Source organism: Vigna unguiculata, unplaced genomic scaffold, assembly GCF_004118075.2.
Source record: "Vigna unguiculata cultivar IT97K-499-35 unplaced genomic scaffold, ASM411807v1 contig_483, whole genome shotgun sequence".
In the NCBI taxonomy this organism is placed as follows: Eukaryota; Viridiplantae; Streptophyta; class Magnoliopsida; order Fabales; family Fabaceae; genus Vigna; species Vigna unguiculata.
Window position 1 is genome coordinate 1 of NW_021011197.1, and position 58,767 is coordinate 58,767.

General features: G+C 37.8%; 2 protein-coding genes and 1 long non-coding RNA gene across 6 annotated transcripts; 1 reads left to right on the forward strand and 2 right to left on the reverse strand.

The window, feature by feature from the left end:
* Nucleotides 1-27,614: 27,614 nt before the first annotated feature.
* On the reverse strand, nt 27,615-39,135 carry LOC114172064 (endoglucanase 17-like). The gene is made up of 4 exons (XM_028056793.1): nt 38,961-39,135; nt 28,180-28,305; nt 27,936-28,093; nt 27,615-27,853 (listed from the first exon to the last, which is right to left on the reverse strand). Exons 2-4 carry the CDS (start codon nt 28,300-28,302, stop codon nt 27,721-27,723), a joined length of 414 nt encoding a protein of 137 aa, XP_027912594.1. The 5' UTR covers nt 28,303-28,305; nt 38,961-39,135; the 3' UTR covers nt 27,615-27,720.
* Nucleotides 33,097-34,224, reverse strand: LOC114172063. Its single transcript, XM_028056792.1, has one exon. The coding sequence runs from the start codon at nt 34,222-34,224 to the stop codon at nt 33,097-33,099; it is 1,128 nt and encodes a 375-aa protein (XP_027912593.1).
* A 17,348-nt stretch (nt 39,136-56,483) lies between the features above and the next one.
* Nucleotides 56,484-58,767, forward strand: LOC114172062. 4 transcript variants are annotated; one of them, XR_003601818.1, is made up of 5 exons: nt 56,484-56,561; nt 56,669-56,758; nt 57,290-57,398; nt 58,434-58,489; nt 58,696-58,767. It is a non-coding gene; the product is annotated as an uncharacterized LOC114172062 (long non-coding RNA). The 4 variants fall into 4 exon arrangements; XR_003601819.1 differs by having other exon boundaries at nt 56,651-56,758; nt 58,434-58,760; XR_003601817.1 differs by having other exon boundaries at nt 56,654-56,758; nt 58,434-58,760.

Here is a 58,767-nt window from a genome sequence, read left to right on the forward strand (position 1 = left end):
CCTGGTTTAGTCTTCTATAATCAATACAGGACCTCCAGCTATTCTGAATACGAGTAGGAATCAACTCGTTCTTCTCATTCTTGACCACGGTGATCCCAGATTTCTTTGGGACCACATGTACAGGACTCACCCAAGTGCTGTCAGAAATAGGATATATAATACTGCTTGTAGCAACTTGGTAACTTCTTTCTTCACAACCTCCATTAGCTGAGGATTCAGTCTCCTCTAAGGTTGCCTTACTGGCTTAACATCCTCCTCCAAGAGTATTCTGTGCATGCAGAAAGAAGGACTAATACTAGGAATATCTGCCAAGTCCAACCTATTGCTCGCTTATGATCTTTGATAACCTGCAATAGCTTTGTTCCTGCTCGTCAGTAAGCAAGGCAGATATAATAACAAGGAGTTTCCCATCCCTCTCAAGATAAACATATTTCAAATGAGATGGTAAAGGTTTCAACTCCAAAGTGGGTGGTTGTTCTACAGATGGCAACATTTTAACTGCCTAAGGTATTTCAGCCTCAGTATCACACTCGGACGCCACAGAGGTATCAAATAGTGACACCGGCGTCCTCAATATCACCTGTTTTACAATTTCTCTTTCGTCTAAAATTGAGCCCGAAATATTCGAAAAAGAAAAATCCAAAGAAGAAGAAAAACCAGATAAAACATCCAAAAGTCCAAAAGCATAATTGTTCACTACATTACTCAATAAATCAATACAAAACAAAGAATGGTCTTCAATTGGGTGCTTCATGGCTTCTAGCACGTTGAACTGCACCTTCTCATCTCCTATCTCCATAGTCAAGGATCCTGCATGCACGTCTATCTTGGTACCTGCTGTCATCATGAATGGTCTTCCCAAGATAATTGTGGTTGAACTCATTCCTTCATCATCCTTCATGTCCAAGATGTAGAATCTGCAGGAAAAATTAACTTGTCCACACGGACAAGCACATCTTTTAGCACACCTGCAGGGTTAACTGTGCTACAGTTGGCCAATTGAATGACCACACCAGTAGACTTAAGAGGTCCAAGATGAAGTGAAGTAAAAACAGATAAAGGTATTACATTAATGGAAGCTCCTAAATCTAACATAGCATTGTCAAACTTAGTACTTCCTATAATGCAGGGAACAAAAAACATACCTGGATCCTTACACTTTTGCGGCATTATGGCTGTAGGCTTCTTAATTAAGCTAGAGACGTTTCTTCCCATGTTCACTACCTCTTTGTCCATAATACGCCTTTTATGTGTACATAATTCTTGAGAAACTTGGCGTATTTAGGAATTTGCCTTACAACATCCAACAAATGGATGTTTATCTCCACTTTCTTGAAAGTATTCAAGATTTCTTTGTCTAACTCCTCCATCTTTTAGTTTTTTGGTTTCAAAACGGTTTGGATAGGGAGGAGGGGAGAAATAAGGAGAAGAATTTTCAGAGGAAGTATTAGGGGATACCAACCTGGATTATCACTGAGTGTAGGCATTTTAGATGTTGCTTGTGTTGTTTCATCTGATCTTCCACTTTCATTATCAGGTACAACTTCATTGTCCTTATCTTCATCTCTTGGGCCATCCCAAGGCCTTGTATTTGCTTACCCGATCTTAAAGTAATAACACTTACATTTCGCGGTTAATACAGTTTGTGCAGGCAAATTGCTCGAGCCTTGTTGAGACTCATCTGATTAACTCATTTGCCATTTGTCCAATCTGGTTCTGCAAATTTTGATTGGTTGCTTCCATCGTCTGTTTCAACTCATTGATTTGTCCCTTCATCATGTCAGCCATCATTTTCATCATTGCTTCCATGTTTGAATCACCAAAGGTGCAGCTGGTTGTGGTTGTTGCCTCTGTTGAAGTGGAACATAGACTTGTTGGTGTTGAGGCTGTTGATTTCCCCATTTCTGGCTGGGATATTCTTTCCAATATGGGTGTACTTGTTGGAGGACAAATCATGGTTGTATGCTGGCCGAGGTGGTCTATTTTGCCATAGATGTTTGCAGTATATGCTTGAGTTGTTCATTGTCTAACGTCCTTGTCTCTTTACATAGAACAAGCCTATGTAGGATGATTAGTAGAAGCACAAATTCCACATAAAGTAGAAGGGATAGGCTTTTTCTATAAGCTGTCAAGGTCCTTACCATGGCCGCTCAGTCATCCAACTTCCCTTCTATTTTCTTGTGATCTGCAACAGATGGCGCTTCTACTCCATGGATTCCTTTCAATAGAGTTATAGAATTACTCCTGTTGGAAAATTGTTGATGGTTCGACGCCCATAATTTCAATCAATTGTCTGCATTTGTTGGCGTTTTGTCCACCAATGACCCTCACTTGCAGCATCTATCATTTGTTTATCCATGATACTCAATCCCTCATAAAAGTACTGGAATGAGGAGATGCTCATTTATTTGGTGATGAGGACAGGAAGCACATAACTTTTTGAGTCTTTCCAATACTCGTGAAGATTTCTCTTCTTGTTGCCTTATCCCATAAATATCTTTGCGGAATAGCAGCAACTCTAGATGCTGGAAAAAACTTTTCGAGAAATAATCTTTTCAGAGTCTCCCATGTATTGATGGATCCTGGTGGAAGGCTGTAAACCAACTCTTAGCGCATCTTGCAATGAGAATGGAAAAGCTTTAAGCTTGATATGTTCCTCTGTCACTGTTGTAGGTCTCATGGATGACCAAACAACATGAAATTCCTCAAATGATGGTATGGGTCTTCTCCTGCTAATCTATGGAATTAGGTAGAAGATGGATTAATCCAGACTTAAGCTCGCATCTCCATCTGGATATTAGATGCGCATGTTTTTTGTAATTGCTGCATCTGGTGAAGCCAACTCTCTTATTGTTCTTCTTCCATTCTATCTTCTTGAATTTCTGGTTCAGGTGATGGATCAGAAGATATGTTAATCACCAGAGGTGATTCTAGTGGTACACTTCAGTGGTAGATTCAGATGATGACGTGCTCCTTTAGTAGAACACCTAGTTCAAGTCTCCTGCGTGATTTACGCAAGTTCCTTTCAAGTTTTGAATCCAGTTGATAGAATTGACCCGGATTGGCCCGAGTCATGCACTATGCAATCCACCTGAAAGTGTTCCCTGTGTGTTTTTTTTCTTCCTATTCTTGTTTTGAAGAAAGATTCAAGAAAGAATAAGTTAAGATGTCGTTGGGTCTACTCCCAAGAAAGAAGGTGCGTCACAGTGGACAACTTAAATACCAAGTCTTTCCTAGACAAAGTTTTCCAAACTAGTCTCAAAAATTCTTAAAGAAATTCTTAATCAAAACAAAAATAGAACTTTGCTTGGAATATATTAAAAGAAAACTAAAGACTACAATATAACAAACTCTATTAAACGTATATGCGTAAAATAAATAAATAAATAAATAAATAAAATAAAATAAAATAAATAAATAAAAACAGAATCAAAATAAAAGAAATACTAACTGTATTCCCCGGCAACGGCGCCAAATTTGATATCGCTGTCATTAGGCGATCAAATTACCACCACTTAACTTAGCAACTTCAGTATTGCCAATTAGTAGTGAACAAAATAGTTAGGGTTAAGATAACCTTGAGTCGTCTCACAACGAATACGGAATTGATCTCAAATATTTGATTCTTAAAAGTGCAATTAAAACTAGCAATTATAAAAATAGGGGTTTTGATATGCAAAGAAAATGACACGGAAGATTGTAACACAATAATAGTAAATAGGTCAATTCCACTGCTTTTTCTAAATAAGATTCTTCATTGGTTATCTAGAGATTATTGTTAAATTAATTATTGTTGTTGATTTACAAATCATCAATGTAAAGACTCAATTCATTTGTTGGCATTCTCACTTTTAATCAAAGTAAAGTCTTAATTAAAAGTGAGAATTGTTAGATTGTCCATAGTAAATTGAATCAAAGTACAGTCTCAATTAATTTACTATGCCTAATCATGTCTATCCTTTGTTTCTTCACCAAATAGAAAAATTAATTATCAAAGTAAAGTCTTGACTAATTTTAGTTAAGTAATTACCTCTAATCAAAGTAAAGTCTCAATTATTGGCAAAAGCTTATTTAATCAAATGAAGTTTCTAAACAAATCAAAGTAAAGTCTCAATTTAATTTAAAAAACTTTTAACTCATATGATTAACATGGATGTAGATTTACAATCATTATTTTCTATTCGATTAAGAAGCAAAGGACATAGATAAACAAAAACCACAACAATAATCAAAATAACAACACATAAATTCATCTAACCTCAGAATCCAGTTAAGAAATTACAGTGGAATCAACCCTTAGAGCTTAGCCCTCCATGGCATTGATGGAATACATGATAATATATGATGAAGGAAAGAAAATAAAAGAAAAGAGAGAATGAGAGATGTGATGGATGACGGTGTCTGCCAAAACCAGAGAGTTCTCAACCGTCTAAGTCGTGTCCTGTTTCTGCTCCCTTAAGTCTCTTTATATAGGCTTCCACTGGACTTTGGGCTTTATCTGTCAGTTGCTAAAATCTTTTATTTTTATTTAATTAATTAGCAACTTAATTCCTATTCAATTTCCAATTCTGTCCCTCTTATTTAACCATTTTTGCAGTTTTGACCAGAGTTGACTGTTGACTTTGACCAGTTGACCAGTGTTGACCAGTTGACCAGTTTGATTGTCCAATAGCAGCCTGACACGTGGTAGAGCATTTTCTCTCTCCAGAATTAGGTTTTCTGCAGATGCAATGGAGATGGAGATGGCAATGACGGTTGCTCCTCTGTTGCCGGCACTGGCTCGTCCGCGATGGCCGTGAAGCTGGTGCAGGGATGAAGGAGGAAGCTGCGGTGGCATGCTACGGTTTGAGGAAAATTAGGGTTTCTATTTTGGGAGATGAAGATGATGACGTGGCAGCCTTCCATTAGACAACTTGTTAGTGCAAGGATTGTGACACATGGCTTGTTCTGGTTGGCTAATTTTAAAAGGTGGGGATTGCCACATGGCATGATCTGGTTGAGTGGAGTTTAAGTGGTAGGATGGGTGCAACTTAGTGAAAACTGGGGGTGCAGAACAGGGTTTTGATGGTCCACTTTAGAAGGAGTGTGCAAATAAATTTTGGGGGTGCATTAAGCTCCTGATTTATTCTTTTCCAGAATTTCTTGATTTTGGACTTATTTTGTAACTTTGAATATTTCAAAATCACACTATTAATGACCAAAAATAAATTCCGGCTACATTAACAAACGTTAGAATATCCAATAATATTTTATGGAACTAAAATCAATTTTTACGCCACTTTTACCAAACTTACTCAATAAATCCAATAATCACAAATCCTAATTAAATCAATCTTTAAGCACAGAAAATTCAATTAAATCCCCAAATTTAAATATTAAATGAGGGCAAAAATTTGAACTCATCGTCAGCCTGCTGCCCAAGGCACTCTACAACGTCTGCCAAAATGGAAGGTGAATCGTGGATCCCTATCAGAGACTATGCTCGACGACACTCCATGCAATCTCACAATCTCACTGATATACAACTGTGTCAGCTTCGTCATGGACATCCTCAGATTCACTACTAGGAAATGGCACTCTTGGTCAGACGGTCTACTATAACCCATATGGCATCATGCCTTCTCACCGTCCGTGGTAAATGGGTAACAAAGTCCATAGCAATGCTATCCCATTTCCACTCCGGGATCTCTAACTGTTGTAGCATCCCTCCAGGTCTCTGATGTTCTGCTTTAGCCTTCTGACAGGTCAAGCAGGATGGCACATACCGAGCTACATCTGACTTCATTCCCGACCACCAGAAGGATTTTTTAAGATCATGGTACATTTAGTCATGCCTGGGTGCATGCTAAAAGGACTCTTGTGTCCCTCTTCAAGAATCATGCCTTTCACCTCCAAATCCAAAAGTATGCAGACCCTGTATCTGAATCTTAACACCCCATCACTTCCTACCTTAAACTCCTTGGCTTTCTCAGTACCAAGCAACTCCACTGTTCTTCGTAGCTTGGGATCAGATAATTGCCTCTCCTTTATCAGGACGAGGAAATCACTAGACACTGTTAGATGGTTGCACCTAATGACATCCTCTCCTAAAGTCACCAACAACTGCATTTCTCTGAATTGCTCCACCAAACCCAACTCCCTGGCCATCATATAAGATGCATGAACTGTTTTTCGACTTAGGGCATCAGCCACCACATTCGCTTTCCCCGGGTGGTACAACAACTCAAAGTCAAAGTCTTTTAAAAACTCCATCCATCGTCTTTGCCTCATGTTCAACTCTTTCTGGTCGAACAGTGATGAAGGATTATCTTGTTCCTTTTTAAGATTACTGAATATGGTGTGAGTTGATTAAGAAAGCTAAGTGAAATCCCCACTGGACATTAAGATAGCAAGTTTTCTGGATGTGAAGGTTCCTTTCACAAAGCTCAAAAGAAGAAGATGATGGATTGATTCAAAACGAAAAGGAAATGGAAAGCACATAAACCATAGAAAACCAAGAACAATTAAAGGAAGAAGAAAACACAAAATGGAAAGGAAAGAAATGGTAAAAATGTGAGAAGCACGCCACTACAAGGCTAGGCTAGAAGCCATGGCAACCTTGAAGATGAATGGATGTGTGCCGCCACTTGCTATGCAAGATAAGGTTTAAAAGTATTCACTCCTAGGGAGGAAACTCTCACAAATGGTTGAGACACAAGAGTGATTTTATGTCAAAATGTTCAACCCTTTTACATGTCTAGGAGCACCCCTTATATAGATGAGTTTAGGGGGCTCTAAGCAAATAAAAGATACCTAAGGTTGTCTCTACAAAAACCTAACCCTAGCTTCTAGAAACTGGGTCAAATAAGGTTACAAAAATAACAGACAAAAGAGCCAAGTATGGTGTGTGCAAGACTAATTTCGTTCTAGCACAAAAGGAGACAAAGAATATGTCTTATATGTCTCCAAAAAATGGCCAAAGTGTGTTAAAAACAAAGGAGACCAAAGGTACATAGGTACACTTGTTTTATGCCTTTGCTTTACTCTCCCATCCACATCATTTATGCTCCCTAATCACCATGTGCCACCTAGCATTGCTTTCTTACTCTTAATTAACCTACAAAGCAAATAAACATAGATAAGCATGTTGGCTTAAGTCAAGTCAACTATAGTCAACAAGTCAAACCTAGTCAAAGGTCAACAAGTCAACTAAAGTTGATTCAACTAAGTCAACTTAGGGAATCAAAAATAACAAACACAAATGAAAGGGCTGAAGGATTAGTGAACTTCCTTTCTAAACATGCTTAGTCTTCTTAAGCATGTGCCTCCATCCTTGGTTGGGGTCAATCCTTCATCATCCTCCCCTTCTTGGAGAGAATTTGACCACAAATTCTTTAAGACTTTGTAGATGGAGCTTGACTTGATTTGGGGGAGGTTTTGCGCCTCCCTTTTATGAGCTCTTGTTCCATTCTTTATAAGGGTACTACCCTTAGCTTTGGTTAGGCCATCCCTCTTTCCTAGACCACTCTTCCTCTCATGCTTGCGCATTGGGTCTTCCTTTTGAGCCTTGCAAGAGAAGGAAGAATGATGATGTCCATCTAGCTTTGGAAATCTTTTTTTGGAGGCAAGTAACACTTTGGAGGTAACTTGCTGTTTTTCTTTTTCATGTTTTCTCTTATCTTTCACTTTATTTTGGTCCTCATTTGCTTGATTGGGTGAGAGAGGTAGGAGTGTGAACTTCTTGCCTTGGAAGGAGAAAGCATAGGTGTTAGCATGGCCATCATAAAAGACTTTTCTATCAAATTTCCATTGCCTACCTAGCAAAATATGAGTTGCTTCCATAGGCACAACATCACATAACATCTCATCTTTAAAATTTCCAATTGAAAAGTTAATAAGGACTTGTTGAGTTACTTTAATGTCTTCTTCCTTAATCCATGATAGTTTGTAAGGCTTGGCATGAGGGATAGTTTTCAAGCCAAGCTTGTCCACAACCCTTGTGCTAGCCACATTTACACAACTTCCATTTTCTATGATGAGGGGACATAGTTTGTCATTGATATGGCACCTTGAATGAAAAAGGTTTTGTCTTTGAGAAGGGTCTAGTTCCTTGGAAACTTGTCTTAGTTGGTGCCTTATCATTAACAATCCACCTTCAAGGGGTTCAATCTTTTCACTTGAAGAAGAAGTGTGGGAAGAAGTACTTTTGGGGGAAGGGGGGGAAGAATGTTCACTCTCTAGTTCTCTTTTAAGGTTTAAGGCCATAGTTCTTTTGGTAGGACAATTTGAAGTTATGTGCCCATATCCCAAACACTTAAAACATTTTATAGAACTTGTCCTTGTACCTTGAGAATAATTAGGAGTTTCATTAGAAGGCCTAGACGAATTAGTCCTAGAAGGTGGGTCTTGGGAACTCTTGGGTGGTGATTTATCATGTTTTCTTTCTTTACCTTTCCAAGTACTAGAATAGTAGTCATTGTATGAACCACTCCTCTTGGCCTTTTTTTTCTTTTGCAATTGAGTTTCAACTTTGATGGCCAAATGTAAAACTTTGTCAAGAGAGGAGTACTCATATAACTCTACTAAATCTTGTATGTCCCTCCTTAACCCACTCACAAATCTAGCTAACTTTTCCTCTTCACTTTCAAATTGGAGTGCTACTTTTAGAAGCATGGACTCCATTAACTTGTAATATTCATCTACACACATGGACCCTTGTTGAAGCCTTTGGAGCTTCAAAAGAGTCTCCCTCCTATAATAGGAAGGAACAAATCTAGCGCGCATCAAATTTTTAAGGTCCTTCCAAGAAGTCGGAGTGACTCTTGATTAATATTGTCCATACATAATTGATGCCACCAAGTTATGGCATAATCCTCAAACTCTAAGACTACCAAACCTACTTGCTTTTGATCACTAACTACATGAATGGTAAAAATTTGGTCCACTTTTTGTTCCCACTCAATGTAGATGTTTGGGTCATTTTCTCCTTTGAACTTAGGAATCTTTGGAGTTTGCTTCTCTTGTGATGGGTTGCGCCTAGAATGCCCTCTTTTCCTAGCCTCTCTTTCTTGCTCTTTAGCTTCAAGCCTTTGAATGTGCTCTTGGATTCTTAGGTCATTTTGCTCCTTGTCCTTTCTCAATTGTTCAAAGGCCTCCTTCCTAGACAACTCCAAATCCCGAAGCAATCTCATCAATGTTTTGTTTTTGTTTGGTGTAGGTGCATTTGATGAACTTGCCATGATTCCTACAACAAAAACACTCAAATCCGAGACAAAATAAATGGATTAAAGGTTAGACAACATGAAAATCGAGACCAAATCCAACCCAAAATGTAACCCAAGTGTTTAGATCACTCTCCCAAAGTAACAAGGGAAGGCTACACTCAAAGCTCCTCCAAAGGAGTGAAGCAAACACTTTTAAAAACTTGTTCAAAACCTTTCAAATGCAAGACGAGTGATTCGGCCACAACATCCCAAGAGTTTCAAGAAAAGAAAACTACTAAGACAAAACAAAGAATACCTAGTGACAAGCAAGAAAAGCACAAAAACAAGGAAAGCTAAACTCTAAAGAAGAAAAGTTTGAGACAAAACTTTTAACAAGACTAAAACAAGAAAAAACACATTTTAAAGACTCTATGGAAAGCACTTAACAAGCATCTTCAAGTCTTAAATCATGCATACACCAAGAAAGATCATAACCAAGTTAAAGCATGGAACTAATTAGCCAATATCACCCAATTCTCAAGTATGAAAAACTAGTAGCATAACACCTAGTGAAAAAGAACACTTTTAGTTCACCAAGGAGCAAGGTTGCCCTCTGTTTTTAGGCAAAAATTGGTGTAAAATTTTCTTCTTTCCACAACTAGTTTCATAAAATGGTGAGAAAGAGTTTTAGGTGGCTTGGACACTTAGTTCCTCAAGTTTTAGGCCAAAATCAATTTCATGGAGCATACATCAAGCAAGACATAAAGTGAAAGCAAGATTCAAATACTTGGAAAAACAAGAATAAGAAAACTTCAAGTTAACATATGACATATGACTCAAGCAAAAGTTAGACACATTTAAAGACTCAACATGACATACACAAAGACACAAACATGTAGCTATCATGCATTTAAACTCATGGATTTGAGGCTCAAAAACTAAGCATCCAAAGACATTTTATCCAACCACATTTAGGAGCTTAAAGAGGTGCAAAAACCGTAGCCAAACTGCCACAACAAATCTTGAAAACGCTGATTCACGTATTCTTGGCAGATCTGACCTTTGCTCACTAATTTGATCATAACTTTCTCCACAGAACTCCAAATGCGTTGGTTCTTTTTTTTCTGGAAACTAGACTCATAGAGCTTTCTACCAGCACTGTTTTTGTGTGTCATGGAAGTGGATTTGAACCATACCAAGATAGCTACAACAAGACAAGGTTAGCACATGAAAAACACCATATTCAAAATAACCTAGGCTCTAGATACCAAATGATGAAGGATTATCTTGTTCCTTTTTAAGATTATTGACTATGGTGTGAGTTGGTTAAGAAAGCTGAGTGAAATCCCTACTAGACATTAAGATAGCAAACTATCTAGATGTGAAGGTTCCTTTCACAAAGCTCAAGAGAAGAAGATGATGGATTGATGCGGAGGTCTGGAGTAAGGCTTCCTCCTATCGTCATGTCGGCTCATGGACCCAGATGGTCCTCCCACCTTCTATTGAGACCGTTGCTGAGCTTCAACTTCTACTTTTAGCTTCTCCATTACCCTTGCTTTCTCCACCAAAGTAGGGAACTCCTTTATAGAGAGCGGAGCCACCATGAGTTTAAGATCGCCTCTCAACCCATTCTCAAACTTCCTACACTACCAATCCTCAGCCTTCCTCAAGGTGTGGAATCTGCCCAGGTGCTTGAACTTTTCTGCATACTCTAATACTAACATCTCTCCCTGCATCAGCTGTAAAAAATCCATTTCCTTAGCGTACCTCACACTATTTGGGAAGTACTCAGCATAAAACTTCTTCTTGAACAACTCCCAAGTAAAAGGCTCCCTGCTATCTTCTAACATCATCTTCATGCTAGACCACCAGGGAACAGCCTCTCCAACCAGCAGATACTCAGAATATGCCAATCTATTCTTTGTTGGACACCTCTTGGCATCATAGATCCGCTCCATATCCCTCATCCACTAATTTGCCTCATCTGGAGTGGTCTTGTCATCGAAGTGGGATGGGTGATGTTGAAGAAAATCCTCCAAACTCCACTTTTGTACTCGTGGTGGTGGAGCTTGGGAAGATCTAGCTGCAGATCGATTCTCCCCTAGCTGATGCAAGGCTTCCAAGTGCCTCTGTTGAGTCGCCTTTGCTGCGAGCCTAGTAGACTCCATCTACTGCAAGGCTAAGTTGTGATGATTCACCATGTTAGCATTCTGCTGCTACATGCCTGCCAACATCGCCTCAATTGTCCCCACCAAGTGAGAACTATCCGGGTTAGGAAGAGGAGGAGGAGGGGGTGTAAGACCCGAGAAAAATTAAATAATTAATTAAGTAATTATTGGATAAATGTGTGTAAGGAGAACCTTTAAGGTAATAAATGCGAAGTGTATGACGTGGAAAACTACTAGCTCAAGTGGTTGAGAGTACTTGGTGTGTGTGAAAGGACTTGGGTTCGAGTCTTATGTATGTTATTTTTTTGTGTGATATTAAATTAGTATTATTTGTGTGTATATTAAACGTGTGGTGGATTTTCATGATAATTGAATTATATTGATTAGTATGAAACATGAATTGGGTGAATTGGTTAGGCATTAGGTTGGTATGTACATGAGTGTGGGTTCAAATCTTAGAAGACCCAAATGAAACTTTATTTTTGCCATTTTTTTTTAGTTTGATTTGAAGTTGAAGGGTTAAGGGAAACCCTAGCAGAAACAACAGTCAAGGGTAGCTGGAAAAATAAGGCAATTAGTGAGCTTGAATGGTCATTACCTTAACCCTTAATGCAATTTTCGTTTTAGGGTCTTAAACCACCATTAAAACACCACTAAAAGTCTAATTGTGAGAGAAGAGAAAGGTTTCTGCAGAGAGTATTGTGAGGTAGACAGAGAGTGCGAAATTCAGTCAGGAATTGAGAGTGTGAGTGGATCAGTGGGGGCTGAATTGAGAGAAGACAAGGGAGATCATTTGGAGTTCAAGGAAAGAAGTAGAAGAATACTCGGGGAAAGCTTTAATCCAGGTTAGGGGAGCTCTTAATCGTATTTGGATGATATCTGTATGCTTTCGTGTTATATTGAATGATTACAATGTGTATTCTGAGTTTGTGTCGAACTCTGTTGAATTTCTGGAAATTTCTAGAAACCGCCTGGTGGCGTTGAAGGTCCGCCAAGCGGCTCATGCCACCAACGCTTGTTTTTCTGGGTTTTGATATACACCGCCTGGCGGCAAGGTGCTGCCCGCCAAGCGATACAAACTGGTTTGTCCAGTTTTTACGGGTTTTGGGTGTTTCTGCAATGTTGGACGTCTGGGTTAATTTATATGATGCGTGTAAGATTGAATTGTGGTGTGATTACCTATAATCGCGAAATTGATGGAAGATTTCATGAATTTTCATATGAGTCGGTATTTTAGGTTTCGCTTGGGTTTGGGAATAAATTGTCATAAGTGGTGATTGTGAATGGTGAAGTGTTCGTGTATGATGGATGATAATCTGATTGTAATCTGAAGCTGAGAGTGATACGTGTGAAATTACCTTATTGTAAGGATGAATTGTAAAACAGTGGGGTGGGTGAGTCACAAGGAATGCGGGGGCAATCTGGGCAGAGCCCAGTTTTTCACGTACCGCCTGGCGGTACTGAGGCTGCCGCCAGGCGACCTATCAGTGAAGTAGCAGGTTCAACTGAGTTGGCGCTCTTACCATGGGGAGCATTGATTTGGGTTCTTATTGGAAGTATTTTGAGATGGGATAGGTTGGAATTTCATCATCTAGGATATTTAGATAATAAATGGAAGATTAAATATGTGCATGGAGTGTTTCTTACCTATTGGTAGTTGTTATGTTAATTTAGGTGTCCAAGTACACATAAAATAATGACTAGATTGGGGTGGCATAAATAAAAGGGTGTAAGGGTTTAGAAACCGGGGTATATTGAGTATGAGAACCAGTTTAAGGTAATCAAAAGGGAAAATGAAGGGTGCAAGAATTAATTGGGCATATGGCAATATCTGGGGTACGGTAATGTTCACAAAATAACATGTATGATGATAAGTGGTAAGGATAATATTGTTATTTGTGGCTTGTTCTGTTTGAGAATCAAAAAAAAATATGGTATGACGATAATGTTTGAGTTGGGCATAAATTGATTGAACTAGGTATGTTTTAGTTTTGATGATATATTTTAAATACTGTGATTAGTGTGTAGAAGTAGTATTGCAAATTGAGGTATTCAGACCTATAAAAAGTGCCAAAAACCAGTAGCATTTCGCTACTGGTATGGCGCTTAGCCGTGCAGGGCAGACCGCCGGGCGGTAGTGCCTTAAATCAGTGGCAGTGGCCACTGCCTACAAGAGGTGCCTGGCGGCAGGGTTGTGTCCGCCTGGCGGTGACGGAGAATTACGGGTCCTGTTTGGTTAGCAGAGCCTGGCGGTAGGAGTATGACTGTCGGGCGGTTTTCTACCAGTATCCGCCTAACGGTGTCTAGGCGGTACCAGGCGGGTTTTGTGGCTGTATAATTGGTTTTTAATTTGATTAGTGGACTTGAAGGACTAAGTTCACTTCTTTTATGTTTGGGCTTGACGGGCTAAGTCCAATAGAGGTCTGGGATGTGGTTGAGTGGCTGAACGCATGATGGGCATGGAACTGTGATGTTCCCGTCGGTTACTATTGGGCGAGGAATCCATAGTATGGTGATTGCGTGCGTGCCAGGGTCCAAGTTGAGTAAGCTTGGTTGTTTTACTACAGGCGAGGAGTCTGTAGGGTTGGACTATGAGCAGGATTGGCTCGTAGGGTTGGACCACGAAAGGGATAGTATCGTGGAAGCACAGTGAAAGTCTCAGGACCTAGTTTCATGCATATGACTCATGAAGGAATATGAGATCTGGGGTGGATGATTTGTAATTAACATATATATATATATATATATATATATATATATATATATATATATATATATATATATATATATATATATATATATATATATATATATATATATATATCAGTAAATTCTTATTGGGATGGGTATCATATTTAATTTGTTTTCATATGCATAGCTCACCCTATCTGTGTGTGTGGCGATGATCGGATGATTTATTATCCGGGAGCAGATGTTTTGACAAGTGAGCCAGGAGACGCTTGAGACTGGAGAGCGGGATCATGATATGGGCTTTTGAAGATTTGAATTTTGATGTATTTATGTTTTAGAACATTAGCCACTTTTGGTTTTTATAAGTTCTAATCATTTTGAATTGCGAACCGTTACAATGTCTTGAATTTGCGATTTTAATTTTCCCGCGTTTTGGGAACATGTGGTTATAAATGAGGAATGATTTATATTATCGAATTTATTTTCATCTATTTAATATTTTATGATATTTTCAAAGTAATATTCCTTAGGGATGTTACAAGGGGCCTAGGTGCCATAACTCTGACCGTACAAAGAGAGAACCATCAGTCTATCTACCAAATACCACAATTCCACCGAAACACTATGAGAAACACACAACAGAAACTAGGCAAGCTCACACCTATAGACCCTAAAGGAACTACTGCTCTGATACCAAAAATGTAACATCCCATTTAATAGTTTTTCACAATATCAAATAAAACATTATATCATGATCAAACATAGCAAATAGTAGAGATAACAATCATATACACATATAAGTATATAATGCTAGTACAGTCATCCAAAAACATCACAAAAAAATCCTCCTGATAAGAGTAATAATACTAGGAGAAAATCTCAAATACAAGTCTCAAGGCTTAGTAGAATCTGGCCCAAAAACTAACACAACACCCAACAAAGAGTCAGCTCCTGTTCAGCAGAGGGGTATCATCATTAAGGCTCGACTCTGCTCACACCAACTGTAGGTGATCATTGCAAAGGAGAAAATACAAAGACAAGCAAAATATAAACAAAAGCGTAAGCGAACTGAATTGAGAGAAAGAGAATGATACAATTTAGAATGTAAACATCAATCATAACACACAGCTCAATTTCATAATTCTAGACTCGATATCCGAATTGTGTAAGCGACATTAGAGCTCTTGGTTGCTTGCACCTACAACGGTTCCCAAACTCTGCAGAGTCTAGACACAAGGAGTCTTCACCCGACCGTTCCCAAGGTAAGTCCCCTTCGCGTCTAGGACTTGATCAAGTCCAAAGACTAGGACCTCATGCTACTCCTCACGACATAATCCATTCTGCTCTATTTGAGCGTGAATGATTATTGGAGTTTCAGGATACCAACCAATATGGATTCCACACATCCTTACACACACACACACTAACAATTTCACATGAATTTCTCTTGAAATTCCATTCCAAACACAACTGCTCATGATACATACTCATCCAATTTCATCACACAACACATTAATAATGACGTTCCAAGCATATGAGATACTAATTGCATAAAACTACCTTAAAACATATAATATCACACTTTATAACAAAAACTAGAGCATCCCACTACAGTGACTCTTGCTCAAGCTAGACAATCTAGCCCATGCGAGATGTCATCTCGCTTAGGCGAGTCAGTCTCTCCTAAGCGAGGCTCTAATAGTGGCAAAAATTAAAAACTAGGCGAACTCTCGCTCAGGCTAAGTTGGCTCGCTTAGACAGGATTGTCTTCTCGCTTAAGCGACCTCAGCTCTCCTAGGCGAGACTTCGCGCAGGATCAGGGGTGGGTTTTCTGGTGTTTTCGCCTGGGCGAGAGCCACCCGCCGAGGCGAAAATACCAGATCACTCACTGTTCCCACAAGAAAAAGCATTGTATTCATGGCAGAATTCGATCAAGCAACCACACATACAATTTTTAGCCATCACTTTAGCACTCAGAGCTTGAATAAGACTCATCAAACATGATTCATGGGTTTAAGTAAGAAAAATTTACAGTTAGCTTCCCTTACCTTTTTAAAATCACCACAAGCAAGACTCAATCACAAGGGCACCTCAATTCCACAACCTAAGGGGCTGAAATTCATAAACTCAGAGTGAGTACAGGACCCTACTTCAGTTTTGGTAAGCATTGAACTCCAGAAATTCCAAAATTGGAGAGAATTGAGGAAAACCGAATTTGGCTTACCGGGAGGAGAAGATGACTCAGCTGGAGGAGGAGTTCTTCTTCTGGTTCCAGGTCCAGTAGCTTTAACAGAAGGGAGGAATGATTAGAAAGGGAAAATTTGAGCTCCTATTAGAGAAAAGGCTGTGTAGTTGGTTCTGAGGGAGGAAATCAGTGATGGTGGAGTGTGGTTTTGTGTTATGAGTAGGAGAAAGAAGAGAGTGTATAGAGAGGGGGAGATAGTGAGTGGGTTCTCACATCACCAATTAGTATATGTATTAATTTTCCAAATCAATCCTTTGCAATCTCTTTAAATTATCTTCTATCATAAAGATAAAGAAAACCGCAAGGTCCAATTTTTTGTTCCTCTCTTCTTGAATTAACCAAACTTCTTCACTTTTTCAAGCTTTTCTTGCCGTCTTCATGCAATGCTTAGCTTGGATTTTTGTGCTTTTCATAATTTCTTATTCTTAGATTTACATTAAGGTGTCATGAAGATTTAATCAATTTATTTCCACACCTCCATGAGCTCAACTTAGTTGTTGCACTAACACACCTCAAAATATCCAAAGAACATTTATGCAACTAAAAAGCTATTTTTAACATGTTTTTGTATCTTATGTTCAATAAACCCAGTTATAGGAAATCCCAATTAAATCAATCTTTAAGCACACAAATTCAATTAAATACCCGTAATTAAACATTAAATTAGGGCAAAAATATGCACTCATCACTTCGATATATACTTTCAAGATTTCTTATCACCTTTGATTTTATGTTTGCAGCTGAGTTATTTAGTGATATTTAACCACTGGTAAAATGTTATTGTTTGTTCTCTCAAAAGATGTATTATTTCTTGACAAATCAACAAGAAATGTGAACAATGTGGTCATAATGAGTAAGATTTTATCTTTTGTTTCTATATAAACTTTGCTTAGCTTAAAATTGCAACAATTAATGTTATTTGCCGGACACATATGAGTATTATGTCGAGGAATGCCATTATTTGAAGATGAATGTGCTTCTATTGTTGAATTTCCAAGAGTTTTTTTTACTCTGCTTTTTGTTTTTCTCCTATTTCTTTGTTCAATGGTTCAATGAGTTGATAACTTGTAGAATGTAGACGTTATTACATGGTGCAACTAGAAATTAAGTTGATCTATTTAACAAGTCATTAGTAACATGTTTTTATAGCAAATTCCAGGTGCTAACTGCTTGTAGTTGTATTGTTGAATTTTTTTATTCTTTTCTAGATTACCAAGTTAAATTATATTAAATCAATTGGAGGCGACCTGATGTTGGTAACCGGTGAAGGTTTGTGTTGCAAATTAATAAGTATGTCGGGGTTCGAATGTTGGTTTTCAAGGTAACAATAATACTAGTAAATCATAAACTTATCATGATTTAGAATGAAAGTACAAACACATTTTTAACTTCTTTTATGCGTATTTTATCAAATATTGGTGGTTAGCTGAGGAGCTTTAGTTATTTTTTCGTTGCAGTTCTAGATGCACGACAAAGTTGACCATCATTAGTAGTTTTCCATAGATATAAGCAGAAAACATGTTTATCACAAATTCTTTTGGAAGGGTTGTTAGGTTCGAGTCGTTATAGTAAATCATAAGTTTTATTAGAGGTTTTAATTGTGGTTTTATTATTTAGTTTTGATTTCAACTCATTCTAGATCAATTATTAACTTCTTCGACAATGCCATTGTGATACAATTTTCTTTGTCTCAAATTTTCTCTTAATGGTTTTTGTTCATCATGTTTCTACAATAGGGCTTTGAAATTCTACTACTCAAATTGTGGTATATCTTAATTTTGACTACATCTCCGATTGTATTCAGATGTTAAAATGTTTACTTTTTGTTAGCAACAACATTTCCATGATGTTAGTAATCAATGAAGGTTTGTGTTGGAGATTTTTGGACAAACAACATTAATGGTTCTGAATTATTTATAAATAGTTACGTTTAGATCTATTGGACAAATAGAACAAATACATTCTTTAAAATTAGTTTTTATTGGATTGTTGAACCTGAACATGTGTCAAAAATAAAGCCTATTAGTCACTATCTTTGACTTAAGTTTTTTCACTTAGATCATCATAGACCATTCTTCTCTAAGTTTTGCTATCGGCTAAAAAATACACATGAATTCAATGAATGGAAGTTGATCGCTTGACATGAATTAAAATGAAAAAAAAAGACAATCATCAACAATTATGCTATGGTAATGTCTGAATATGTTGTTAACTAAATAACAAGAAAAAAAATGTTACATCTCACTAAGTACTTGGTCAACTATTTAGGTTTTCGTGTCACTGATGGTCAATAGTTTCTATATTGAAAAGAACAATTGATCACTTAGTAAAGCACAAATGTCTGATCACAATGAAAGGTTTTTTTTTTTAGTTTTCTTTCCTCCAATTAAATACATATTATTATATTGACATATTTATTAACTATTTTATTATAACAATCATAATAATTAATATCCATAACTTTATAAAAATGTAATTTTGTTAAAAATTTCTTGAATATTTTTTACAAGATTTATACTAATGATATCACAGCTAATCTTTATAAACAATTACACTGAACAAAACAAGATTATGAAACTAATTTTAAAAATATAATAACAACCAAGTTATCATTAGTTAATTGACCAGAAAAATTTTCTTCAAATCATTTGCACAGACTTTAGGTACAAAAGAGTTATTTTTAATTTATCTAATTTAATCATAAAATATTATTTAGATCATATAAAGTATACTTTTAAAAATAATTTCATAAGCTAAGACATATAATTAAATTACAAAAGTTATATACACCTAAGTATGCGCACAACTAACATTCATTTTTTATTAGTTATTAGTAAAAAATTATCATATTGTTTATAATTATATTAACTTTCTTAAAAATAATAACCTTAAACACATTAGTTTTATTTACATTATTATTAAAAAAATTAGTATTATTATTATTATTATTATTATTATTATTTTCTGAAATAAATATTATTTATTACTAAGAATAAATGTAATTAGTTATTTCATTGTTTTTATACAGTTATTCATTGTTTCATCGAATTTGGCAATTTTTTTTGTTGCGATCAACTAGGCCAAATTTCAACATGGGATGGACTTGACTGACTTTCAGTCGTGGCTGAATGAATTTTGGTCGAGTCTGACTTGGTCGAATTTGGCAGAATTTTGGTTGGCGTCGACTCCACCAAATTTGAACAAATTTCGGTCGGGGACGACGTGACCAAATTTGGGCCAAGGCCAACTCAACAAAATTTCGGTCGGGATCAACATGACTGAATTTGATCGAATTTCGAGCAAAGCCGATTATCGGTCAAATTTCGATCAGGGTTGACTCCATTGACTTCGTCGGTCTGGGTCGACTCGGTTGAATATGGCCAAATTTTGATCACAATCGACTTAGTTGAATACGACCAAATTTCGTTCAGGGCTGATTCGATCGATTACGTCTAAATTTGGGCCAAGACTAACTCGGCCAATTTTAGTCGATACCAACATGAATGAATTTTGACTAGGGCCAAGTTGACTAAATTCGGTCAAATTTCGATCATGGAAACTCGGTTGATTTTGGCCAAATTTTGATTGTGACCAACTCGTTCGAATATGGTCAAATTTATTTTAGGACAAACTAAGCGCAATGTAGTTAAATTTGGGTCAGCGTCAACTTAGCCGAATACTTCCAAATTTGGTCCAGAACTGTATCGCGCAGCAGAATGTTTAGCGTTTGGACAAAAACCAAGAGGGGGTGAATTGGTTTTAAGTAATAAAATTAATACTTTAAAATTTTTCCAAAATTTTACCGATTAAATTAAATAGTAATTCCTTTAAACGTAATAGTAGATGAAATAAAGAGATAGAGAAGAAGCTTGAACACAAGTATTTATACTGGTTCAGATCAAAAGATCCTACGTCTAGTTGTTAATCTCTTCAAATAAAGAGATTAACTAAATCAATACCAAATATCATATTGCAATCTGATAAAGAATGAATAAGGAAAGAAAATACCTCTCTTGAAGCCACAATAGATGAACACCTTTCTCTGAATCACATAGAGAATCTTGACCTTAGCTTTCCTAACAACAACAGTAGTACTCAATCTCCTAGAAAACCTCTCAGGAAAAATTATCGCTCTACCCACACTAGGTTTTTCAAAGCTTCTTTTGAGAACACTCAGAGAACTCTCTTTGTAGACACAACACTAGCACTCTAGCACTCTAACTCTGATGTTCCTTAAATAGGGGTTCCAAAAATTAGGTCAAAATTTGAACAGTCACGTTCAAACTGATAAGGAGTGATAATCGATTATTCCAGTGCATTTTTTGAAAACAAAATTTTGAGCAGATAATCGATTATCAGAGGTGATAATCGATTATTTCAGTGCTTTTCTGAAAAATTTGACTCAGCTCAGGATAATCGATTATCCTAAGTGATAATGAATTATCACATTGGTTTTTCGAAAAATACCAGAATTTTGGTCTTGCTTTTTGATTCTAACTATTCTAAGTACAATTTACAAGAGAACTTTAAACATAAAAACACATGTTCTTCATATTGACTTCCAGATGGCTTTTAGGCTTCTTTATCATCATCAAAATCTTGCTTCAACATTTGACTTGTATTTTGCTTTTTCCAACAATCTCCCTCTTTTTGATGATGATCAAAACAATATGTCTAAAGTATTTGCAATCAAAAATCTCATAGGTAGATTTGTTAGTAGCACTGTTTGGTTTAAACTTTTAAACTTTTTCTCCCTCTATTTTGATCATTTGAAAAAAGTTTAAGAAAATGATGCTCCCCCTCAATTGGACAATGGTAAATAAAATGGACTTTTATTAAGAAATTAAACCATGTCATCAGACATTTAACAATGATACAAACATTTAAAATTCTGGACTCATGTCATCATCTTCATCATATTTGTCAAATTTATGTTCTAGATTAGAAATCCTATAATCTAGTCCTCTAATTAAGCCAGTGACTTCTTCATGTCGGGTAGTGGAGATGAGAAAGAATTCTTCAAGTCTCTAGTTTAGATTTAAAATGTGATCCTCTAAAGAAGAGGATGAGCCACCAATCCCACTTGATAAACCAATATTGGTGTCAATAGGATGGATAGGAGCAGTGGGAGGATTATCTTCTTCTTCAGGGTCAGAGGGAGGCAGATCATCCTTGTGAATGTAAGTATTCCCAAAAGGAATAAATTTCATTTGCTTCAAGGAATTTTCCGTAATTTTGTTTGCATAAGTGGTGTTATGAGATTGTTCATCAGAGACATTGACGCCTTTGTACGCACAAATGCGAGAGATTAGTAGAGAATATGGAAGTGGATATTGAGGCAGTCACTTGGCTTTGAGCATTGTGTAAAGAATAATGCTTGGCCAATGAATAAGAATGTGATTGAGCATAACATATATAATCATGAGATCAACTTCACTGCACTGTGCATGATTTGTACCACGTGGACATAAAATCCAGATAATAAGATAGTGAAGTAGACGCTCATCAATTTTTAGAGGTCCTGCTAGCATTTGTTGACCTATTTCTTGATTTGGTCTTCGCAAAAATGATCTATAGGCAAATATTATGTTAAATCCTTCAATGCCAACAGTGCAGATTGGAGAGGTGCCATCATGAATGGGAAATTGAGCAACATTAATATCATCATCCAGAATGATGTCTACCCCTTTCACTTTTGTAAACCCCACTCCATCTCTGAATTTGTAGTTGAAGTAAAAGGCTCGTACCAGATCAGGATAGTAGGTACCCTACATCTCTGTGAAGAATTTGACCCCTTGTTCAGCAAGAAAGGCGGGGAATTGTAAAGTGGTGATTTACAAACCATTAAGATTTGATGAATTTTGTAGTGATAAGAGGCTTGTCTTCCCATAAAGTGATGAATTCAGATCTCCTTTCTTCATCTGAAATCTAGCCTTCAATGGATGCAGTCCTAGGTGCAGTTGAGGGTTGAGTGGCATGAGATGCAAGCTTTCTACGAGAAGCTTCAACCATTGTTCAATTTGGAGGAGAAGGAAGCTTGGAAGTTTTTGAGAAAATGGGTGGTTCTTGAGTTTGTGAGGTGAGAAAAGAGTGTACCAGCGACCAAAATGGCTTGCATTTATAGAGAACTGTCTCCAACGGCCATATACACGGAGTTTAATGCAAATATAGCCGTTACAACGGCTAGTTTTTGAAATAATTTGGTCCAATGACGTGTAATAATCAATTATCTGAAAGTAATAATCGATTATTGTTTCAAAAAGCTGTGTAAAACATGAATCCTGACGAACTGATAATGGATTATTCCAGAGTTGTTTTGAAACTTGGCTTAGAATTAATGATAATCGATTATTACATCCAATAATCGATTATTCCATAATGGTTTGGAATTTTTAAGGGAGGCTGATAATCGATTATTGATAGTGATAATCGATTGTTGACGTTGTTTTTCGAATTTTTGAAGGAAATTGAGTTTTGGCACTTTTAAGAGATCTCTAATATGCCTAAGACTCTTCTTAGTTCATAAAATCTATCTTTAGTTAATGGTTTGGTAAAGATATCAGCTAATTGATGCTTTGTATCTACATATTCTATCTCACAGTTCCCTTTACTTATGTGATCTCTTAAGAAGTGGTGTCTTATTTCAATGTGCTTTGTCCTAGAGTGCATTATGGGATGTTTGGTTAAGTTATTAACACTGGTATTATCACATTTCAGAGGTATATGATTTAGAAAAATATTATAGTCTTCTAATTGTTGTTTTATCCAAAGAATTTGAGCACAACAGTTTCTAGCTACTATGTATTCAGCCTCTATAGTTGACAAAGCCACACAAGCTTGTTTCTTAGAGTGCCAAGAAACTAATGAACTTCCTAAGAGGTGACAAGTACCACTAGTACTTTTTCTATCTATTTTACAACCATCATAATCAGCGTCTGAATAGCCTATCAAACTAGGAGATGCTCCTGAAGGGTACCAAAGTCCAAAGCATGCAGTTCCTTTTAAATATTTGGTTTAATTAATCGTAAGGTACCCAGTTTGGTACTACTGTGTCAAATTGGTACCCGCTTTTAAAAAAGTGTCAATTGCATCCCAACTTTTGAAAATTGCTTCAATTAGGTACCTTTCAGACAGAGTTGACTAACGTCGTTAGTCAACGTGCCACGTGTCAATCTGTGGTTTTTTTTTATTTTTTTAAAAAAATTAATTTTTTTTTAATTTTTAATTTTTTTTTAAATTTTAAAAAAAAATTAAAAATGCCACGTGTCAAGTCCCTGTGTGTGACACGTGGCATTGTCAGTGCCACGTGGCATTGTCAGTGCCACGTGGCATTGTAATGCCACGTGTCAGTGTCACTATCAGATGTCATTGTGATGATTTCGATTTAGTCCCCATTTATGTTTTTTCGTTTCAATTTAGTACCTACTTATGTGTATTTGATTCAATTTTGACCTAATAATTTTTAATAATTAAAATATTTTTTAATAAAATTAAAAGTAATTAAGTATAAAAGTTTTAAAAAAATTAAGTATTTGATATTTATATTAAACTTTAGTGGTAAAAGTCATTTTATTAAGTCATTTTTAATAAAAAAAATATAGCATAACATTCATACAAATAATAAATTTGGTCTGAAATTGAGAAAAACATTATAAATATTAGTATTTAATTTTGTAAAAATATTTATACTTAATTATTTTTAATCTTATAAAAAATGGATTACAAAAATTTTTTAATTATTAAAAAAAAATTGGGACAAAATTGAATCAGATACACATACTTAAATACTAAATTGAAACAAAAAGACATACAATGACATCTAATAGTGACACTGACACGTGGCATTACAATGCCACGTGGCACTGACAATGCCACGTGTCACACACAGGGACTTGACACGTGGCATTTTTAATTTTTTTTTAAAAAAAAATTTAAAAAAAAATTAAAAAATTAAAAAAAATAAATTTTTTAAAAAAAAAATCAAAAAAACCACAGATTGACACGTGGCACGTTGACTAACGACGTTAGTCAACTCTGTCTGAAAGGGACCTAATTGAAGCAATTTTCAAAAGTTGGGATGCAATTGACACTTTTTTAAAAGCGGGTACCAATTTAACACACTAGTACAAAACTGGGTACCTTACGATTAATTAAAACTAAATATTTTAAGACTCTTTTCACAGTAGTAAGATGTGATTCTTTTGGATTGGCTTGAAAACGAGCACACACACATACAGATTACATAATATCAGGTCTACTTGCAGTAAGATACAACAAAGAACCTATCATGCCTCTAAACATAGTTTGATTTACCTCTGTTCCTGATTCATCTTTGTCTAAATAGCAAGAGGTTCCCATAAGAGTACTTGCTTCCTTAGTAGTATCTATTCCAAATTTCTTAAGTACTTCTTTATAGAACTTAGATTGAGAAATGAAGGTTCCATTTTCCATTTGCTTAATTTGTAGACCCAAAAAGAATGTCAATTCTCCTATCCTTGACATTTCAAATTCTCCCTGCATTATACTTGCAAGGCCCTTACATAGAGAATTATCAGTAGATCCAAATATTATGTTATCTACATTAATTTGGACTAGTAAAATATGCTTATCTACACTTTCAATAAAAAAGGTTAAATTAATTTTACCTCTTTCAAAATTATTTTCTAACAAAAATGTACTTAATTGTTCATACCAAGATCTAGGTGCTTGTTTTAATCTATACAATGCTTTCTTCAATTTATAAATGTGATTAGGAAACTTATAATCTTCAAAACCATGTGGTTGTTCAACATACACATTTTCTTTAATAAATCCATTTAAGAAAGCACTTTTAACATCCATCTGATACAGTTTTAATTTCATGAGAGAGGCATAAGCAAGAAGTAAACATATAGCTTCTAAGCTAGAAATTGGAGCATATGTCTCATCATAATCTATACCTTCTTCTTGTCTGTATCCCTTTGCTACAAGTCTAGCTTTGTTCTCAGTGATGTTTCCATCTTCATCCAGCTTGTTTCTGAACACCCACTTTGTTCCTATGACTTGGTGTGAATCATCCCTAGGAATGAGTCCCAAACTTCATTTCTTTCAAATTGATTCAGCTTTTCTTGCATTGCTATACACCATTGATCATCTTAAAGAGCTTCTTCTACATTTTTGGGTTCTCTTTGTGAAACAACAGCAATAGTCATACATAAATTTGACATATTTTTAGTTACTACTCCCTTTGATATATCTCCAACACTACAACAAATTTCTAGATTTGCGAGGGAACAATCCCTAACTAATCCCTCGCAGATCCCTCGCAAAACGATTTAGCGAAGGATTAGTGAGAAAACAACGAGGACACTAAACCTTAGCTAAATTATAGGTAGCTAATTAGCGAGAGAACTACTCCCTAGCTAATCCCTAGCTAATGTATAGCTAATCCCTAGCAAACGGTTTGTAGCAAATCCTTAGCTAATCCTTAGCAAACGGTTTGTAGCAAATCCCTAGCTAATCCTTAGCAAACTATTTGTAACAAATCTCTAGCTAATCCCTAGCAAACTATTTGTAGCAAATTTCTAGCTAATCCCTAACAAAACGGTTGTAGCAAATCCCTCACTAATCCCTAGCAAAATGTTTGTAGCAAATCCCTAGCCAATCCTTAGCAAACTAATTGTAGCTAATCCCTAGCTAATCTCTAGCAAAATGTTTGTAACAAATCTCCAGCCAATCTCTAGCAAATTAATTGTAGCAAATCTCTAGTTAATCCTTAGCAAATTATTTGTAGCAAATCCCTAACTAATCCCTAGCAAAGTGGTTGTAGCAAATCCCTCGCTAATCCCTAGCAAAATGTTTGTAGCAAATTTCTAGCTAATCCCTAACAAAGTGGTTGTAACAAATCTTTGGTTCATCTCTAGCAAGTGGTTGTAGCTAAAAAGTTCTTTTAAACTTGTTTATAACAATTTATGAAGGCTTAATCCTTCCAGTGAACTATTTAGTCAAATTAACAACTTAACTTAATCTCCACCTTAATACCTTTTTATGCGTTTATATTCTAACCACAATATATTTACCGTATGCATTAATTTATTTCTTTTCTCTTCTCTATCAAAATATATGTACGCTCAATAAAACCAAAGTTGGGGATGTCGATGGTTTTGTGCAAAATGGTGATTGAATAATAGGAAGAAGAAATGTAAGAAATAATGACGTTATAAATACACTTATATTAAATAAACAATTGTAAACAACTCACACTGAGTATTGAATTCTGATTCCATGAAGAAGGAATAATTAACTTTTCTTGCCAGATTTCAATATAAATACATTATACTAATATTAATATGAAATAACTAATATTTATCACTTGTGCTTGGGTAATGATGAACTGAAAAAAGTGAAGAGTCTTCAACCCATGCATTCCATAGATTTTGTCAAAGAAAAAATCCTGCACAAACAAATCAACAGAATTCAGATTGCATATAAACAAATTAAAAACAAGCCTATGAAGAATCACAGTCAACTTTCGGCTTAGTCTGCTAAAAAAACCTAATTGGTCATGTTCTTAAATTTTGTATAAATGTTTATTAAGAAATTCATCCTGAAAATTGAAAGATTAATTAATAATACCTAAGTTAAGACTTTGGATGTACATGTCCTTGATCCTATAAGGAAGGGTTGAGCAACTTGAACGCTCTCGGCACGTATCTTTTGTTAGGAATCCAAGTGTGAGTCTAAGTCCCACATTGACCAGAAATGAAAAAGTCAAGCACTATATAAGAATAAAGACCCATAAACCCATTGCCTTAAGGTTTTGGGTTGAGAGTGGTGTCAGTGTCTTATGTGGTTAGGCTCAAATCTCATTGGTGTTGTTCTCCCCAATGAAACCCCCTCTGTAAAACCTGACAAGTGGTATCAGAGCCGATGGTTAATGCCGGCTCAGACGAGTGCAGTACCAGTATGGTCCTAGTATCGAAAGTCTTCCTGGCAAGAGTCCCAGGTAAGGGTTCCAGGTAAGCGTGTCCCATTAAGAATAACGGTGGTACAGAAAAGGGCAGAAAAGGAGTACTCGTAGTTGGGCAGCTTTCGCTGGAGAGGGAGTGTACCAATGTGGTTGAAGGGACTCACCCTTGAGGGGGAGATTGTTAGGAATCCAAGTGTGAGTCTAAGTCCCACATTGACCAGAAATGAGAAAGTCAAGCACTATATAAGAATAAAGACCCATAAACCCATTGCCTTAAGGTTTTGGGTTGAGAGTGGTGTCAGTGTCTTATGTGGTTAGGCTCAAATCTCATTGGTGTTGTTCTCCCCAATGAAACCCCCTCTGTAAAACCTGACATCTTTTTCTCTTCAGAAGTTGGTTTCAAATTCTTCAGAAGTTGAACACACTATCATTGGACATAACATACATACACATACATAAGTGTGGTAGCAATAAGGTTTCTAAGGCTTAGTGGTACTGGTACTGGTGTCTCAAATGAACTTCACCTGGGGTATACTGGGTGGAAGAGAAAGAGGTCCCAGGAATTATGGAACAAACGAAATTGTCCGCATGGCCCTTGTAGTCATGGAGGGATTGTACCCTTTGAACCAGGAAAACAAAAACTATAAATTAGAAAACATTATGTTTATAGTTTTGTTTACAGTACAGTGAAGGATAGAAACCTTGGAAACAAGTATTCTTGCTCCAGAATGCTTGTTATCTCACGCAAAGGTGTTGTCAAACTCTGCAGCTCCAAGGATCTGGCCATTAACTTTAAGTTTAGGTACATTGGATTCTTGGTAGCCTTGTGCAGCGAGGCAGCACCCCACAACAGCTCATCCTACCATATTATTCACCAACAAATTTTGAGTAATAAGTATGTATCCTCTTGCTAAACTGAACATCCCTTAAAAGTTGAAAGCTTACCTGATAACCAAAGTAAGAGCAGTAAAAGGGGCACACAAAGGGTTTCAAGGCATTGTTGTAGGACCCCCTGTACTTTTCAGCAAACTGGAATAACTGTGTTGTTCGCTCTAATTTATCTATCATTATCTGAGGAGTGTCAAGCGAAAGGTTGGTTCCATTTAGAAAAGAAGCAACGAAAAAAAGCTAAATACTCTCCCTTATCCAACAACGATAGCAAAACTAGTTGGAAGTCATTTTCATTCACTTTTACTTTATAAATAAACGAATATTCAAAACAAAATAAAAAATGCGTATAAGAAAAACAAATTAAAACCTTCTACGATCCTTTATACAACACGGGACAGAGAAATAATTAAAACACATTCACAAGATAAAACTAAGCAATGAAAAAAAAACACTCACAGTTGAGCAAGATCAGTGTGTATCCTCTTTTGCCCTTACAACTACTAATAGCAACAATACAATCGTAGGGAGCAAAATCTTCCATGGATTGAGCGATATGTATAAGAATTCAGGTATTCATTAAGTTAAAATGCACTTGGAAGAAAAACCGACAAAAACACGCACACTAAATCCTAAATACATCTTTAAAACAACACGTAAATGCATATAAATACCATAAAAGAAATGTTTCGGGTGTAGGGACCAAGAGCCTACTAAGAACCTCTTCAATTTTACTCCCTCCTTCTCGAAATCTCCTTTCTTCACAACTGCGGTAACTTCTTCTCCAATGCGAAATTAAGATCCTCACCAACCTACCTTTGGGCCCTATTTATAGTTTCCAATGTGGGTCTGTGATTAGGGTTTCTTAATCATGGCCCAATGATCCTCTAATCAAAATTACTGACTTGTTTAACGTTAATTAATCCAGTTGACTGGTCTCATTTGGCCGTTCGACCGATGGCCGCTTGATTAGACTGGTTATCTTTTGATTTTAACAACTTAGTGAATAATTAATCTATACAGCCGATCGACCGATTGTCACATATAAGACGCTACGCGAACCAGCTAGGAGACTGATCGATCGATGGATCTCTATGGGTTGATGCGCGATCGACTTGGGGGCCAATCAAACGATTGTCCTTTACAAGTTAAAGCGTTGTTCGTGTGGGACCGAGCAACCGATGGTCCTTTATAGCGATGCGTAATTCATACGTAGGGCCGATCGACCAATGGTCCCTTACGAGGTAATGAATGGTTCGTTTGCGAGACCGATTGATCGATGGTCCCTTACGGAGTACCATGTAATTCATACGTAGGACCGATCGACCGGTGGTCCTATATAGTTCATCTGTGGGGCCGTTCGACCGGTGGACATGTTTTATATACGAGCCCTCCCAGCCTTGTTCGATGGACCGGAGGACTACACATGGCCGATGGCCCGATGGGGCATACGGTACACAAGCCCCCCAGCCTTGAGCGATGATGAAGGTGGAGCGAGAAGGTTTGCAAAGACTGTAGTGCCGATGGGCCGAAGGGGTTTCTTGACAGTTATCTTGCTTCGTAGATCGTGCCTGTCAGTTAGGATGCGAAGCGTTGTGAAGTACGGGCCGTTGATCTACGCGTGATCGTGTGGTCCTGGTGCTGCCACGTGTTCCTAGGCCTTTCTATAAATAGGTGTGTGTGGCCTTTCTTCTCTCTTTCTACCCGAGCCACCGATCGTCTTCTTCTTTCTACAGGTAATAATGTCTTCCAGCGCATCGAGTTCAGACGGATCCTCAGGTGGGGTGGTCGAGGTGTCCGGGGGCGACGAGGTTCCGATGGGGTAATGATCTCGGGGACCTGGTGGAGCGAACTAAGGTTTTTAGTGACGAGGTGGAGGACGGGTTTCTCCGGGTAAAGGTGTGTGCCAGTAATGAGAGGGTCTGCCATGGCAAGGGAGCGGCGAAGCTAGAGTTTTTCTATGTCTATGCTTGCCTATTCCACGATCTGGGTCTGACCGTGCCGTTCGCCGATTGGCAAATGGCGGTTCTACCAGAAATTCAATACGCACCGATCTAGATACACCCGAACACCTGGGCGTCAATGCAGGCCTTTGAGGTTCTCTGCCGAATGGCTGGTCTGACAGCCACCATGCCTCTGTTCCTGCACTTCTATAAAACCCGACCCACCACGTCCAAAGGTTGGGTTTCCTTTCTTGGGGTGAACAAGAGTTTGTTCACCCTCTACCTTGCCTCGTACAAGGGTTTCAAGACCAACTTTCTCAAGGTTGCGATTCCCGGCCGGGGCAGAAAGTACATATTCGATGTGGATGGTCGGTCGAAGTTCCCCCTGTACTGGACGGCGTTTCCTCCGCCTACTGATCCCTGGACGGAGGACCGTTTAACCCCCGCCGAGCGGGCTGACCTAGCCGTCCTCAAGACCCTCCCCGATAAGATCCCACCGAGGCCGCTGCTCCAATGCCTCCGCTCTCTGGACTTGTCGAGGGCGGTTTATGGTTAGTTGTTCTGATCTTTCCGATCGTTGTAGGAGTTGCTATTAACTTACGCGTTTTTTCTTGTTTGTAGATATCATGGCCCGAACGACGATCTCCAATGCTGAGTTCATGGCCCGCGCCCTTCAGAGTGTTCCCGGTGGTCCCTCGACGGCTCCTTCTCCTGCAACTAATGCGTCGACCGGTGCCTCAACTGTTGTCACCCGGCCTCGATTTTTCGTCATCCCCCCCAACTCTACTATTCTTGTCGCTGCGGTGAATAATGGAAAAAAGACTAAGAGGGATGACTCCCCCGCTGGTCGATCGTCGAAGAGGAGTAAGAAGGCCGAGGCTTCCGAGTCCTTGGCCACCGCCTTCCTCAGTAGCGAGGTTCGGCTTGAGGAGGAGGCCTTCTTCCACCTGGGTCATCGCGTCAAGGACATGCTGAAAGACGTATCTAAAGAGGAGGCTTTGCGGAGGGCCGAGGAATTGACCCTTAGGTTGCCTGCAATATATACCAAGTTTCCCCGGGCCGATCGGAGCAGGATCGACAGCCTAGAGAAGAAGCTCGCGGCGACAAGAGGTGAAGGCTTCCACATCGGACTTGAAGACCCAATTCGATCGGATGAGTGTCATGAAGGCCGAGCATGCTAAGTGCGTCGGCCTACTTAAAGCTTCTGACGAAGGAGTAGCTGAAGGCCAAGGAGGCGGTCGACGAGCTGCGAAAACTTCAAAGGCGCTTTGATGACTTGTCATTGGAGCATTTGGTCGTCGTTGGATCGGCTGCTGACTAGCAGAAGAAAGCTAAAGAGTATCAGGCTGAGTTGCGTATTGCCGATGAGCAAGTCTTTGCTCAATACGAGACGGGCTTCCAGAACGTTGTCGATTAAGCCGTCTTCTTCTACCACTGCTCCCCCGATCGGTTCAATGTTCACTTAGGGTTGGTTGAAGGGAAACTGGAAAGATTTTTCGACCGGCTTGATGAAGCGACCGCTCCTCCTACTGATGACTCTTAGTTTAATTTAATTTTGTGTATATTTTAATATAACCGATCGAGTTCGATCGGCCTTGTGGTCGATCGCGCTCGATCGATTATTAGGCCATTTTTTGACAAACATTTACATGTATATGGCAAGTAACTTTTTCCTTTCTATCTGTTGGTTCGATCTTCTTTTATCGTTGTTGCTGGCGATCGGCCGTTTGATCTTTATTTATCGTTGTTACTGGCTATCGGCCGTTTGATCTTTATTTATCGTTGTTGCTGGCGATCGACCATTCGATCTTTATTTATCGTCGTTGCTGGCGATCGACCATTTGATCTTTATTTATCATTGTATGTTTGGGGCGGTCGGCCTATCCTTTAATAGTTTGATGTTAACGCGCGGGGCCATCGACCCATTTTGTAAACTTAGTGTTTGAACAAGTGTGACGATTGGCCGCTATTTTGTGTTTGACTTCAATCGGGCGATCGACCCATGACTTCTTACTTAGTCTTATTTCTTCTATCAATTGTGTTGTTGACTTGGTTTGATTGTTACGCTTACGACACAAACGGTCCGACTTTATTACGCATTCATTTTTTAATTCCTTTAGATCGTTGGCGTCGTGCCTTGATCGTAGCCGACAGCTCGTGTCACTTATTTACCCGTAGGGTTAATTAGATCGCTCGGATCGCTGTTGACCGAGCGGAGCTTCCTCGTGGAAGCCCGCACCTTGATCGGTCAGGCTTTGCTCGGGTCCCATAGGGAGCCCCATCGATCGGTTAGCTGGAGTGGCGTTAAACACTTGTTTTATTGATAGTGTTATCAACAGTAATACATTTTTAAATGTGAAGCGTTCCATGTATTCGATATTTCCTTGTCGCTCAGGTATTCAAGCCGATATGCTCCGTTCTACAAGCTTTCGGTCACGCAGAACGGTCCTTCCCAGTTCGGTGCCAACTTCCCTTGTGTTGATTTCTTGCGCGCTTCGTTCATCTTCCTTCATACCAGGTCTCCTCAGATGAAGCTCCTCGGTTTCACCTTTGCGTTGTACCTTCTTGCCACTATCTTCTTGCATGTTTTGGCTCGCACGGCTGCTCTTTCTCTCCGCTCGGTCGTCCAGTTCAATTCCTCTCGCATGCGTCCGCAATTCACATCAAAGTTTTGCATCTCCCGCCGAAGGGTCTATTCTCCTACTTCAATTGGTAGCATAACATCTGTTTCGTACGTCAGATTGAAAGGGGATTCTACGGTCGTCCCATGCGGAGTGCACCGATAGGCCCAAAGGACCTGCGGAAGTTCGTCCACCCACGCTCCCTTGGCTTCTCCCAATCTTTTCTTCAGCTCCGCCACTATGACCTTGTTCATGGCTTCGGCTTGACCATTAGTCTAGGGATGCTCGACCGAGCTGGTTAGATGGCGTATCCCCACTTGCTTATAAAAATCCCTTAACTTCTTATCGATGAACTGCCGGCCGTTGTCGGTGATGATGGTATGGGGCAGGCCGAAGCGGCAGACTATGTTTCACCACACAAACGAGTGGACTTGCCGAGCGATGATGTTAGTTAGGGCTTCTGCTTCGACCCACTTGGTGAAGTAATCTACGGTGACTAGTATGAACTTCTTTTGTGCTCTGCCGATAGGGAATGGACTGACGATGTCCATGCCCCACTGTGCGAACAGCCATGGGGCCGTTAGGCTGTGTAGTTCGGTCAGAGCTCTCTTGACATTGTTTCCATGGGCTTGGCAACCTTTGCATTTTCGTATCATAGCCTCACAGTCCTGCTCCATGGTCGGCCAGTAGTACCTTACCCGGAGTATTCGTGCTTTCATCGTCCTCCGTCCGGTGTGCGTCCCGCAAATGCCATTGTGGACCTCGTTCATGACGTATCCTGCTTCTTCCTCCGACAGGCATTTGAGGAGCGGCGCGGTGAAACCTCGTTTGTATAGATCCTCTCCGATAGTGACAAATCGGAGCGCCCGACGTTGCTCGATCGACTTCAGGTCTTTTCTGGCATCGCTTCTTCTCAGAAGTTCCCGCACATCACTTATCCAGTCCGCTGGCCGATCGACTACTGCGCATTCTCCTACCGAGGGTCTCATCAGGGTTTTCCTGATGATGGTTTTCAGCTGACCTTTCTCTTTTCCCTCTGCCAGCTTGGATAGCCTATCGACTCTGGCATTCTCCGCTCGGGGTATATGGTGGATAATTACTTCTTCGAACTCTTTCATGGCTTCAACCATCTTATGATAATATTGCAGCAGCAGATCGTCTTTAACTTGATACTCCCCTTGCACTTGCCCGACCACGAGTCGCGAATCAGTGTTACATTTTAACCTTCTGGCGCCTAGATCCTTTGCTAGCCTCAGTCCGACGATCAATGCTTCATACTCTGCCTGGTTATTCGACGCTCTGAACTTGAATTGCAGGTAGTGGTCGACCGTAAAGCCACCCGGTCCTTCAATGACAATCCTTGCTCCTGCATTGCGTTTGTCCGACGAGCCATCGACGAAGAGGACCCATGTTTGTTCCGTCGGGGAGATCGGCCCGTGGAGTTCTGCTGCGAAATCTGCCAAGTGTTGCCCCTTGACGGATCCTCTCGGCTGAAATTTAAGGCCGAACTCGGAGAGCTCGACCGACCACGCAATCATCCTCCCGGCTAGATCGGGCTTCCTGAGTATCACCTTTATCTACTGAAATGCCTCCTCGCATTGGTCGTCGCATTTATCTACGGTCTGCTTCTTCATGATCATCAGGATCAGCTTGATCTTCTCTGTTAGCTTGGGCAGGAAGCGCGCAAGGGATGTCAGACGCCCGACCAACCGTTGGATCTCCTTCAGATTTCTAGGGCTCTTCATCTCAGCGATGGCGGCACACTTGTCAGGGTTGGCTTCGATCCCTCGGTCAGTCAACATGAACCCCAGGAATTTGCCGGTCGGCACTCTGAACACACATTTCTCCGGGTTGAGACGCATGTTGTACTTGCGCACTTAGTGGAAGACCTCCTTTAGGTCGCGAACGTGACCCTCGACCGTCTGTGACTTTACGACCATGTCGTCTACATATACCTCCATGGATCGACCGATCTGCCCTCTGAAGACCCGATCCATAAGCCTTTGGTAGGTCACCCCCGCATTCTTCAGACCGAACGACATGACTTCGTAGCAGAAGTTGGCTTGATCGGTGATGAACGCCGTTTTAGATCTGTTTGGACCATACATAGGGATCTAATTATACCCTAAGTATGCGTCCAGAAAGCTTAGGAAATTGTGCCCCGAAGCTCCATCCATAAGTCGATCGATGTTGGGCAAAGGGTATATGATGAAGGATTATCTTGTTCCTTTTTAAGATTATTGAATATGGTGTGAGTTGATTAAGAAAGCTAAGTGAAATCCCCACTGGACATTAAGATAGCAAGCTATCTAGATGTGAAGGTTCCTTTCACAAAACTCAAGAGAAGAAGATGATGGATTGATTCAAAACGAAAAGGAAATCGAAAGCACATAAACCATAGAAAACCAAGAACAATTAAAGGAAGAAGAAAACACAAAATGGAAAGGAAAGAAATGGTAAAAATGTGAGAAGCACGCCACTACAAGGCTAGGCTAGAAGCCATGGCAACCTTGAAGATGAGTGGATGTGTGCGGCCACTTGCTATGCAAGATAAGGCTTAAAAGTATTCACTCCCTAGGCAGGAAACTCTCACAAATGGTTAAGACACAAGAGTGTTTTTACTTCAAAATGTTCAACCCTTTTACATGTCTAGGAGCACCCCTTATATAGAAGAGTTTAGGAGCCTCTAAGCAAATAAAAGATTGCCAACTTTTGGGACATTACGTCAGGATGGATGCTCGGCATATCAGCTGATGACCATGCAAAGAGGTCCTGGTTTTCCAGGATGACCGCGCCCAGGAGTTCCTCCTCGTCCGGCTTCAGAGCTCCCCCTATCTTCGTGACTTGGCCTGGTTGCATCCCGATCGAGATCTCCTTGGTATCTCCCCCAGGTTGAATCCGATCCTCCGTATTCGTTCGGGGATCCAAATCAGTCATGGCAACCTCCGATCGGTGTTGTTTTCTAAGGCGGCTGTAGGGGGTAATCTTTAACCCAGCTGCGTAACACTGCCTGGCAATCTGCTGGTCCGCATGCACGGTGCATATCGTCCCCTTATCCGACGGGAACTTCATGGCCAAGTGTAAGGTTGAGACGATCGCTCCAAAGGCATTCAGGCAAGGTCTTCCTAGCAAGACATTGTAGGAAGTGTTAGCTTCAACTAACAGGAATCTAACCCTTACCTCTCGGCCGTCTCTCCTCGAGCCGATCCGGGTGTGGAGGTCCAGGTAACCCCTCGTGTCTACCCGCTCGCCCGAGAACCCAACGATCTGTTCGTTGTAAGGGACGATCAGGTCCTCAAACAAGTTCATCTTCCGAAAATTTTTCCAATATAAGATGTTGACGGAGCTCCCTTGATCCACCAGAACCTTCCCGATTCCATATTTTGCTACCTCGATGGAGATGACCATAGGATCGTCATGATCAGGATCGGGAGCCTTGAAATCCTCATCGGTGAAGGTGATATGGGGCATTGACCACACCTTCTTTTCTACCAGATGGACCAACTTAAGCGCCCGGACGTGCCTCTTTCGAGTACATGAGCTCGATCCTTCTCCAGCGAATCCTCCCGAAATGGTATTGATGCAACCCCTTATGGGCTTATCCCTGCTCCGGCTACGACTCCTCCTCGGGTTCGGTGGACTCTGGACGACTCCCTCCTTCGCCTGTCAGGCTCCTGCTCTCTCCATTTCTCCCACTTGTCCGGTGCCTGCCTTCATGCTGGGCTTCTGTTCCTAACCGGGCTTCGCTGGGGGCGATCCTGCTAAATGTACTTCTTCAAATGCCCTTGTCGAATAAGCTCCTCAATCTTTTTGCGGAGTGTATGACATTCCTCCGTGGTGTGGTCGATCGTCCGATGATACTGACAGTGCTTATTGTTATCGACGTCTGGAGGTGGAGGCTTCTTTCTGGATGCTGGAAGTGAATCGGTGCTGAAGGCCTCCAACAAGATCTTCGCCCAGGGGACGACCAAGGGGGTGTACGTTGTGAACTTGGGCATTTTCTTCTTGTTGGGCCGAGCAAGGGGTTTGCTCGGTCGAGGGGCGCTCTTCTGGGATGCTGCATCTTCCTTTTCCCTCTTCTTCACCGTAAACTCCTGCACGTCTTCCATCTGTATGAACTTGGCCGCTCGCTCCCTCATCTCCTCCATTGTTTTTGGCTTCTTGCAGCTTATCTTATCTGCAAACACGTCCGGCTGCAGTTCGTATGAAAAGTGATGTCGAGCGATTTCGTTGCTGAGGTCTTTTATCTTGACCGACATGCGGTTATATCGATCGAGGTAACTCCTCAGCGACTCCCCATCCTATTGGCGAATATTTACCAAGTTATCTACCGTCAGGATAGCCGGCCTCAGGGGAGCAAACTGCGTGCTGAACATGGCCTTCAGAGTGGCGAAGGAGTCGATGCTGTTGGCCGATAGCTCAGAGAACCACTCCAACGCCTCTCCGGTCAGGGAAGTCGAGAAAACGCGGCACCAGATCAGGTCACTCACGGCATGGAACATCATCTGGTGGGTGAAGACCCGCATGTGGTTGTCAGGGTTTGTCATCCCGTCATACTTGTCGAACGTCGGCATCTTCCATCTCTACGACAACGGGGTCTCCAATATGAATTGGGTGAAGGGGAAATTCCCCGACGCGTGGATCTGTTGTAGGGAAGGGTGACCTCCCTCGTTGGCCCCAAAACTCTTGGCCATCATGTGAGAGATGTTTCCCCTCAATGCGTGCGTCTTTTCCACCCTCAGGGGCTGCGATTGCTCCTGTCCTGTGGGAGGCAAGCGACTTTCCATCCGCTCGACTTCCCGATGCTGCTGCACACTGCTCAGTCTGAGCGGATCGGGCACAGTGGGGGTCGAAGGGATACCTTCCTCCTTTCGCCGAAGGGCGGCGTTCTCCTCTCGCAGAACTTGCATCTGCACCTCGTAGTTCCTCTGCATTTCATCCATCCTCTGTTGCATCGCCCTGATCATTTCCCTTGTATCTGCTTGATCATCCGCCATTCTTCCTCCGTCCACGTTGCTATTTCGGTTTCTTGTGGTCACCATAAGGGTGTATGGTGTAAAGAAGACTGCTCGGCCCCCCGGTGGGCGCCAAAATGTTTCAGGTGTAGGGACCAAGAGCCTACTAAGAACCTCTTCAATTTTACTCCTTCCTTCTCGAAATCTCCTTTCTTCACAACTGCGGTAACTTCTTCTCTAAGAAATCTATCTCCTCGCTCGATCGGTTGAATAGACGATCGGGGTACCTGTCTAAAAGGCTCCGATGTTTAAGTCAGTTGATGGGCCGATTGGTATATGAGTGTAACTGCAGTAATAAATGCGAAATTAAGATCCTCACCAACCTACCTTTGGGCCCTATTTATAGTTTCCGGTGTGGGCCTATGATTAGGGTTCCTTAATCATGGCCTAATGATCCTCTAATCAAAATTACTGACTTGTTTAACGTTAAATAATCTAGTTGACTAGTCTCATTTGGCCGTTCGACCGATGGCCGCTTGACTAGACTGGTTATCTTTTGATTTTAACAACTTAGTGAATAATTAATCTATACAGCCGATCGACCGATTGTCACATATAAGGCCGCTATGCGAACCACCTAGGAGACTGATCGACCGATGGATCTCTATGGGTTGATGCGCGATCGACTTGGGGGCCGATTAAACGATTGTCCTTTACAAGTTAAAGTGTTGTTCGTGTGGGACCGAGCGACCGATGGTCCTTTACAGTGATGCGTAATTCATACGTAGGGCCGATCGACCGATGGTCCCTTACGAGGTAATGAATGGTTCGTTTGCGAGACCGATTGACCGATGGTCCCTTACGGAGTACCATGTAATTCATATGTAGGACCGATCGACCGATGGTCCTATATAGTTCATCTATGGGGTCGTTCGACCGGTGGACATGTTTTATATACGAGCCCTCCCAGCCTTGTTCGATGGACCGGAGGACTGCACATGGCCGATGGCCCGATGGGGCGTATGGTACAAGAAACATTGCATTTCATAACCGAAAAAATAATCAACAATCACAGCTAAAAACAAGTCAATTGTTAAAAAAACCAATAAATGTCAGAAAATCAAGCAAACATCATCACGCACAAGCAACTAAACGCGGGAAATCTTTCAAATTAAGCAAAGGATAAAACTCCTAAAACAAAGAGAATGTGTTTGTGCATGTAAGGAATAAGTGTGTGTGTGAGTGAGAGAGAAAAAGAAAGAGAAACAAGCAAAGGAAGGAGAAAGTTGAAAGTAAGAAGAGGATAAAAATGCAAGAACCTCGACGGCAGCAACGAAAGGATGACGAATTTTGAGGAGGCAGTTATTGCGGAGCTCCTATGGATGCGAAACCCTAGAAGGAGAAGCGACGCGGTTGTGGTTGAGAGGAAAACAAATAAAAAAGCGAAGGAACGACGGAAGTGTACAGTGCTGCTTACGAACGAAGGAACGAACAGAGCTCCCATCAGCATTTTTTTTATTTGATTTTAAACTATGTAATTAATTACTATTGTTCAGTGCTGCTTGCGAAAGTGCAAGGAAACTAAACAAAATAATAGTGTTTTTATTAATTCTTCTAATATAAATATTTAAATTTTAAATGAATTTTTAAGTGTATAATTAAATTAAGTTAAATATTCGTATTTTATAAATAAAATACATACATACAATTTGTTTTTATTTATAATATATCATAAACAATTTATTTCATATTTAAAATGTTTAAAAAATTAAATAATATAAAACAAATTATACCATAAATATAATAATATATATAATAACATGTAACAATATAAATTAATTAATAATCCTTTTATTTGAATAAATTAATATAAAAAATATAAAAAAGCAGTGTAAAGATAATAAATTTTTTATCAAAATAATAATTAATCATTTGATTTTTTAAATATAATTAATAAGAATTGTTTTAATACCTTTTATAATAATATTTAACGGAAAGAAATATATTGTATTAGTTAAATTTTAGTTATTATTTTAATATATATATATATATATATATATATATAATAAATATAATTAACAAATAAAAGATTAATTTATATAAAAATAAAATATGTTTTGATAATTTGTTAATATATTGATAGTTTTTATAAATTTACTTAATAAATTCATATTTTATAGAATAGTTTGTATATTATTATTTTTAATTACAAATTCTATTTATTAGCTTTGGATTTGCAACAAAATCATTAATCATAATTAATTAGCTACCATACTATGTTGTATCTAATCTCTAATTAATTATAGCTACAATTTAGCTACCATATTATGTTGTGTTTAATCCCTAACTAATTAGCTATAATTTAACTACTATATTATGTTATGTATAATTTCTAACTAATTAGCTATAACTTAGCTACAATATTTATGTTGTATTTAATCCCTAACTAATTAGCTACAACTTAGCTACCATATCATGTTGTGTATAATCCCTAACTAATTAGCTATAACTTAGCTACCATATTTGTGTTGTGTTTAATCCCTAACTAATTAGCTACAACTTAGTTACCATATTATGTTGTGTCTAGTCCCTTGCTAATTAGCTGCAACTTAGCTACCATATTTGTGTTGTATTTAATCTCTAACTAATTAGGTACAACTTAGCTACCATATTATGTTGTGTATAGTCCCTCGCTCATTAGCTACAATTTTAGTTTGTCGCTAATCCTTCGCTAATTAGCGACAAATTAGCGAGCACAATTTTTCCTCGCAAATTAGCAAATTTCTTGTAGTGCAATGACATTTTCCAAAGACAATCCTCTAGGTGATTTCCAGCTTTTGGCAAGATCTTCAGGTTCAGCCAATGGGTTCTCATTTAGGTACATCGATCAAGAGCTTCTTTAAAATATTCTTCATCACCTGCATTTGTTTTATTTGACTCAAAAGGGTTCTCCTCAAGGTCCACAGTTTCATCAAAAACAACATGCATAGATTCTTCTACATTCAAGGTTCTTCTATTAAAAACTCTATAGGCTTTACTAGTAAATGAATATCCTAAGAAAATAGCTTCATCTGCTTTAGAATCAAATTTACCCAAGTTTTCTTTTCCATTGTTTAGGACAAAACATTTACATCCAAATATTTTTAAATGTGCTACATTAGGCTTTCTTCCTTTAAACAATTCATAAGGGGTAATTTTCAATATTGGTCTAATAAGCATTCTATTTAGTACATAACATCCCGTGCTCACAACATCAACCCAAAAATATTTGGGCACTTCATATTCGTTCAACATTGTGCGAGCTAATTCCTCTAAGGATCTATTTTTCCTTTCTACAACTCCATTTGGTTGAGGAGTTCTAGGTGCAAAAAAATTATGCATAATTTTGTTTTCTTCACAAAAGTTTTCAAACGATTCATTTTGAAATTCTCCTCCATGATCACTTCTCAAAACTTTAATTTTCAAATCTTTTTCATTTTGAATCACTTTTGCAAATTTCTTAAAAGCTTTATAGGCCTCACTTTTTAGTGTGAGAAAGAAAGTCCATGTATATCTTGAGTAATCATCAACAATAACAAGAGCATAGTAATTTCCCCCAAAACCTTTTGTCCTTGAAGGACCAAACAAATCCATATGCAAAAGTTCTAAAGGCTTTCATGTAAAAATCACATTTTTTGAATGAAATGATGATTTTACTTGTTTTCCTTTTTGACATGCATCACATAGTTTATCTTTTTCAAACTTTATTTTTGGCAATCCAATTACTAATTCTTTAGAAATTAGTTTGTTTAATTGTTGCATGTGAATATGAGCAGCTCGTTTATGCCATAACCAAGGATTTTTTTCTTCTTTAACAACCAAACAAGTTATATCACTAGATGATGCAGTATCAAGAAGTAAATGTTATTGTGTCTCATACCTTTCAAGGCTACTTCTTTGGAGTCCTTTTGATGAATAGTGCAGTAGTCACTCTCAAATATTACTTTGAGTCCTTTATCACATAATTGGCTTATGCTGAGAAGATTGTGCTTTCATCCTTCCACAAATAGTGCATCCTTGATCTCCAAAGTATTTCCTCCACCTACATCACTCGTTCCAAGTATTTTTTCCTTTGTTGTTATCCTCATATGTAATAAATCCTTGTTCCTTTCTTTTAAAGTTCTTAAACTTCGTTTTGTCTCTAGTCATGTGTCTTGAACAACCATTGTCAAGATACCACATTGATCTTCTTGATTTAGAAGTCATATGCAAAATAAGGAAACAATTCATTTAGGTCCCCAACAACTTGTTTGGGTCCTTGGGGTTAGAAGAAAAATATCTACTTATGAATAGGCACCCAATGATACTTCCGATTTGGAACACCAAAATGTTTAATATTGCATTTATTTGAAGTATGACCCTTTTTCATGCAATAAAAACAAGTAGCAGTATGTGCATATGTATTCAAAGTATAAGAAGTTCCTTTTCTACTTAAACCTTACGAGTTCTATTAGTTTTTTTTTTCTTATTATGAGTATGAGCATGTTTGATCTTATTTGGATTTTTCTTGAGATCAAATTTTTCACAGTTTTTATTTTCCAAAGCATCTTCAAGATGTTTCTCCAAAATACATATATCAAACATGTAACTTTTACAGCAAGCACATTCAACCGTTTCTTTTTCTTTATTTTCTAATATTGAAATTTTATTTTTCAAAATTTCTTCTTCTTCAAGAGATTTTTCAAAGTTACGTTGCAAATCTTTAAAATCAGATTTTAACTTTCTATGAGTAGTATCCAATTTACTAGATTTAACAAGTAATTGTTGAAATGTGCATCATACAGATCATCATAGTCATTTTCATAGCAAGTAGAATTTACCTCACTGTCAGAATCATCGTGATTATCTATCAAACAGATTTCGAACAGGTTTTGAATGGAAATATACTTGTTGGAAGAGTCCAGATGATCCATCTCCAGGAGACTTTTCTCGGGTTTTAAAACTCTACAACTATCCTGAATTTTATATAATGAAGGGAACACAAAAGTGGTTCAGGTTTGGACCTTGGAATGGCCTACGTTTTACAGGATCACCAAGTGTATATAACAACACCATTTTTTATATCAATATTTGGAGAGCTATTTTTCTGAAAAGTACAGAATCAGGGAGTTAGGAATGGTTTAGGGGTTTTGGACACCCTATGAGTCAGTCTTAGGTCCAACTGATTTGTGGAGATCCTTAAACATTGGGGTAGAATTAACTGGGCCTTACAAAAGTACTTCTAATTTAGTTCTTAAAATTTTCTATTGGCTAACATTTTGAATTGAATGGATCTTTACAAGGGCAGAGGTAAGATACAATTCGTAACTCGTTGAGTATGAGGCACGACTGATTGAGTGTAAAGAAAATAGAGGAAAAGTACATACCATATGTAACGCAAATTTTACTATACAAATTGTTCAATGAACTTAAAGCTTAGAGAATGAAACATTTAAATATTGATAATGACAATCATTCACAGAGAGGAAACTGTTAGTTAAAAATAACTAGCATGGATTTAGTTAAAATTAATTAGCATGGAGATTTCTATAACTATAGCATGAATTAGTTAAAAATAATTTAACCGCAGGAGACTGTTAAAAATAAAAATTCAATCGAACCATGAAGACTTTTAAATGGTAATCATTTTACACTTTGATTTCATTCAAATGTTTGGTAAACGTGAAACCAGACTATGTAAGTCAGGGCTTTTAGCTTATACAATTACTTTGATATTGAAAAACTAACACCAAATTACCAAGCAAAAATGTTTAAATTACTCTTAACATTATTTTTGTAGTCGTGTTTTAATTTGTTGCTGTATTTTATACTGTTTGGTGTAACGTTACATGCGGACGTGATTTTATTCACTACAAGAATTTACTGTCTTTTCTTCGAATAAAAACGGATGTCACTACCAAAAAACAATGATAATTGGATGAGAGTGTGGTTCAACGACAACATGGACTACGTCTATTACCTATATGCAAAAGTCGTTTGCATAATGGAGACAAACACACAAATAGAAATTTGCTAAATAGTAACTGAAATCAATAATTGAAAAATTCAATTACAGTTAGTGACCAAAAGTTACTTTTATAATTTAGTAACCGAAATAGTATCAAATTTTTAGTTACAATAAATTACTCACTAAATTGATTACTAAATAATTATTAATTATACTATTTGTTTTATTTTAATTTTAGTTTTATTTATTTTTTATTTCCCCCTAATCTTTGGTTCCCTCCAAAATTTCACAATTTTATCCCAAATGAAAACTCTTTTTGCATGGACAATAATAAATTATCATCGGACTTAAATTTTATATTATCACAATCTTTGGACTTCTAGATTTTTAATAATTAGCTGAGTAAACTGTATTTTTTCTATTCTAAGTATCTTTAATTTGCTACTCATATTTTATAACATTATTCTAAAGGCATTCATTGGTTTTTAGAAAAATCATTGACAGAACAATGCGAAGACAATTTGGACGTCCAAATGTTTGATCTATTCACCATTACAACAGCCACTAACAACTTTTTCGATGAAAATAAAATTGGCCAAGGTGGTTTTGGACTTGTATACAAGGTAATAGTTTTGAGCCTAGTAACTAAATAAAAGAACATTGATATATATATATATATATATATATATATATATATATATATATATATGGGTTAATTATGATTTTAGTCCCTCAAGTATGGGTAATTTTTGGTTTTAGTCCCCCACGTAACGTTTGGTAATATTCAGTCCTCCACGTTTTAAATCTAATAGAATTGGTCCCCAATTTTAAACTCCGTTAATTTTAATTCAGACGTGTCTAACGGATGGCCACGTAAGGATCCCGTTTTCAGTTGAGTAGAATTGATGAACAACACGTGGTCTTGATATTATGAGAAGCGTTTTAAAAGAGGGATTTGGGGGTCATTCTAAAACCCTAAAATTGGAGTGTGCGTGTTGTACGCAGAGGAGCAGTGGTTCGAAACCATTGGCAACCAAAATTGAAGTTTGAAGATCGTTTTAGGGTGATGAAAAGTGGGAGCAGAGGGATTCATTGTACGCAGAGGAGTAGTGGTTCGAAAATTTCACAGACATGTTCATCGTCGTCGGATATGACTTCCAAACTGTGTGGGTGTGGGGAAAGATTACTGCTCCTAAAGGCAACGACTGTGAAGAACAACGGGAGATTATTTTGGAGATGTAGAAATTGGGCTGTAAGTGACAATGGTTTAATGATTGGGCGAACTTGATTTCGTTTGATGTGTTAATGGTTTTGTTTTATTTATGCAGTCCAATTCTCACTGCAATTTCTTCGAGTGGTTTAATGAAGAGGATTCGAAATATGAAGGGAACGCACCGGACTTTGAAGACAGTGGTAGAAGACGAACTGAAGAAGATGAAGTGTGTTTGGAGAAGGAGAAAGTTATAGTGGAGTTGATTAAGAAAAATGAGAAATTGAAGGCGAAATTGCAAGAAGAGAAAAAGTTTGGGAGATTCATGCAAGTTTTTTTCCTTTTGTCGTGGACATTAACAATTATCTTTGTTTTTATGTTGCTGTTCAAGTTGAATTGCAACTAGTTATTTAGTAACTTTTATTTAGCTGTGATTAGTTATGTATGGAACTTTAATGGTTAAGTAAGTTTGAGGTAACTTCTGTTGGGGAAGTGTTTTGTATTTGTAATATGCCAGTAATGAATGAAATGAGAAGTTCAATTGTGTTTTACATGGTTGTGTTTTATCCTGTAATTCAATTGTGTTTAACAACTGTGCTGTAATTAAATAGCAGTGGTTATATGGTGTGACTTTTATCCTGTAAGGTTCCCTTTGATGTTAACAGGATATACATTTAATTGATTTCATCAAATTATTCCATACACGAATTTTTACTGCATTATCACAATACACAAGTACTCCATACACAAAGTTTCACTGCATTATCACAAAACACAAGTAATCCATACACGAATTTTTACTTCATTCACAAAACAGAAGTAATTCATACACAGGTTTTAATGGACACCAGACATGTGGTCCACAATCTGAATAAAATAAGTTTAACTACATTCAATAAAGTATTGGACACCAGACATGTGGTCCATACATCTGAATACAATTTTGCTTTAATCCAAAAAGTTGTCCAGTATGATATTGCCCACTGCTACAAAAAGTCGTCCACCATTAAAAGCAACCAAAACAGTTTGATTCCTCCTTGTATTTCACGTGGGTTGAGCAGAGGTTGCAGTACTTGCTTGAGACCCTATCACTTGTGCAGTCATGCTTCTGGTTTGGGTTGTTGGTGGTCTTTCTCCCTGGTTCACGTTTGCAGCAACTCTCAGTCTGGGTCTTCTTCTACTACTGCAGCTTTGGGTAGATGGTCCTGCAGCGCTGCTAGGTGCACTAGCACTTGGAGTTCCTTGCGATTGTGCCTATGAATTGGGTATGTTTTACAGCTCCAGATTTTGTTCGTTTCAATGAAAAAAAAATTAAATGATAGGTCCAGTTTGTGTTCTTACCTTTCTGTGCCTGATTCCCCTTCTGCAGCTCCTAATGTTGTGTCCCATCTGCTTACACCTGCTGCACTTCATGATAAGATTTTTCTTTGATAGCTTGGAATGACTGACATGTTCATCAGCTTCCCTTCTTCTTAGTTTTTTGGGTCTCCCTGGTGGTGTTTTATAAATTGGTGGGAGTAGTTCAAGTTGAGTGCTTTTAGGCCATAATTGTTGTCCATTGATTGGGGTTATTTCTGGGCTATAGCATGCCTCATATGCATCTCTTTTGTAATATGGATGCACATATGCTTCAGGGTTTTCCACCTTATAATTAATTGCTGCTACAGCATGTCTACAAGGTATGCCTATCAAATCCCAAAAGTAACACGTGCAAGTATGGTTACTCAGATCTACCACAAACTTCTCCATGGTGAACCCTTGTGTGACTTCAAACTTTGCACCCCCTGCCCACACTGGAAGCCAATTGCCACTTTTGTCCACTTCCCTATCAAGCCTTTTTTGTGGCTTAGGCATAACATTACCAGGATATGCATTTAATTTTTCTCTTAGTGTTGCAAATCTACTCATTGTGTATGACCTAATCCATTCCATCATACTAATTATTGGTTTATCCCTAACTAATAAGATAGTACTATTGAATGACTCAGACAATGATGAAGGATTATCTTGTTCCTTTTTAAGAATATTGAATATGGTGCAAGTTGATTAAGAAAGCTAAGCGAAATCCCCACTGGACATTAAGATAGCAAGCTATCTAGATGTGAAGGTTCCTTTCACAAAGCTCAAGAGAAGAAGATGATGGATTGATTCAAAACAAAAAGGAAATGGAAGGCACATAAACCATAGAAAACCAAGAACAATTAAAGGAAGAAGAAAACATAAAATGAAAAGGAAAGGAATGGTAAAAATGTGAGAAGCACGCCACTACAAGGCTAGGCTAGAAGCCATGGAAACCTTGAAGATGCGTGGATGTGTGCCGCCACTTGCTATGCAAGATAAGGCTTAAAAGTTTCACTCCCAAGGGAAGAAACTCTCACAAATGGTTGAGACACAAGAGTGTTTTTACTTCAAAATGTTCAACCCTTTTACATGTCTAGGAGCACCCCTTATATAGAAGAGTTTAGGGGCCTCTAAGCAAATAAAAGATACCTAAGGATGTCTCTACAAAAACCTAACCCTAGCTTCTAGAAACTAGGTCAAATAAGGTTACAAAAATGAGAGATAAAAGAGCTAACTATGGTGTGTGCAAGGCTAATTTCGTTCTAGCACAAAAGGAGACAAAGAATGTGTCTCATATGTCTCCAAAAAGTGGTCAAAGTGTGCTAAAAACAAAGGAGACCAAAGGTACATAGGTACACTTGCTTCATGCCTTTTACTTTATGCTTTATGCCTTTGCTTTACTCTCTCCTCCACATCATTTATGCTCCCCAATCACCATGCGCCACCTAGCATTGCTTTCTTACTCCTAATTAACCTACAAAGCAAATAAACATAGATTAGTATGTTGGCTTAAGTCAAGTCAACTATAGTGAACAAGTCAAACCTAGTCAAAGGTCAACAAGTCAACTAAAGTTGATTCAACTAAGTCAACTTAGGGAATCAAAAATAACAAACACAAATGAAAGGGATGAAGGATTAGTGAACTTCCTTTTTAAACATGCTTAGTCTTCTTAAGCATGTACCTTCATCCTTGGTTGGGGTCAATCCTTCATCATCCTCCCCTTCTTGGAGAGAATTTGACCACAAATTCTTTAAGCCTTTGTAGATGGAGCTTGACTTGATTTGGGGGAGGTTTTGCGCCTCCCTTTTATGAGCTCTTGTTCCATCTTTTCTAAGGGTACTACCCCTAGCTTTGGTTAGGCCATCCCTCTTTTCTAGACCACTCTTCTTCTCATGCTTGCGTATTGGGTCTTCCTTTTGAGCCTTGAAATTTTTTTTTAGAGGCAAGTAACACTTTGGAGGTAACTTGCTCTTTTTCTTTTTCATTTTTTCTCTTATCTTTCACTTTATTTTGGTCCTCATTTGCTTGATTGGGTGAGAGAGGTAGGAGTGTGAACTTCTTGCCTTTGAAGGAGAAAGCATAGGTGTTAGCATGGCCATCATAAAAGACTTTTCTATCAAATTGCCATGGCCTACCTAACAAAATATGAGTTTCTTCCATAGACACAACATCACATAACACCTCATCTTTAAAATTTCCAATTGAAAAGTTAATGAGGACTTGTTGAGTTACTTTAATGTCTTCTTTCTTAAGCCATGATAGCTTGTAAGGCTTGGCATGAGGGATAGTTTTCAACCCAAACTTGTCCACAACCCTTGTGCTAGCCACATTTACACAACTTCCATTATCTATGAGGAGGGGACATAGTTTGTCTTTAATATGACACCTTGAATGAAAAAGGTTTTGTCTTTGAGAAGGGTCAAGTTCCTTGGAAACTTGTCTTAGTTGGTGCCTTATCATTAACAATCCACCATCAAGGGGTTTAATCCTTTCACTTGAAGAAGAAGTGTGGGAAGAAGTACTTTTGGGGGAAGGGGGAGAAGAATGTTCACTCTCTACTTCTTTTTTAAGGTTTAAGGCCATGGTTCTTTTGGTGGGACAATTTGAAGCTATGTGCCCATATCCCAAACACTTAAAACATTTTATAGAACTTGTCCTTGTACCTTGAGAAGAATTAGGAGTTTCATTAGAAGGCCTAGACGAATTAGTCCTAGAAGGTGGGTCTTTGGAACTCTTGAGTGGTGATTTATAATGTTTTCTTTCTTTATCTTTCCAAGTACTAGAATAGTAGTCATTGTATGAACCACTCCTTTTGGCCATTTTTTTCTTTTGCAATTGAGTTTCAAATTTGATGGCCAAATGTAAAACTTTGTCAAGAGAGGAGTACTCATATAACTCTACTAAATCTTGTATGTCCCTCCTTAACCCACTCACAAATCTAGCTACCTTTTCCTCTTCACTTTCAAATTGGAGTCCTACTTTTAGAAGCATGGACTCCATTAACTTGTAATATTCATCCACACACATGGACCCTTGTTGAAGCCTTTGGAGCTTCAAAAGAGTCTCCCTCCTATAGTAGGAAGGAACAAATCTAGCGCGCATCAAATTTTTAAGGTCCTTCCAAGAAGTCGCGAGTGACTCTTGGTTAATATTGTCCATACATAATTGATGCCACCAAGTCATGGCATAATCCTCAAACTCTAAGACTACCAAATCTACTTGCTTTTGATGACTAACTACATGAATGGTAAAAATTTGGTCCACTTTTTGTTCCCACTCAATGTAGATGTTTGGGTCATTTTCTCCTTTGAACTTAGGAATCCTTGGAGTTTGCTTCTCTTGTGATGGTTTGCGCCTAGAATGCCCTCTTTTCCTAGCCTCTCTTTCTTGCTCCTTAGCTTCAAGCCTTTGAATGTGCTCTTGGATTCTTAGGTCACTTTGCTCCTTGTCCTTTCTCAATTGTTCAAAGGCCTCCTTCCTAGACAACTCCAAATCCCGAAGCAATCTCATCAGTGTATTATTTTTGTTTGGTGTAGGTGCATTTGATGAACTTGCCATGATTCCTACAACAAAAACACTCAAATCGGAGACAAATAAATGAATTAGAGGTTAGACAACATGAAAATCGAGTCCAAATCCAACCCAAAATGTAACCCAAGTGTTTAGAACATGACCAAGATAGCTACAACAAGACAAGGTTAGAACATGAAAAACATCATATTGAAGATAACCTAGGCTCTAGATACCAAATGATGAAGGATTATATTGTTCCTTTTCAAGATTATTGAATATGGTGTGAGTTGATTAAGAAAACCAAGGAAATCCCCACTGGACATTAAGATAGCAAGCTATCTAGATGTGAAGGTTCCTTTCCAAGGTTCTAGAGAGGAGGAGAATGGATTGATGGGGAGTAAGAAATCAAAAGAAAAAACATATAATAGAAACAATATAAACCAAGAAGAGTAAAGAAACATAAAATGAAAAGCAAGGGAAATGGGAGGAATGGAGGATTCACGCCACTACAAGGCTAGGCTAGAAGAAGCCATGGCAACCTTGAAGATGAGTGGTGTATGCCGCCACTTGCCAAGGCAAGATAAGGCTTGAAAGAACTCCACTCCCTAAGGAGGAATGCTCTCACAAAAGGTTGGAACACAAAGTGTATAATTTCTTCAAAATGTTCAACCCTTTTACATGTCTAGGAGCACCCCTTATATAGAAGAGTTTAGGGGCCTCTAAGCAAATAAAAGATACCTAAGGATGTCTCTACAAAAACCTAACCCTAGCTTCTAGAAACTAGGTCAAATAAGGTTACAAAAATGAGAGACAAAAGAGCCAACTATGGTGTGTGTAAGGCTAATTTCGTTCTAGCACAAAAGGAGACAAAAAATGTGTCTCATATGTCTCCAAAAAGTGGCCAAAGTGTGCTAAAAACAAAGGAGACCAAAGGTACATAGGTACACTTGTTTTATGCCTTTTACTTTATGCTTTATGCCTTTGCTTTACTCTCTCATCCACATCATTTATGCTCCCCAATCACCATGCGCCACCTAGCATTGCTTTCTTACTCCTAATTAACCTACAAAGCAAATAAACATAGATTAGCATGTTGGCTTAAGTCAAGTCAACTATAGTCAACAAGTCAAACCTAGTCAAAGGTCAACAAGTCAACTAAAGTTGATTCAACTAAGTCAACTTAGGGAATCAAAAATAACAAACACAAATGAAAGGGATGAAGGATTAGTGAACTTCCTTTCTAAACATGCTTAGTCTTCTTAAGCATGTGCCTTCATCCTTGGTTGGGGTCAATCCTTCATCAGCATGTACCTTCATCCTTGGTTGGGGTCAATCCTTCATCAGACAAGTTATTCATTAATACATCACATCTAGGATATATGCTGAATGCATGCTTACACCATGAGCTTCTAGGTATGCCAATTAACCAGTTATAGGCTTCAGGGTTAATGGTTCTTAACTCACCCATTTTTTTTCCCAACCTGCGTAGAATGTTGACTTGGCTGCCCCCATCATGAGATCTCTGATAACTATCCCACCACCAAATTTCTTCTTGAAATTACTATAAAGATGCCTCAAGCAGAAACGATGCTCCACCCCATTCAGAATTTCATCAAATACTGTCATAAGTTCCTGCAAAAGTTAATTGTTGTGTGTTAGAAAATAGTCTGAATGAATGCTATATAAATTGAATGGAAGTAAGTTGTTTACCTTTTGTTGATCTGAGATGAAAACCCAACGATGGTTTTCAATGTCCCCAATATCTTCTAGCAGTAGTGAAAGAAACCACCTCCATGTCTCCTTACATTCGTTTTCTACAGTAGCAAATGCAAGTGGAAAGTATTGATCATTAGGGTCCCTTCCCACTGCAACCAAAAGTTGACCACCATAAGCTGTTTTCAAGTGGCATCCATCAACCCCTATAAAGGGCCTGCACCCAGCCAAAAACCCATTCTTACAGCCTTCTAAGCACATGTAGAAACAACCAAACCCTGGTGGCAGACTTGGTTGAGGCTGATTGATCTTAATTTTGAATGTTCCAGCCTTTACTCTAACCAATTCAGCTACATAATCATGTAAGCGACTGTACTGTTTTTCTCCATCCCCAACCAAATAGTCCATTGCTATTTGCTTAGCTTTTCCATCCCTCCAAGGGGTTATACCCACACTGTATGCCTTCTTCATCTCCTCAATAATTTGACTCACTGTCATTACACCCACATTCATAAACCTGTCTACTAAGACTTGTGCAATCCAATCACAGTTAGCATTTTTGTTCCCAAATACCCTGCCACATCTATGACGCCCAACCAAGGTCTTGATCTGAAAAGTTTCCATGCCACCAACTTTGCTAGCCATCATTAAGAAACCACATTTTTTTTTACATACAGCCCTGACTCTCTTATGATCATTTTTTACAAATTGTACTTCTTTACCATTTAAAACACTATGCTCCATTAATGCTTGCTTGAAATCTTTCAAAGACGAAAATTCCATTCCTAATTTGAACTTGAAGTCCTTTGTCATATCTTCAGCCCTATATCTGGAAAATTTTGGTCCATCACGACGAACACCATCCTCACTATCAACATCTGAATCCAACTCATCAGTATCATATTCATCACTCATGTCATGTTGTCCAACTTCCTCATTAGTCACAAATGAACCAGGTCCCATATCTTTTTTACTCCTCACAGTGCTTGGATTTCGTTTCATTGCTCTCCACCTATCCAAAACAGGCCCAATTTTTCTGACCTCAGACTCAGTCTGCATCCCAAAACCGTCATCATCATCTGCCACCCTTTCTTCTTCACTCTCATCTAGTTTATCTGCAGCAGAACCTTCATCCTTATCAGACACATCCTCAACTATCACATCCTCATCACCCCCCACTTGTGGTATCTCAACCTCTTGTTCTGCCTCAACCCCTTGTTGTGCCTCAACCCTCTGTTCTGGCTCACCATTTTCTTGCTCAACCCCTTGTTCTACCTTAACCTCCTCTTGTTGTACATGAACCTCTTGATCACCCTCAACTCCTATGTCTGTCTCACACCTTTGTGCCTCAACCTGTTGTTCTACCTGAACCTCTTCATCACCCTCAACACCCTCAACTCCTATGTCTGTCTCACCAACCGGACCACCATCAACTCCTATTTCGGTATCACACCTCTGTGCCTCAACCCCAACTTCTTCCTCACCAACTTCTTCATCCATTCCAGGACCAATAATAAAATGAACCTCCTCAGGCTGACAAGGAATGTGTTGGACATATATATCTACTTCTTCATTCCTATCCTCCGCATACTTAGCCAACGCCAATGCCTCCTTATCGTCACTCAACAATCTTAGGTTGTTCAACAACGTTTCCTTCGAGCCCTTCCACCAAAGTCTAACATCTCCAGCGTATTTGAACTCCTTGACGATGCCCAATGCTTCAAAAAATGACCACATATCTGGGTCGATACCCGATACCACATGGATTTCACCCCCCCACATACTTCAATCCCCTATTGCGTTCAAACCTACCCATGTGATGGAACGCAACCGCGAACCCCATTTCCAGCCCTACATTTGAAATCGCATCACAAACCAACCCAATCCAATATTCAACCACATAAACGGTGAAGAGAAAAGTGAACGTTAAACCAAAGAAATTCAAAATGCATAAACGACTAACCTCACTTCTTCGTCCACCAAATGCGAGCAGTTACCACCACCTTCTTCGTCGTTCAAAGCTTGCTTCGTGGTGCCTAGGGTCTGTCTTCTTCCGTCGTGCCTAGGGTCTGTCTTCTTCGTCGTGCCTAGGGTTCTTCCAAATCTCCTCAGCTGAGATTTTTTACAAATGAATAAAGCTTAATGACTTTCTAACATAACCCCAATTCAGCACCTAAGTTAGTTTAGTGAAGTTAATGACATTTTAATGCTAACTATTAACGAGTAACTAAACGTGCAAAAAAATTCCTTATTAACCCCAATTCAGCTAAGTTCTTTTAATCACATTAATGACATGTGCCTTGTTAACGAGTAACTAAACGTGCATCATCAATTCCTCTCAGCTGAAAACGGGATCCTTACGTGGCCATTCGTTAGACACGTCTAAATTAAAATTAACGGAGTTTAAAATTGGGGACCAATTCCATTAAATTTAAAACGTGGAGGACTGAATATTACCAAACGTTACGTGGGGGACTAAAACCAAAAATTACCCATACTTGAGGGACTAAAATCATAATTAACCCTATATATATATATATATATATATATATATATATATATATATATATATAGGAAATATTAGTAGATAAGCAAGAGATTGTTGTAAAGACTCCGTAAAGAGCTCATCGCAAGGAGTGATAGAGTTCATAAATGAAGTCAAATTGATTGCAAAGCTTCAACATCGAAATCTTGTTAAACTTTTTGGTTGTTTACATTCAAGGACAAGAAAAAAATGCTAGTTTATGAATACATGGCAAATGGCAGCCTAAACTCCTTTATATTTGGTATGGGTCATCAACAAAGCATAGATTTGGTTTGGTTGTCAACGATATAAACATATTACTCACATTGAAGATTCCCTGTATAATAACTTTTTTGCTTGAAGGAAGCACTAAATATACTAGTTGGAAACTAGTGAGTTTTTCCTGTGTTTTTACTTTTTGCAAATATTTGTGAAAGTTTTTTTTTATAAAAAAATGGTTATTATCTACGAAATATTTTTCATAAATAATTTTATTTTATCTACGAAAATTAGTCATAAATAAAATTAAAATTCGTTGATAAAATAAAAATAAATTATATACGAAAATTTTGTAAATAAACATATCAAAATCTTTGATATAAAAAATTATTTATGAAAATAGATGTAAAAAAGTAAATATAATAAAATATATATATATATATATATATATATATATATATATATATATATATAAAATATTTTAAAAAAATTACCTACGACAAAAGTTCGTACGTAAAATTTATATCATTTTTTAATTAAAAATACTATTTCTGCATATTTTCATTTCAGCCTAGGTTTAGGTTTTATATTTCTCTTCTCTCGGTCTCAAACCCCCAACCGAAGTTATTCAACTTCCGATCAAAAAGGTTTTGATTCTACATGACCAAGTCCGTCGCTGACGACATCGATCACCATCAAAGCCTTCGCCGACCGCCCCGCGATGTTCCCTTTTTCACTTTCTTCAAAAATCCAAACGTAGAACAAGTGGCAACAACCATCGTGAGAAGCTTCCTTGACCTCCAGTAGCCACCATTTCAACAGTCGCCGTGGCGAGTTCTTCATCTCTGACGAGCCTCCATGTGTTGTCGTCGTTAACCTTGTAATGCCGTTGGAAAAAGGTGACATCGTCGTCGCAACAATCATCGTTGTTGCCACCACACTTGGGGTTTCTCGTTCCATCTTCTTCTAGGGTCAGGCAACAAGTTCCTCTTGAACTATTGGAATACACAACTATTTTTCATTGATTTAATTTATTGAGTGAGGTTCGAGTTTCTGTTTTAACTAGTTTCTCAAGTAAAGAATTCGAAAGCGAGATTATTAAATTTCATGATTTTAGATGTTTATTTATTTAGTTTTTGTGATTCGGGTACCAGAGGATCGGTTGGGGCAACTATTGCAGCGGCATTTTTAGTTTGTTAGTTCATTTTCGATCTTCAAACAATGCTTCATTCTCCTACACTTGCACTCAAAGTGAGGCACTACAAGCAAAAACACTTATCAAAATCCAAAAAGTGTAAAGGGAAAGAGAAATCAAAGCAAGTGTAGTAGGGTTAGAAGATTTGGGAGTTGACTATCTAGAGCAACTTCTAAGCATATCCGATCAAAGTGCAATTCTTAGCTACTTTAAGTAAATCTTGCTCACTTTCTTTTTCTTTTTCCTTGATTTTTGGATTTTTTACATAATCAATAATTTCCAGCTTAGGTCTGTGTATGTATTATGACCTATCATTACTAATATACAAGTCCAATGCCAATTCTTTTGTGATGTTGCCCAATTAGAAAATTTCTACAAGTATTATTTGATCCATTAAGAAAATGTTATCATTGTGTTAGTGGTTGAATCTTTACTACAACAATTGGGAGCATGATTTACATTTTGTCCACTCTGCTTTTTAGTTGAACCTAAAAAAATTGTGGAGATAGTAGAATGTGGAAGTTGTAGTTGGGAGGAGTATGTAGTAGTTGTAGCGGTGAGTGCTGTGCTAGAAGTGGTCTTAGTTCTTATCATTCATCAAATGATTGAGTACAGGTATTTATAGACCTATAGAGTATTCTAGAAAGTGCTAGTCACAACTTGTGTGAAATGTTCTAGATTTTTTCCTATGTAGAATGTTCTTGATATTTTCTTCATATCTTAGGCTTTTCTACTTTGTTCTAGAACTTTCATTACATTTCAATACTTTTATCTTAGGATTTTCTAGATTCTTCTAGAATTTGCATTACACTTAATAGGATTATACCTATCATTGACTGTGTATAAAAATTCCAGTTTTTTCTGTGTTTTCTTTTAATGGTAATGAATCATTGAAGTTTGAAATAGTGGAGTTTTCCTTTCGGAGTAAATACCACATGTTGTTAATAAATTTATTAAGAACTTCATTTTCTTCCTTTTGTAGCTCATTTATTTCTCTACAACCCAGAGGGATCAATGAAGCTCTATCAGTTTATTTTATTTTATTTTCTTTAGTTATTAACTTGATGTCTAATAGCCTAAAGAGAAATATTCATCCTTTTTTTATTGCTAAAGGTCCCCTGTATCTGCGGACATCGTAGACGAGTAGCTTCCATGGAGAATGGCTTGAATGCATTTTCAGTTTTCTAGGGAGGTCTTGTTTGAATTGATGTATTGAAGGTTTTGATTATACACTTACAACTTTTACATCTTGCCATACAACTATTTAATTTTCAATTTACTCCCTTTCCTTTTCTAAATAATTTCAGCAGTCCTCATAATTTCAGGGTCTCCCAAAAACTTGTTTCACATTTTATGGGCCCAAGGGACTACATATTCATATGGTTCGCACAGAGTAAGCAGATGAGTTTTATCAGGTATCGTGGTTCAATGTGTTTCGAGAAACCATTAGAATTTAACTCAACACTGTTGCTTACATTTGGACTTATAATTCGTGAAATGCATGACTTGTTTATGCTTCCAAATTTGGGCAACTAAGTGTATGTTCAATCCTAAGAATGATTGGAAAATAGTGTTGCTTCAGTTTTTGTGGTGTTATAAAAAATTGAGAATTTGAGTTGTGATATTGATTTATTGCTACCAATTTGTAGCTTCTGCTTCTGTTTACTTGAACATTATTCCTGAACAAAAGAACAAATTTTGATGCTACTACTGCCATTATATTTTCATGTGTTTTGTCTAATTATTAGAGTATTAGAAGTGAATAAGCTATATCAATTCTATAATGTTATATAGATTGCTTTAACATACTTAGGTGGAATTTATAACTACTACTAGTTGTGTACATGTAGAGTTGCAGTAGACTATGAAATTTTCTGCTGAATTGTAAGTTTATGCATATTACCACCACCTCTGACCTGAATGAGGGTTTCTCTTTATTGTCTCAGAAAGAACTTGGTGTTCTCTTCACTCCACCAATTGGAGGAGAAAATGTTGAGAGTCGGAAAGGACTTGAATCAGAACGTAAATTGGAATTAAATTCGAAGATGTGGAAAGGTATGATCCCGTGTTAGTTCTGTAATTGGTAGCAGCTTTTAGAGGTAAAGCAAAAGGTTTGATTTGGTATATGAATTTTGAAACCCTTTTTATCTCATTCTTTCAATTGATTTATGTCATTTAAGAAACAAATGGTTTTATTTATGAATAGTTGTTAAATATGAATTCCTCGTTTTTGTTGTTGGACAAACCAACCATTATCAAGTTTAAATAAGTTTATTTTCCTACTTTAGTTTTAATGCGATTTACTATTTTATCTTACTAAATACTATATAGACCACTGGTTTCATATATATAATTATTAAAATAAGTTAATAATCTATAATAAATGTAGTTACAATGACATTTGGTTAGTTAGATTTATTATAAATTATTAATTTATATTAATAATTATATATAACATTCCTTACCAAATTTATTAGTTTTAGTAAACATTTTTTTGTTACATTTTTTAAAATTATCATTATATATAAATTTTATTTACCGTAGTAATAAGATGATGTTAGGAAAATACTTATATGTTTTATTTCATATATGATAAATTGATTTTCGATCAACAAATGATTGAATTGCAACAACATTGGATATCTTTTGTTATGAATAAGAGATTCGGCACTTAGTTACTACAATCTAATTTTTAGAATAAAAAGATTCAAATATAGATTATCTTAACTTCAAAATTATTTTTAATTCAAAATGAATTTTGTAAATGTTCATCCAAGTTCCCACTTAAGTGTATGAAGTTTGGGCAATGGATAATATATTAATTAGAAAATGATTGATTGTGTGCCCTTATAATTCATAGGTTCTCCAGTCATTGAGTGCTCATACCAAAGTTTCAGTTCCTAAGGTTTTCTATTTGTACAACGATACAAGTGTTATTGGAATTGCATTTATATCAAGGAATATTAGGAGGGGCGAATATTTATTAACTCTAAGTTACCGTTATGGTTTTCTTTCTAGTTAATTTTGTTTTCCTTAGTGATTACTTAGTCGTCATTGGTTTGATTATGTGACTTGGTTGTAAATAATCAGGGTGTGGCATCTTAGAGGAGGAAAGTAGTTTAAAGTTACAAACATTCACACAACAGGTTTTCTTCTTTCACTGTTTGCTTTGGGTTTTTGAAATATTAAACGATATTTTCTGCTATTAAGTATTCTAAATTGGTGAAGAATTGTAAAAGAGAGCAATTGGAGTAGTTTAGGTGGTGTTTATTATCAGGTTAAGATAGATTCAATTTGGAAGCTTAGAACTTAGAACTCAACTTCCATTATTTTTCCTTTTTCTATGGTGTAGTTAACTTGAAATAATTTGTTCAAGATGTAAGTTGAGTCATTCATTATTGAAGAGCTGAAATTGCCAATTGAA

Bases quoted from the DNA above. Each gene is read 5' to 3' on its own strand.
- LOC114172064 (XM_028056793.1), bottom strand. From the start codon at position 28,302: ATGATAGATAAATTAGAGCGAACAACACAGTTATTCCAGTTTGCTGAA. The intron at 28,094-28,179 runs GTAAGCTTTCAA...ATAATATGGTAG, and splicing joins GCTCTTACTTTGGTTATCAG to GATGAGCTGTTGTGGGGTGC. The intron at 27,854-27,935 runs GTTTCTATCCTT...CCTGGTTCAAAG, and splicing joins CAAGAATACTTGTTTCCAAG to GGTACAATCCCTCCATGACT.
- LOC114172063 (XM_028056792.1), bottom strand. From the start codon at position 34,224: ATGATTGCGTGGTCGGTCGAGCTCTCCGAGTTCGGCCTTAAATTTCAG.